Raw genomic sequence first — 60,948 nt, forward strand, 5'->3', positions numbered from 1 at the left:
GCGATAACTCTCACGAATCTCCTCCTCTAGAGGAACAACTTGATGTGAAAAAGTAGGTAGTACGTCAGATTATAATCTTTCCTTCACTTGACGTGAAAGTGTGAATGTTGATGTAGTTATCGCTTGAATTATCGACAAATTTGTTTTTGTTTCTTTAATAGCGACATCAACTTTTATTATACATATAATATAGTATCAAGAGATAATACCAGACAATAACATTCAACAAAAAACAAATATTTTCATATATAACTTTTCCTACAATATAATGTATTTTAAGAGATTAATAAAGCTATTTTATGAATATTACAGGATTCAAATATAATAAATTAAACCTATCAGTAGCGTAACCAGGGATGGCCTTCCTCTTACCCTTTGTTAATAAATAAATTAAGGAAAAATCAAATAAGTACAGGAGAAAGATTTGAATGTGACAAACACACTTATACACGTGTTATATACAATATCTGAGTTTAATCTTCATCCACAGCGAGAGTGAGTGACTACGTTCATAGTGATACAGAGAGGAATGTTCTAATTCGGACCGGTTTTAGTTAGGCTATTGGCACCTCTCTAGTTAGAAGTCTTTTAATTATAATTAATATTAGTATGGGAATTCTACATAACTTCTTTTAATGATTAGTAATATTTAAATTGTCATTACCTGTAAAATAGTCGAAAAATTTAATTGAAATTTAAATGCTGTATTTAGATTCGATAAGCTTAGTGAGTTTACAATTTAACGATTTATACAACTATTTAAAAACTTAATGCTTCACAAATATCTAATTTTAATCTAAAGTTTTCACAATTTTAAGCTAATCCAATAGTCTATTTGATAAAATTAATTATTAAGATTTATTTAATCAATTATTAAATAATTAATTACTATTTCATTGAAAACTCCTCTGAATTAGTAAAAGGACCTTATCTTAAATTATCAAAGAGTTTCGAATACTTTAAAATGCTTTCGACTAGTTTTTATATAGTTTAAACGATCATTAATTTGAGTTTTTTTTTGTATTTTTTTCTTTTGTTCATTTTAATTAATAATATAAGAAAAAAAATTAAAAAACTGCGCGTAAATCTCAGTAAATTAAATCAGAAAAATAATGTATTTATCCTTTCGCTTTTTCCTATTTTTGTATAAATTCCATAAAGTTGGAAGAACAAAAAATTGACTAAATTGAAATTAATTAATTGTGGAAACTCAATAGTAAATTGGAGTAATTAATTCTGTTTTGTTAATTATTTACGGTAATTAATTGTGTTCTGTTGTTAAGTTCGTTTCGGGTATTTTTTTTTTTCGTTAGAATTAGCCTAAATTTGATGAGCTATTTCGAATGTAATAAGATCTCGAGGGAAAAAATAATTGGATATATCGGAAATAATTGGTTCTTTTCCAAATTAATGAATATATCTTTTGATCAGGATCAGAAGTTTATGATAAATTATATTGCAATTAATGCCGTGTTTTCTCTCCGTAGATAATAAGCTGGAGATTTTTATATTTATTATATTAAACTCATGGATTCACGGGACGATTTAAAAAGCTATTCTCTCGGGTTTTCTTGATTTTAATCTAAAATATTGTCCACAATTCTTATTCTTTAAGGTGGAATAAGTAAATCTGTATGTCTGTTATAAGCTTAAATTCTCTTCGAGGGGTTATTCTGTTAAGTGTTTAAGATAAATGCATTTATCTAATACGATAAACTGGATATAAGCGGAGAATATTTGACGTACCCTCATTTAAAAAAGACAAAGTTGGTCTTTCGCACATTATATACAACGATATAATATTAGATAATGGCAATTTTATTGTCGTACACTTAAGAGCTGTTGACCCAGTTAAACATCGTATTTGTCTAATGGAAATTTTAAGATTTAAAATATTTAAGTATCTCGGCTTTGAAGATCAGATAATCCACTCTCTTCGAGTTAATAACCAGGGCGGGATAACTGTCATAACTCTCTATTCTTGGAATTAAATCATCTCAAACAAGAATTGCAAGCGTATTATTAAGCAGTTAAATCTTTACAACCAGTTTTACTCTTCGTCTTGTCACGCTGAAAAATCTTGCTTAACGTAAATACAACTCTTTTGATTGGTTTAGAAGAATGAAAGAAAAAAAAAAAGAATCATTATAAGCAATCTAATAACGCTTGAATGTGACGAAAGACGTGAAAACTATGATGTCGAAAGGAAGCCTCAGGGGTGAGTTTGATAATGGAAACACCTCTTTTTATGAGAGAACCAATAGAATTTCTATTGTCTTTCCTGCATTTTTTTTATACATCACTTTAACTTTGACCTGTTATGGGCATCAAAATCGACTCCCTGTGCATAATTTGAATTATGGAATCCTTCGTCGCTACATTTAATTGCCGTATTATGATATAATTTGATGTTTAATATGCCTTTATTAGATTTATATCTTGTATAAAATATAAAAAAAAAAAAAAAAAAAAAAAGTCAAATTTTGCTAATGAGAAACAGGTTTATTTGTTAAATAAACCGGTTAAAACGTTTCAAATGATTTTAAAATCTTATTTTAAAATAATAAATTACTTTATTAAATGTAATTTTAAATTCCGAAATTAAATCAAATTGTTCGAGTGACTCTTTGATATATTTAATCGTATCTTTTCAATAATCAGTTTTAAAATTATAAATAAATTAAATTTGAACTATTTAAATAGTCATTAACAGAATTTAATGATTGGGAATATTTTAAGCAGTCGTAACCTTCAATTAATAAGTAATAATAGGTTCTGTCTATGCCTTATATAGTAAACTAATAAATCTCTTCTCGCCTACATACCGATAAAATAAAAAAAGAAAGAAATGATAGCTCTACAGTTGTTCCACTTCGATTTATCGAAACTCTCAAACTCTATATCCTGAAGACTTGTCAGGACTTTAAATAGATCGAGCTTTCGGATAAAAATCACATATTTTAATATAATTTATTTATTTTTAATGGGAGAAAATTACATGCCGAGCTCGCCATGGTATGGCTTCTTCTCAAAAACACATAAATTTACTTAAAACACCAGTTATAACACAGTTAAACTTTAAACTGTTTATAAGAAATGTGTAATGGTTAAAGAATTTAATTTAAATTTATATAATTTAAACTTTTAAATATTGTATTGATTATAGTAATTTATTCAAAGTTAAATATATTTTTCTATCTACATAAAGTATTTAAATATATTTTAGGATAGTTTGCGAAATATCTAGTTATTGTAGTTCACACACAAATGAAATATTTCAACGATCGAAATGAAAAGAAATTTTACTACCTTAACTAATTATTGACAATATGCGTGTAATATTACACACAATAGCACACAACAACTAGTGTATGAAATACAGTAACAGTTAAGACTCTATTCACAATCAGGAATCACGTGTTAGGAGCTAGCCAATAAGCGTTCACGTGTTAAAAGTAAAGTGAACGGTAATTGGTTAGCTTCTAACCCTGAGTCATAATTTGCGCTTACGAATACGGCCATTATTAAATTAATTTTCTTTAACTGTATTCTTAATGTTTCATAAATTAAATTTTTTTTTTAAATTAAAATATAAAATATTAATTAATAAAATCGCTTCTTTTATTTAAACGAAGTGTTTATATTTTCTCAGAAATTGAAGCATCGAGTAAATACGTATCGATATTAATTAAAATCTTACATAAAAATGGTAGTAACGAACTTTAATTAGATTTTTGAAATCATTAAATATTAAATAATCAATCAACGACGTCACAACTTCTAATTTCTTGATTAAAACAGTTTGTTCGTATACAAAACTAAGTTTAAAATTTTAAAGAGGTATTTTTTGGTTTGTATTTATTTCTACGTCAACCTTTGTTTGTATGCTTAATCAATTAATGCACTCTGAGTAATTGCTACAGAGGAGAAAAATAAATCAACTTAATATAGAGATTATTATTATTATTTACTGTGCTTGGTAATTAAAGTTTAATGCTGTTTAATTTTGAAGATTCTATTTTTAAACAGTTTGAATTTTAAAATTCAAACTGTTTAAAAATAGAATCTAATGTTGTCCTACGCAATAAATAATTGAAATCTGTACAGTAAAGTATTGAATAGTCCCTTATTAAAAACTTTATCGGTTACTTTCCGTAATTTCATGAAATAATTACATACGTTAAGAAATATCTGAATTGTACGTACTGTGCCTAGCAGATTAAATTTATCTATTAAAAATATGTTTTCCCTTTTAATGGAAAATACATTTTTAAAATATTAAAAATATTTTTCAATTATGTTTGTTTGTATAAAATGAATTTAATATGCCGCATTTATCTTGCAGTCGAGAAAATTGAAATTTACTTTAACGAGATAATACAGTTTAAATTTTATATACAGGATGGATGGAAAGTAACTAGGCATTGAGAAATCGTTATAATTTCTACAATTCTAAGGTAAAGGTGATGAAAATTATTTAATACTTACCTTATTAAATGGAAACACGGAAGCATACTTTAAAATTCAATATAGGTATTGGTGCCATCATCGTGGATGGTGCCTAGGTACAGTACCTACATCGAATTTAATAATGTGGATAGACGGCCACTTCTCTGTGTCTGAAATCGAATACCCGTGGTCATTTTAGCTTCGAATGTCAATTCTTTATTGTTTCCGGGTGGATTGTGGTGTGACGTCTCTTCACAATACATCACCATCTCTGCACCGCAACCACAGTTTTCCATAGCCCACAGCGTGCAGTAATCTGCACTCCTCCTTCTCTTTTTGCCTTTACGCGTGCATCCTCTTTTGGTCACTGTCCGTATCACCGATGCAGAAATTATGAAATTCCATTGATTGATGTAATGTACTGTACATGGCTACGTAAATTTTATCATGATTGCGTTATTATCACAAAAATTACAGTGCCTAGTCACTTTTACTCATTCTGTAGCACAAGCTAGACTAATTATTTTAGTAAGGATTAGGAAGAAAGGAACCGCACGAATGTTTCTTAGATCAATTTCAGACAAATTTCAAAACTCGAATTATTCGTGGTTAATTTTTATTTTTAGCCGATTTCATAAATGACAAATAAACACATTAAATTCATTTTAAAAATTGCAAATATTTAAATTCGAGATACAGAATTGATATGTATACAGTTATTAAAACGTAGAATAATTTCCATTCTAAGATTTTTGAGAGTAAAATATTAATTGTAACGCAATACTTTTATTTTTAAAATTTTAAAAGCAAAAAATCAGATGAAATCTTGCAATACTATAGGAACTGTACAGTACCAATGTCAGTGGAACTCCGTTTGTGTTTAGAGAGAAGAGAATCTCAGAGAGAGTCGATTCAGATAACAATTTCATTTTTCTTGGAATTTACTGTCGAAAATTCCCCAATAGGAAACAAAAGATTCTACACAATTTATTCAAACTTTTATCTGCTAAGAGTAGAAAATACAAAATGATGATCTTGAACGATTGTGAAAATTGAAGCTTTTACAGCTTTTATTTGAAAATGCCTTAAAAACCAAATAAGAATGATAAATAAATGATTACGTTGTTAAATTTTGAAATTAGTTACGAAAGATATTATGACATTCTAATTAGAAAAACAGGTTTTTTTTATAGTTTTTCCATTTATCTTCGTGAATAACTCAACTTTTTTCTAATCAGCTAAAATCTTTTCAATAATAATTATTGAAATTGAAGGATACCATACAAGTAAAATCATTGAAAAAGTCTTACTGTCTTGTTCAAAACTAATAACTTACAAGATATCCTTCAATTCCCCAACATTTATGAAAAACGATTTAGCTTATTTCTTTATTTTTGATCATCATTGCATATTATATATTTATATACATCAATATGTTTAATGGTTCACAAAGAAATTTCTTTGATAAAGCATCAATTGCAAAAGAAAACAACAATGTTAGGATAGTTGTCAAGTTTGAAGTTTTGAGATCAATATAGCCGAAGTTAGAATTAGATCCTTCGAGATCTCTAATAATTCATTAGAAATCTCGAAGGATCTACCAGATTTATATATTTTATATAAGTTATAACAGTTAGCTGGTATACCTCGCATAAATATTGAAAATTGTTCTGCTTTAGTTTTGTCAGTCGACACATCTAACATTCAGTAAATAGAAATTGAATTTCCAGATGATTTTCGCCAAAATTTACGCCAATAGCTAAAATCTGATATACGTAGTTTATATATATATATATATATATATAGTTCTTCTTATCCTGTAGGTTCTAAGCAGGCCGTTTTCTCTTCATGAATTCGGCCAACCCACACTGAGAGTGGCCGAGTAGTGAGGGAGAGAACTATGCTTATTTGTGTCACCTAAATCATAACGCCTCACACTTACCTATAAAAATTTCTGAGTCGCCCCTTAGTAAAGAACCGAGGTTTTCAGAACTGCAATCTGGTGTCTTTATTGTATCGATCCTCCAGCTGTCTAACTAGGACAGTTGTTACGAGGTACTGTGTCAGACAGTTTTGAAGACGCGATTACTCTGGGATCAAAATCTTTGTTGTTGTGTTGAGAGTGCGATTTCATTTTATGTAATCTGTTCATTGATTAAATAATTGGTAAATGTTACCTATGGTTTCAGAATGGCGGCTCGTCTCTGATTCCAGCAAAGGAAACAGTGGGGACGCACGTTCTAACCTAACCTAACCTATTCTAATAAATTACCATAATTATTACAACAAAATTATTAGAATAGGATAGGTTAGGTTAGGTTAGAACGTGCGTCCCCATTGTTCCCTTTCTTCCATTTGCTGGAATCAGAGACGAGCCGCCATTTTGGAACCGTAAATAACATTTACCAAATATTTTACTTGCACAATAGTATATCGTCATAATTTATCAAGTAATACGGATCGATCGTCGTTTTCCATCTTTCATCCACCGTTAACCAACCCCATTACGGATCTTCTTGTGTTTTAGTTCTCGCTCTTTTCGCCCTGTAGGCACTAAGAGGGTCTTTTTATCAAACCAGTCGTGGATTCGACCAAACCCACAATGGGGCGGCCGGATGACGAGGAACGGGAACTGATATATCCGGGATAAAAAGTACCAGGGGTTTTGCGACCAGTAAAGATTTGTTTTCGGATCTCCAGAGCGGTAGCCTGACACGTTAATCGCTCGGCCATCCTGCCGATTCCGTTAATTACGGATCAGCAAGTCCGATCGTAATAAGCAAATCTGTGATCAACGATATCATTTGAATGTGCTTATGGCTCTCCTTGACTTTGAATATTGACTTTCTTCAAATACTTTTTCTGAACGTGCGGAGATTTTTCATCTCCACCTTCTTCTTCCTTCCTCCATCTTGTAATTCATACAAAGTTTTCTATTTTGATAAATATGCTTTTCGTTTATACATTTTTTAACCGTTGTAATTTTTTTCTAGCAAACAAGACAAGAAACACTCACTAGTTTCAAAACTTTTAGAAATGAAAGCCTCATTCTCTTCTTGTGCAGAATGTTTCTCATCTATGCTGACCGGCTCAACCCCGCACTCAGGAACTCAGGGACGGCAGCACCCGCATGATTATACTCGTGGCCTGCCATATAACATTAATATGCTGGTGCTTGGCGTTGACTAATCAATCAGGTGCTAAGCCAAATTATAAGATAGCAAGAAAGTAAAACAAAGTGGTTATTTATTCCGTAGAAGATCACCACACATTTAACGATGCTTTTTTTTATGTAACGAAGACCGGATTCGAATTCGATCTTGTAATTTTCGTGGAAATTTTAGATTATCGGATCATTTCTTATTCTTTGTTCATTCTCTGATAATTAATCTCAATTTTTGTCTTACACTCTGGTTAAGAGGTGTTATCAGAAAAATTGAGATCGGCCCATACCCTTAATGAAGATTTGGGCCTATCTCATGACTTGCTAAACACATTCAAATCGTATTCTGGAGAAAATGTGAACTGCATCAAGATAAAAGGAAAGTGATCAAGTTTATTTATGAAAAATAAACAAAATAGTCGTAATGAATTTAAAATTTTGTTTGCTCTTTGTATAATTTAAATCTTCAAATTTCCCAAACGTTTGATTGATCATAACGTTAACACACTGGTTTTAAATAAATATACTTTATAAAATAATGAATTTCTTAAACAAGAAATTAATTAAAGTAGAAAGTAATATTAAAATATTGTTTTTCTAATAAAAAGTAATTTAATTTACAAATTAATAAACAATAGAATAAATTAATAAATTATAAATGAAGATATTTACGTAATGGAAACATATAGACTAACACACAGATTATACCAGAAATTCCTGCTAGTGTATGACGTTAATTAATATTAAAAATATTTTTATAAAGAATCGATTTATTTATAAATTTCCGTCGTGAATTACTTCCATGTTACAAGTCTTCAGCAACATACTTTTTGATGAAAGATTGGCAGTTCAGCGGGTCATTCTAGGTGTGTTAGTAGACAGTGATGATAAACCGCGTTAAAACACCTCAATACACGGTGATTGGAGAGAATCCAATGATGTCATATATTTAATTACTATCTGATTAGTCCTCCGCGAAAATAACGATACGTCACAAAGTTAGGACCCATCAATCACTCGTAGCAAGTCCGTGAGTAGGAAACCAATAGAGATGCTCCGCCTTTGGCAATGAGTTAGACTATGTCTTTTTGTCTGGCCTTGGGTATTATAGCTTCGCAACAAACATCGCATCTCATCAGATTATGTCTGCTAATAAATATATTAGATTATTTATACAATCTCTGCTCTCAGACTAATTGATGTCTTGCTATGAACTTTCATATCATTTAGATTATCTGATATTACGATACGTAAAGGTTTTCGGCCGCTGTAACAGCGAATTTTGATTAAGAAGACAAAATTAAAATATTGTTTTTGGTTAATTAAATTTTTAGGATAAATTTCGTTTAAAATAAAATATTTTTATAATGTTTTTGAATGATAATTGATATAAAAGTTAATCGGTAGATTCTGCCGCATTAAACGTGCGATTCTTTTTTTTTGTAGAAGGATTGTTCTTGATGAAAGATGAAAAGACAATTTCACTTTGTGCAATATTGCGGATTGACCTATGAATTAACTTAATCCCTTTCTAATCTAAAAAGGATCAAAGATCATACGATAGTTCTTAAAACTAAAACCATTTTAGCCTCAAACCACTTTCGAGTTAATTGGCAAGAGTTAAAAAAAAAAAGAGGAAAGAAAGAAGGATCTTTTTAAATGCAACAAATCTTTTAGCGAAGGTTCCTTCTCGTTCCGAGTGTAGCTTGTTAATTAAGCGTTGACAGTCTCGATAGTTGAATTGCACGTTCTGCACTTTTTGCAACATACCGTAAATCAATCAATGGAAGTGAAGCACCAAAATTTTTCAAGTTGGCGAAAATGAAAACACTGCGTCATTTCATCGCCACCATAAAAGGATTTGTATTAAGTTTTTTTTTTTCTTTACGTTTTTCTCGAGCAGTAGCGAGTTAAACAACCTTGAGAATTACGATCCTAAGGTGGTTATATTAATAAAGTGCACAGTGAAGTGGTTCTAGGTGTTTTATTACACTTAATTCCTTGAAGAATTTAGTCTCAAAGTGTAGAAGGGCGGATGATTTCCTACGTCAAAACTTTAAAATATACATAATAAGTATATTTATTTGCTTTTGCAATCCATTAATCGATATATATATATATAGATTTAAATACTGTTTTAAGCTTGTAAAACATGTGAATTAATATTTCATTATAATAAAATATTAACTTTTAATCTAATTATTGTGCAATTATTTTATTTCTTTTTCTTTCACTAAGTTAATTTCCGCACCAAAAACACGTGCCTTGCATGCGTAGACATTAATGTGGACATGATTAATGCCTAAGCGACGCATGAGAGATATTTAAAGATTATTTTAAAACTATATAATGAATAGCTTATGTTTAAAAGACAGAATGACTACAACTTTTTAAATGGCGTATTTTTTTTAATAACTCCAGCCACATTTAAAAAAAAACCATTTTAAATGATTAAAATGTATTAAAGTATTTATATCTTATCAATTATTAATGTCATTTGTCTATAATAATTAATTTATTTTTAGTTAGATCAGTTTATAAACTTGAAACTTTTAAAATTATTTAATCACTCAAGTTAGAATATATTAAAAATAATTATAAATAGCTTATAAAAATACCGATCGATGGTAAATTAATTTTTTTATAATATATTAAAGTATGATTTTAACTTACTCTCTTTATTAGTGCTTTTCTTATGCCTAAGGAAACAAGCTTATGTTCTTACAGACTATAAATAAATTAGAATTATAGTTATTATTATATAGCAATAAGTTTTTTATTATTATTATTATTAATTAAATAATTTATATTATACCATGTTCAATTTTTTTATTTAATGTTATAAATTCAATTATAATTTTTCTTTCTAATTACCTAATTGTTCTAAGTATCATTGTTAGATATTTAAATACCATTAACTGTAATTATTTTTAAGGCCAAAATTCAACAAAAAACAGATTTTCCTTTTATTAAAGATTTAAATTATTTTATAACATTACTTGAACGTTTAATATTCTTTTCAAGATTTAATTTATATTTTAATATTCGAGTGATTGTTTTAAAATTAAAATTTATATTTAAAATATTAGGAAAAGTAAGTAAAGTTTTTGCTTGTCTGTAAGCAAAATAAGAAATTTTAGTCGTAATTTATGTCTTAATCTCGTCTAATTTCAGATACATTTACGAGTCGAATCAAGTTAAGAAATAGAAAAATAATTAATAGCATAAACAATATACAAAAGGTAGAGCCTAATTTATAATTTACCCTCTTCATTGAAAGACAAGACAATTATATATTTTTTTAAACTCAGCTCGATGTTTCTTTAAGGAAACAAACGAGATCAAACAAATCTAATAAACACAGTTATTTAATCGAATTATTTGATTATTATAATTGAATATGAAAAATTTATTGAAAAAATAAAGTCCGTCAGGCTGTACCAAGTTTCAAAATCTCATTATTCTTATTATGCGAACCAATTTAAAAAATCTTCGTGTTGACCCTAAAGTAACATGGCTTCTTCTTTCTTCAGCCTTGAGGATAATGATGAATTATTCTATTCTAAATTTACACCTTTTCCATCACCACACATGACAACTTTACCTGTCACATCTTCCATTTAAATGACAAATATTTTCATAACAATACAATTTCGTGAGACGATTTTTAAGTTCAAAAAAAGTTAACTTCAATCTCTATATTTTAAAACAATGTCAAATATCATTAAACGGAGATTGAAATGATGCTGCAGGCTGGACTCGATCCCCATTTCAATGTCTTTCTAATGATAAATTACTACTTGACATAAACACGTGTCAAAGGTCACGCAAGCGTTCTAATCACGAAAGATCGGTGCAGTGATCGTCTCTGCAATGTTGAGTAAATAATATATCTGTTCTTACTGACACCTCGTTCATTTCTTAAGTTTTTGTAAAAGGTTCCACACCCGTTATAAGGGCCAAATTTTAATGGATGCTATGCCAACAAAAGTGGCTATAATTAAAGCTGATGAATGATTCTTACCTTTCAAAATTTCATTTGAAATATCATTTCAATTTTATATTTGATAAATAGATCCTTTAAAGTAAAGTTTACTTTACACCATAAGTAATCTGTTTTGTTATTAAAACACTGTATATAGCCACAAGTAAGCAAAGTTTTACAAGTAAAACAATGAAATAAAAAGTTTTATTGTTTTTATTATATTAATTTATGGTAATACCTTTATGATATTTGTAGACTTATGTAAACATTATTCTTTCTTGTAATTTATAATGGATGAACTTTCCCCTTAAAGCAAGCGACAAAAATAAAAGCATTGTGTTCTACATCAATTTATTTGTAATGAACAGCTTCCGTATGTACGTGCTGAAAGAAGCCTAAACGTGTTGTGCCTTAGCACGTTAAAGAATCTACGCCTCTTGAATAGCTAGTAAAATATTATCCTATGGCTTACTTTGGTAAACTGAAAGACGTCTTGGTTTATATCAAAACTTTATAAAAGGTTATCCATTCCTTTAAAATCTTTTACTTTCTCTATACAAAGCAAGCGGATCTCTTTTGAAATCTTGATTGCGGATATAACCATTTTTTAATTTTACAATTTCGATCATATAACTATTGATAGATTTATTAAAAATTCACCATTTAATCAGAAAAGTTTCAATTCTTATTTCAGATTTCCTACAGGTTTAGTGCCCGGGGAAGAAGTTTCTAGCTGAATAGAATTGGGCATGAAAACTTTTCGCGAGACAGAATACCGGGGAGAGTTCGTTATTCATGCAAACAGATTCTCAGAAAAGTGTGCGAGCTTACCTCGGGCGTATCGAAACCTTTATCGAAAGAAAATGCAGATAGAACGGCTTGGGGGCACAACCAGTTGGTTTTGCTTTCCTTTGCACATCCTCTTTCAAGCCTTATCCAGAAAATCCCTTCTAAACATTCGCCCCAAGAGTTGCGTACCTTAAAGGTTCAATTTATTTTTGATTCTAAATTTAATAAATGCTTCGTTTTAAAGTTTTCATCAAAACTTTGGGTAATAAATATTGTAGCTAAAAATTAGTATATTTTTCTTTAAATCTTATGATATTTAATTAAACCATAGACCGTAGATAATACAATAAATTATAACCCGCTATAAATTAAACATTTTATTGCTCGTAAACTAAATGGTAGAGAAAGTAGTTTAGATAATTTTAAGCGCAGTTAAAATACGTGAATTTTAAACTCGAAATTCTATAAAAGAATAAGAATTTAATGAAGTTTTAATTATTATTCCTTTGAGTGTTGTTCGATATGTTTTGATTCGTTGTAGTTAGAAATTCTCGGATTAAATTACTTAATTTAAAATAGTAATAATAATAAAACCGTAATAAAAACTTGTAAGTGATGCAAGATAAGCTGTAGTTTATGCATTTAAACGTAACTAAGTAGCCAATATACATATGAAGTACGTCTAATCGAGAAAAAAAAAAGCATTAAGTAAGTAGTTCTACTTCAAGTTTGAAATTCTTTCTGAAGCTCGAGATAAACATTACTTTCTTTAGCCATATCGTGTTTCTGTTATTAAAAAACTTCATCGAAGACAGTTTTCTCGAGAGTCATTCTATCCTCTTTGGCATAGATAACAATATTGATTGATAAACGGTGTTGTTCCAAGGTCATTTACCACATTTCTTCTTCGACAATGACCCAAGACAAGAAAACTGTAAAAATTTCAGTAAGATATTTTTAAAAATAAAGAAGAACAAAGTGTAATTTCGGTAGGAATAATTACATTTTTTTAGTGATTATTTGATGACACCATTTATCCGGAACATCGTCTAATATAATTCTGTTCTCTTTCTCGTGGGAATGTTGACAGAGTGGGTCATATTCAACGTTTTGCAGATGTCTCTTTTAACATGTGCGTTGCCTTGAGTATGTATGTTTGTTTCAGAAGTTAAGACTCGGCCGAGGCCTCCGATGCCTGAGGCAACAGCTACCAGCACCTGCTTGCCTTGAGGTCGCTAAAACAGCACGATAGCTGGACAAATTGTAATAACCCATAGAGACTATTAGAGACGGTATGAAGGTTTCTGAGGGGTGAGTCCCGGACACCTCGAAGCGTAGCTGGAGGCTTAAAACCTCGACAGCAATAACTTGGCTCCATTGACCCGGGGGAATCAGAGGTACTGGTAATTTTCCTGTCTCTCCTGGCGCTAATCCCTGAGCACAATTCAATAGACACAAAGTTAGATGAACAAGGGTGAATTGTTGTTTTCAAATGGAAATGTTCCTAGGCTACAAGCTATATCTATTTGACCGTTGGGCTGCTTTTAGTCTTTGTCTTCCGGTCATTTTCTTATTTTTCCGTTGAGACTCTAGTGGGTGGTTGAGTACTAAACTTTGCTTTGTGTCAACTTTATTCTAGGACAGGGGTGGCCAACAAGTCGATCGCGATCGACCGGTCGATCGCCAAGCCAATTTTGGTCGATCGCTAGCGATGTCTTGACTTAATGTATTATATTTGTAACCGAACGCAACTGTATGCATGCAGTTATGACTCGACTCATAAGCAGTGAGTGCACTTCGTACTGAAACACAGTGTATAAACATAGTATGTATTTCACACTCCCCTCCCCACTTAGACTATGCCTATGACAACAAGTCGATCGCGACACATTTTTACAATAAAAAGTAGATCTTATGTGCACAAAAGTTGGCCACCCCTGTTCTAGGACATTGCCACTGGTATGAAACGTTCGACTCTTATTATCGTTATAATACCGAAGATAAATCAAAACAAAATCAAAGAACGTAATAAAAAGATCCGTAATCAAATGAAATTAAACAAAATTAATAGTAAAAATCACAGATTATCATTAAAGTAATTGTTATTAGGTCTGATAATAATTATTTAATAATACAGTTTAAGTTTGAATCGTTTATTACTCAATGGCACATAATATATGTTTAAATAGGATGAAATCTAATCAACATAAATCAATTTTAATCGTCTATTAAGCTTTCATTATTTAGATATTTTATATAAGATCTAATCACGATTTACTTGTGAATAAATTTTATTTTACTTCATTTGTAATTATTAATTTAATAATAGTAAATCTATAAGCACTACAGTATATTGTATATTCATATTATAAGCCCATTTATACTAATATAATAACAAGATGAACGTTATAATATAATTATTGTTTAATCAAAATTAATCGTAAATAAGCAAATAAGAGCTTTATTCTTTGATTTTTATTATCTAAATTTATATTTTAATTCAGTTTTTTTTTCAATTCAAACTTTAATTATTCAATATTTAAATTTAATTTTTACAAAATTTTAATAAAAAAAAGAAAGAAAATAATAATAATTCAACACAAATTATATTTATTTTACAAATTCAATTTTTCGAAAATGTGATTTTAACTTTAGAATTTGGTAACTAAGATGAAGTAATTCTAAAAGTGATTGAAAGGATCTATTAATTTACCTCAATTACAGTGTAATTTTTTTGTAAATTAAATGATAAATTTTTATAATAGATTAAATATTTGAGATATTTATATTATAAAATGTAAATAAAAGAGAAATAATTTAATATTTTTTATAAAATATTGAAAGAAAATTGAACAGTTGGTTGTATAGATAAAGAACCTATGATTGATGTTCAGCAATTTAATCGTATCGGTCACTGATGCAGATAATCTTATGAAATAGTCAGACAATTTTAGTTCGTGATTGATGATTCACTGCCATACTAATATTCATTTCGACTTTTTAAAATAATTTGCTTAATTTTATAAAATATATTAGATTTATTTACTTTCTAAAATTATATTTATTTAATTTTATAGATAATATTCCATGCTTATCTAATATCAGGATATTAAGATACAGAAGTAAAATTTAATATAAATATTTACGAACTATTCAATTTATATTTCATTTACGGAAATAAGAATGTTAAGTATAATATAAATTTGTTATTAATTTGTGGAATTTAAATATAATTCATTTTGATAAGAAGATACTTCCTAATGATGACTTAACAAGTATCTTATTATATATTGATTAGTAATTCTACAATTGTTTAATCAATATTCTTTTGGTGTAAGTTCATTTACAAGTTGTTTCTTTTTTCCAACACAATGACCTTCTGGTTTTCCACTTTTCTCGTAACAAAATTTAGCAATTGTATTAACCTTGCTTCCAAAAATAACATTGCAGCAAATATATACTAGTTATACTATATTTAGGCTACTTAGTTTATTATTTATTAAAGACTGGAGCATTTTTATATTAAGTTCGATGTTTATAAATCACAAAAATCTCGACTTAAAGTCACATATCTCTTGTTAGATATCAAGAAGACTCTTTCAAGATCGATAAGTTGAAATCCGTAACTCGTTCAATGCTAACTTCTGTTGAAAGTTTCTTACTTTATCCAATTAAAATAATGTTATAGTTATAAATATATTATTTATAATGAAAAATTCACAAAAAGATGATGTTTTACTATAACGCAACGTAAACATTAACTGGTTTTCCACTTAACAATCCTGTATTCCACGCAGCAATATAACATCAATCGTAAGTCACTCCTATTTGAAACAATAGTAAAGTAGATAGCAATGCATTTATTCACATTCCAGAAGTTTGTTAGCAGAAGGTCTTTGGAGAATCATAACCCCAATTGATTATTCTGATCTCATATCTATGTAATTGAAAGTAGTCTGTTGGCTGATGATGCACGTTAATTATTACTCGCCAAACACGATATTAGATTTCCATTTGTTTTCTTTGTGTTAGTCTAGACGTGGAAAGAATACTTAGTGTTGACCCTAGAGTTACCTAAATCGCTGCCAACGTCCCTTTAAGATGACAAAAATCTCTCTTAGGTATTTCTCTTGATTCATGTTTAAGTAACCCATGTTAAACTATGCATTTTGTCTGTAAAATGCGACGAGTGGTGAAGGCTATTATTAATTATGCTTACGTTATCAAAAAAGAACAGCTTGAATCTTTCCTTTTTTTTTGGATTTAAATATTAATTACTTAAATTATATATATTTTATGCAGACAGAAAATATAATTAACGATTTACCAGGTTAGATTATTATCAATAAGAATTAAACAGTTGTTATTAGAATAACTGATAATTAAATTTTATTTTTTTAAAATTTCTTTCTTATTTCAGGTATTTTTACTTCTTATTTCTTTCCGGATTGCTCTATTTTATATGTAATAATTAAGTATTAATTAGCTTTAAAAAATCAAGATAAATGAACATTAAGCTGTAAAAAAATGTATGAATGACTCTTCAGTCCTAGAAAAGGATATTAAAATTAATCAAGCGTTCTCATTTGTTTCAAAAAGTCCTGTTATGCCTGAAGCAGCCAATGATAACTGTTCACTCGTCCGGCTGTGACCAACATTTTATGATAAATGATTAAGTAAATTGAAAAAAAAAGAATAATAATTTGTATTTCATAACTGTTTGAATCAGAAGTGTAGGCTTTATTTAAAAATATAAAAATAAATTTTTTAAAGTTAATATTATTTCCAGCACAATTTTTCAATTTGAGAAAGTATGTAGAATGATTAATTTTATGGCAGACATCGGGTGCTGTCATAGAGAATATATCAATCTTACGCTTTAAAATTATCGATTACATAATAAAATTTAAGTACAAAGAACTTAATTACTTACACGAACGTATATAATATATATAAATATAAATTCTAACTAGTAATATTATAAGATTACTCTATAAATTTTATTTGTAGTCACGATAACCACTCCTTCCTGTATAAGACCGTTAAGACCGGTTACAATCGTTCCTCATAAAGATTTAAGTAAGCAATCATTTATAATTAACGAAATAAATAAAGTTTACTTCAATTTCATTACTGTTAGCATTTATGAATACCTGGTATTGTTTTCCATATTAAAATCACTCATCTCTTTGTTCGGATACATCTGTTTCTAAATACTATAAGCTACTGCATAATGTTAATTGAAACGACTTTCGGTTGCCTTTTTTTTTTAATAACCCACTCAATAACTCACCACTAAAAAGAAACCAGTTAGACAAGACATGAACTGGTTATTCATACAATTTTATACGATACAAAGAAATGGAGCGCTTTTTTTCGGCAGAAAATTTAATATAAGACGAGTGTTTCTTGGTTCGAAATTATGAAATCAAATTTGCAGTCTTAATTAAAAATTCTTATTTGAGATATAGGACTATTAACCTATTTATCTATGGGATATCTTAATGTTTGATATCCCAGGTAGCGAGTAACAATTTTAGGAACATCTTAAATGCAAATTAATACTCGGTTGGAAATAAAATATTTAGAACGTACTGTACTTCATGAAAAACTAATGATAGGTGTAACGAGAAATGTTATTTAACATATTCTTGATGGAAAAAACATTAAATAAATTGTTTTATTTGAACTTTAACGTTTTAATAAAGAAGTACCTTTTATCAAATTATCGATCGAAATATATATAAGATAATTCTGCGCGTTACCGTATAAATGGCTTAACATGCAGAAATTTATCGAGTTTTTTTCAGTATTGATCAGCAAATTGCTAAGAAGATAAATACGAATGAGTAAGTTTATCTCCTCCTGACAAATCACTCTTTATTCAGCCTCCACGTGACTGTAACGCCATCTACTAACCATCACGTGACAAAGTGTTCCACCCATGCGGTTTGCAGTTAAAGTGGAGGGACACACCCAGTCTCGTGCGAAACGTTCAACGAATGGGGTGCAGTCCCCATGTCCGGGGCGTCAACCCATCCCCCCTTCGAATCAGCGGCAAGAGAAGGGGACTGGACGATTGGGCGTTGTACGATCCTGGCCACTCATTAATCTTTCAGAAAGGTGACGCTGTATAGACCACCCTGTCCTGCCTACTTTCTGAACGTCCCGATATTAGAAGTCTTGATATATCCCGTAATATATATAAACTCATTAAATATTATTCGATGCGTGTTTATATACCATTAACTAAAAACCATTCTTATTAAGTTCACTACGTTATTAAATACACTCAAAACACAAGAAGCATCTTAAAAAGCAATATAATTTTATTCCTCGTAAATTGTCATATATATATACATTTATAGCATGAAGGTCCAGTTTTTCAAATATGGCACAGAATCACGGCAATAGTACCAGCCTTGAAGACAATTGGAACTATGATTTTATAACAACATACATATGCCTAAGTACATACGAGGAAAAAAAAGCATTGATGGGTTTATTTGTACTAGCGAGGCGAAATTACCTGCCACCAAATCCTTGGACTATAACCTCTACACCTCATTATAATGTCCACGTTTACAAGGTTACAAATGTCTTCTACCTTGAGATCTCGGTATGAATGGATACAGTGTGAGTGCTTATGATTTAACATACCTTTCGTATTATCTACACGAAAGATCATAAGTAAAAATCGACACAATCTGTATTTAATTACCTTCAGAAATGAAAAATTTTGATTGCAAACTATAGAATAATTCGGTAGTATCGAGTGATGGAAGATTTAATTACACATATCGCGATAAACGTGATTTAAAGTGTTTCTAGGCCCGTACGTAAAAGACCCAAACAGTGATTATTAATTGGATTAATGGTCCAAAAATGCATTCACACACAAGGATTTACAAATTAAAAATACAATTCAGTTCACTAACAGACTAGCTTCTGCGAAATATTGTTTTACAATCACTGATTAATGCAATTACTAATTAACAAATATTCTGATAACATTGCTTTAATTAATAATGATAATATCGGGACGGTAATTTTGATCAGTGATAGAATATAAGAATAAATAGTTAATCGGACTTTTGAGAAGTTTTGTTTTTGTATTTTTTTTTAGCACCAACTTGTTCCGTTTTATGAGTAAACTCTTCTGATAAGATTCACTTTGTCAGTCGACTAAAATTGAACACAATTTCTTTTTGTGTGTCCGGATCGTTGGTTCTAACTCTATTAATATCCTACGAAACCAGTTAATTCTCTTAAGATGATACTATTTATTCAAATAATCCTGTCAGAAGAAAGTTACGACCTACCACTCCGGATATTTCTAGCGGATCCAATTGTTACATATTTACGACAGTTATTGGTTTCTGCGGTCACTTTGATGTACTAAATTCCAGTGATAACGTGAGTAATAATTAACTAGTGGTTGATGACGTCATATCACGTGTCTGGGCACGCAATATCCCTACCCGGATATGTCACAATCTGTTTTGCCTGGAGGGTAGTAGATGGGATGAATGTTTAGAAATTAAATTAAGCAGAACTGATACTTCAACCTAGCCTTTGGTTCCTCTAATAGAGGATAACTCCCAGTTATAAAAGTGCAAGGATTTCATTTGTCATTTGGTAGACGTGTGCCATTCCTGCCTGAGGTTAAGGTCATCTGTGGAAACGATTTAAAGGTGTTTAGGTTAAGAAAGTGGACTTGGAATTAGTTATCAGTCTGGTTTAACAAGTACTGCTGTCCATACATTCTTATGCTTACACAAACCTTTGCTTTTAAATTAAATTATATTTATAAGAGTGGTTAGTCGACATTACCATTTGAACTTTGTCTTTTATAGCGACATTATATAGCTTGGGCGTTGAAAATATGAGAATTTCAGCTCTTCTATAAGTTATTAATGCTGTTTACTTGTAAATATGCTAATAAACTTAAGCTCTTCTGTATTTCTTTTAAGAGAAAAAAACTTATAAATACGAAGAATAAAATTATCTGTAACCATTTTATATAAAATATTGCGTGATTTTATTCATTTGTTATTATAAAAAAGGAAATGGGTATTGACTTATTGTAAATTCAGCATTTATAATCCACAGATTAAATGGATGAGGATACTTAAGCCTCAGGTAAAAGGTTGTGACCTATATAGCAACTATTGCATCGACGGTATGTAGGTTAATGTTACATCTCTGTTGGTAAAGTTAATCACGTAAAGAAATGGAAAGTGAAGACTTCCGCCATATTTGACCTCACACTGTAAACTTAAACCTTCTTTTAAAAAGGCACTTGTCACAAGTGATTGGTTTGTAAAAGTTTTCAATTTAATTTTAGATATCGTAATTATTAAAACAGAAATATATATTTATATATATATATATTTATATATTCATAATTTTCAAGCTGCAGTTTCTACCTTTTTAAAATGGTAGAATATTTGCACAACAAAAACATTTATCTACAGGGTATTTATTTTTATTCTATTACCGAACCCATTGGAACATTATAAATATTGAAGTAAATATCTAAATTGCACATTCTCCTTCCTTACTACTTTTTAGTGATGGAAAGAGTAAAAAATTCCAAAAGCAATAAAACTTAGATGGAACTTTTTCGCTATAACAATCTTATCGCTTAAGAACGTTTAACTGACATAAAAGGGAAAAAACGAAGATGTCATGACCCCATTCTAACCCCTTGTCTATGTTTCACTTACTATGAATGTATGGCAAGCAAGTACTACCACGACCGGTCTTTATCTAGCCCAGTCATCGGTAGCACTGCTTGCCACAGGCTCGTCTCCAGGCTCGCCAGATGATTCCTTCAGGCATCTTGGCTAGTGACTAGCGTAAGTCATCCAGAATGGCGCCTAACCTATTTCTCGTTACGGTGCCAACATTCACTTCTTTTTTTACCCACTTTTCCGAATAAGTTTCCAATATAAATTGGTGGTAAAACACAAGAAGCCTCACGTAATTATTGACTATTCTCAAAAATAGCCAATAATTTGACAAATTCGAGAGACGAACGTTTAAAAATGTCTTTGTTTAAATAATTATTGACATTCTTCTTGCAACAAAAGTTCTTCTAGGATGATATTATGGCACTGGAACATTGCGTATAATCCGCTTTTGTGTGTATTTCGGTAGGAATGACGTCTGAAATAGACGAACGAAGAAAATTTCGAGATAGTCGAAGTTTTCTGAAGAAAAGTTTGACAACAGTTAGTATAACTGTAGCACCGTACCTGGAATCTCACGAGTGATCTCAGAGAGGTAAAGATTTTCGAACGAAGAGGTATTCACTAAACTGTTGTCCTTCCACTCCGCCTCCGTTCGAAGCCATTATCCGAAATCCGTTATTTAACAGACGAGTGATAGTTTGTAGTGAATTTAACTTACAATATCCATTGAGGGGAAATCGTATGACGTGTTTCGAATCTTGATTCCACGCGACACTACTTCTTCCATCCATCAAAGCTTGACTTATTTCTGGAAACACTTCTTCCACCAAAGCTCTCTCGCCGCTTATCATAATTCTTTCTCCTAGATCGGGACTGATATTCAGAGCGAGACACTGATATTCGATGTCGCCATTTTTCTCTTCGTGATTAGAACACTTGGCGTTTTGATGATGTTTCTCGTGATGAACGTTATTGGTATGATTCTGTTTCTTAGCTCTTTCTCTCCTGATATGTTCCTCGACTAACTTCTGTAAAGCGGGAATGTCGTAGAATTTCACTTCTTCGTACAAAAGCTCCATTTCTGGAAAATATTCCGGAATGGCCAATGTATTGGTCCTCAGGAAATTTAGAATGTGTCTAAACATTTTCCCATCACGATCGATGAAGTAATGTTGTTTCAGACTGTCCAAGACGATGGGAATGCTTCCATTGAACATTCTTGCAAGACGAGATTCGGGATGTCTACGCAAAGAAAAGTAAACCATGAAATTTCTTAATGATTAATACTAAATTTACCAACAAAAATAAACAAATCCTCTATTATTAATACCTTAATTTATTAATTATTAAAATTTCTAGATAAGAAAATTAATTAGTATTTCATATACTTTAAATTTAAAAAAAATGAGAAAATAATTTTATATTTTATATTAAATTTTTTACATAGATTTTATAACAATAATAATTTTAAAGTTAAATTGATTTCGTCCTAATAATATTTCTAAATAATGCCACAATTATCGAAAGTGTATCAAAGGGAAAAAAAATACGCCAAAGGTTTTATCTTTAATTGCGAATTATTGCTATAGGCTTATAAAAAATATATTTTTTTAATGATTATATTGATACATTACTGAAAAAAAAACTAAAGTAAATTTATCCTATTTACAAACGAGACCAACCGTAGACTATACATCAAATGCTGTTAACAAAAATTTATTTTTTGGAGATTTTCTGGCTTTAATTAATTATTAGTAATAATATACTTACATTAAATAAAAAATAAAGATTTTATAATCAAAAATACGGTTTTTATATCGATAATGTGCATTTATTTATTAGACTATTTGTTTAGTTCTTACGTTTGTTGTTTACGAAAGGAGGACGAATAATGCAAGTTTACAATAATTTTCGACATTCGAGATGGCAAAAAAGATCAGAAAAATCAGTTGTAGGGCGATACAATAGCAGTAAATATGTGATATTTCTCTCCTCTTTTTGAATGTCCATAATGAGGGGCAATGTCCTCGGGATATCATACTTGGGGCAGGGCCTCGCTCGCACCACCCACCCCCGCTGGATCCACCTCTGATGAGGGTCACTAACCTGAACGTTTAAATCTCATCTTCAACTAGATTACTTGTCTCGTCATCTTTTCTTACCTCAAAATAGATGATTTCTTTTTAAAATGAGAACTTAGAATTACTACTATTTACGGTTAACAGTTAAAGTAATTTCGACGTGACGATGATGAAAAATACGATATTAATTTTAATTTGTTTAATACATTTAAGTATATTTAACGAAATAATTAATGTAATTTAGGCTGGAGTAATACGGTCTGTTGCAAAGAGTAAATGCGATTGAGCATGCCTTGGACGAAAACGAAATGATAGTATTTTAATTAACACAGAAATGGCTAACTCGGGGAGTTTAGTTAGCTGAAAGATATTTTAGCCGAAGCTATATCCTAAGTATAATGGTCTAAGCGATCTTCCTAGTGGAAGGTTAATCTTCCACATTAATCTTTCTTCTAAATCAAACAACGACTAAGACCAGTTTTAAAAGTACTGCCTGATAGAATTATAGAGGTAATGACTTCCTAGAAGAATCGGAGATGTTAGGTCACTATGTCCGTGGCGTGAGAAGATGACTTGGGTCGATTTACGACACACGGCGCCGACATTAGTTACTCCGAAACGTAATTCTTCATCTCTTAATGACGAATATTTTAATTTGAGATTAAAGAAAATGGCAGATTCGGTGATAGAATGAAGAGGAATTATGCCAAATAAAAATTGCTAGTAAAGGAACAATTACACTTTGAATGAGGCATCAATCTTATAGCCAACTCAATGATGGATGAGTTGCCTCTCGTCTTGTTTGACCGCTATATGATTGAATATTGTACTCATTAACTGATCTTTCAATGATATTTCTCCTTATCAGATCAGTCGGGGGCACAGCCTTTGTTATTTATCACACAAAGTATATTAGTTCAAGATTATTGCTCCGAAAGTACTTGTTTGATTTATATATTTCGATCTAAATCTCATTTATGAAGAATTTCTGGAATGGAAAGGATAAAAATCTTAATTAAAGACTTTCCTCCTTTTTATCGACATCCTGCTGTTTCGATTTTTCCAAGTGATTCAATCAATACCGGTAAACATCATCGACTTCGTAAGTCTACTATCACGACATCCGAAACCTCTTTTTATGTCATTAAGCAGTATTTTTCCCAAATATCATTAGTTTATTGCGTGAGAACTTGACCTGTGCGTACATTTTGCCCAAGGGTACTTACTTAGTAAGTGTCTCCAACGAAGAAGTGTAGATGGTTCCACCAACGTCTATGTGAACGGGTGCAGTGTAACGAGAAGCTGCAGCCACGCAAGGAATACCTGAGATCTTAGGATTATAATTGCTATCAGACGAGTTCATCATTAATTTGGGTTCTAACCACGACCTGAAATTAAAAGAAAAATATGTAAATGAATGTCGGAACACGATACATTAATATATGCTTCCGGTTAGTATATACATGAACAAATTTCTAAAATTAACACCGTCGAAAGTAGCTATTAATCAACTAAATAAATTACATTTACGCTAATAAGGCAGCAAACTGTCATTGCTTTTAATCGGATAAACCCAAACATCGATTTTACAAGCAATTGAAAGTGCAACCCATCACATATAAAGACAATATCATTCGTGTAAGTGCTGAAAAACAAGTTTTTCCGACAGTTCTAATGAAAAGACAGGTAGTTTAAAGGAAAAACTTCGTTACCAGCGGCGTGATAACTTTGTAATTTCTGTATTAAACACGACATCGGAGGGACAGCTAACTGACCCTCTAGCCATGATGTTCACACTCTATACTTTTCGATGCCCACGAGGTAGGGCTGTTCTTTTTCCCTCTTGCTGGCCCTCCCCGCAAATACCCGAAAGTCAGCGGTCATGATTCATTGGTTGTTTCACGTTTACCTTCGGGGGTTAGTGTTTCCAGTCCCTCCGAGGTACAATTCGTTGCAGCTTTTGCACAATATCTCAACTCTTCTCTTCAAATAAGTTAATTCTACTACGGAATAAGATAGTAATTTTTTTTCGCCATCATCAAATGTGTACTCGATTGAAAAATCGCTTTCCAAATGAAGAAATGGAGTTTAGTCGCATCGTTCCATTAATAAAAATGACATCAAAATATTATCAATTTTTTCTATATATAATTTAGCACGAATTTGAAATTTTCCGTATATATTTTCATTTTTTAAAACTGCTTAATTACCCGAAGGAATTTATTTTAATTAATCATCTTTATGCGAAAATAAGCCAGCCGTTTCGTTACGGTTGTTTAGTTTTGCATACAATGCTATTTCAATTATAAAGATGCAGAGGATAGGGAAAACGCCTGTCCTAATTCGAATTTAAATATTCAGACGATGCTCTTGAGAAAATTTAAGATGGAGACGTAAGTTACTACACTTGCACAAGTTGAGTTATTGAAAAATATAATGAAGCATGTTGTTTTTTTTCGGTGGAGGGAAATTAAACAGAGCATTCATTACATATTTATAAGTTGAAACGATCTTATGCACGGTGTTAATCGAAAGGGAGCATATCTCTCTTGGAAGTCGCAGGTGGACTTTGCGTGCAGCTTTCTCGGAATTCTTTCCACCCCTAATCAAATTAGTAGAGAATCAGATTGAGGGCGTGTCGCGCGTCTTCCACTAATTACGTCACGTCTCTGTCGTAGGTTGTTCATTAACTGTCTATCTATCAGTTGTAACATTTTAACGCCCTCCCACCCACACTGCTGGAATTCATTCATCTATCCCAATTCAGCTGCTGATATTAACTTCATCTATCTGAAGATCTGAGAAAGCATCCAGGTGTGCCAGGTGCTAGCAAGGATTTTTCTCTTCTTCTTTCTTCGGCATAATTCATAAATAAACTTAATTGGAAAATAGATGAATATTTAATGCTACAAATAATTAATTGTGAGCCTAATTATTTAATTTAAAAGTCAGGAGATAAATGATTTATATCAATCATAATTAGAAAAAATGTAATAAAATTGTTAATGTAACAGTTAAAGGTTTGGAAAAGTAATATTTATAAGGCTTTCGTGATAGGGTGGCATTCCAATTTTCTTACATTTCTCCGGCTATTAATAGTAAATCATCCATTATATGGGGTTAAAGCGTACAAAAGAGACAAATGAACCGCAGCAAATTCTATTACGGCTTTGATTAGACAACTGAATAAATTCTGCTGAAGAAGTGACCCCAAATGTCGTCGGTACTTTCCGCAGAGCAATAAATTGTTATTCTTCAGTCGTAAGTCATGCTGTTATAAAGTGCAGGCGGTGTCAGTTTTTGCACTTCCTGCACCTTTAAGTCAAAGAGACAGAATAGCTTCCGTCTCGCATCCGAAGACAAAAAAGCAAAATTTTATGATACTTAAAATATCGTCAAAATCTACTAGTTTAAAGAAAAGATTCCCATAAAGAACACCGGAGACGTCTCGTAAACTAAGATAAAAGATAAATATGTCCGTATCTACTTCCTAGATAAATCTGCTCACGCGTAAAGTACCCGTGCAATCCACCAAGGTAAAAAACCTTATTCGAATGATTACTCGACGTTTCTGAACATCGCACACTATTAAGAACCGGATTGCCAGACCCAGAACCGAGTGGTGTAACTGAACTTTGATCCGTAGACCGCGTGGGATTCTGCAATCCTTCTACCCCGCACGGGGGTGCTTAGGGGCGTATGGAACATCCCCCACTTGGCCACGATTAGAAGTGCAGTTAAAATCAACCCAACGAGACGTAATCGCTTTTCCTTTTGACATCATCTTTCCGTTGCATCAATGACACTTAATGATAAGGTTTCAAATAGCAACGAGGCTAGCCTGTTCTGGATACGTTAAAGAATTGTTTGCAACATACGCGGGCATTCATTTCTCGACGAAAACAAATAGCACTTATGCATGCCTATCTTATTATTCAGTGTAAGATGCCTTTATTTACACAGAATTTACATAATCTCAAAGCTGTGACTAAGATTTGACTTTTATACTCCTCTATTTTTAGATTGTGGGATAAGTACCGTGTGCCATGATCGTGTCGCGTGGTGTTAATTGCAGATTTCCCGCATCAAACCTGAAGTCAAAACATTGCAATTTTTAACACGTGCTTTCGTCCTTAATGATTAACTCGATGCTGATATAAACGTATACTTATATTTTATTTAAATTGTTGAGTAAACTAGTCCGGGTCTTTACTCTTTTATGTTTAAATTCAGAATAAGTTCGTATAGACACGTCGGGCGAAAATACTGAATAATTTTACGCCCTTGTCGTGTTGAAGCTGGAGGTGGAGTCTAATAGCCCGTAGCAATCTTTGGGCCTCCTCAAGGGATGAGGACAATCATTTGTGGGCCTCTTCGAGACATATCCTGGTGCTCCTGTCGCTCATTCTCCAAATAATCAGCTTTGATCATTATAACAACAGCCATTCATTTCGCACTTGGCTTCGGTCTATCGATAGCGACTATTTTTTTTTATTATCGTAAAACATTTTATAGTTTTAAGAGAAATTGTATTTGCTATTTAATTCGTCGTCACGTATTCTTTGCGACTATCACTGCTTTCGTGATGCTAACTCACGAATTCGCAACCGATACTATCAACTCTGTCATTGATCAAGTTGTAAAACAATGAGAAGCGGTTCTCTATGTTAAAAATACTCTTTAAGGCACGCAGCTTTCTTCAAAATCAAGTTTAAGATGTTTAACTCGGACCTTAAAAGAATTTTAACGAAATTAAACTAATGGCAATTACATCCAAGAGAAGCAAGCTCTTAAGTAGCACCGCTTGTAGGAGACCATCTCATCGACTAAGAAACTAAACCCATTCGTTCGAAAATTGGCTAACCTGCCTATAATAGCGTAATGTTGTTTCCTCTGACCGAATATCCCTCTAGCTAAACTACGATCAATCCCTTATTGGACAGATGTAAAGACGATATGGGTTACACATTCTATATAACCTGTAGTCCATAGAAATCTATTGATTTGCCAAAGAATAGGAACTGGACGAAGCATCCTTTAATATTCCCGATTATTATTAATAAAAATAATATAATTAAACGTATTTTATGTATGTCTTTTAAAAGACATAAAAATACTATGTAAATTTAGCTCTAATTTTAAATAATTTCACTTAAAATACACACTTTATATGTTAAATATTTAAAAAGTCTAACTGTATTATCGATTAAGTGTTAATTTATACTGATAGATTAATAAGAAATTTATATATAATAAGCAATGAGTTAATTACATTATTTATAATATCAGCTAAATAATAAATTCACTTATTAATGTCCGACTAGAAAATTAATTTTTCAAGAAAAATATGTTTATAAGTTTAAAACAATTTTAATTAATATATGAAAGAGCTTATTATATATTTCATTCGATAAAAACAATTATAATTGTCTTTATTAATTTATACATCGTATTTGTTTAAAGAAAATATGGAAATTAAATTTCCAACGTCATCATGCGGATCACATTTATTAAATTATGAAAATATCTGATTAATACAGTTATGAAATAATACTTTGACGAAAAATATTAATATTTTTATGTGTATTAACTATTCAAAATGTTAATTCAATTAAACCAAACAATTGTAGAACGGGAAAACTGAAGCAAAAATAGAAAAATCAATGTCTGGAAAGTTTATATTAAGCATTATAGATTCTAACATTTCTCCTTAATATTATATAATACTGATTACTGTAGTGTAATATACTGTAGAAGTACTACACTAGAGTACTTCCTTCAACACTATACACGTCACAAGAAACTCAAACGAATACAGATTTAAAATCATAAGCGTAGCCTGATAATACGTTTAAAATAATTATTATAAATTAGATATTAAATTAAAAAGACTATTATATATTTTACCAAACCCGATAAATCACTAGAAAAATCACTCCACTTGATATATTGGCTTTATTAATCCCAGGTTTATCATATTTAAACACGACGGACGTTCGGGATTTACTTACTGATATCTTGATAAAATCAATAATAATATTTTTGAATTATTTGTGAATTATAAATAAATTATTTTCCGCCACAATTACGATTATCTTCCATTACTAGACACGGTTTTTGTAAAATGCTGTTAAGACCTTTTAACCAACCAACGTGTAGTTCGTGTGAACGATAATACTGATAAGTCACTTTCTTTTATAAAAACCAGAATGGATCAGTTTCTTAGTGATGGATAGACATTCTTTGCGTGTTTATATAACTCGTGTTTCAATATAAATATAACACTGATAACGTGATACAGACCTACGTGTTCAAATTCATTTTTTTTTCGTCTCTCCCTCAAACTTCTTATTTTGAATAGATTTTTTTTTAAAAAAATAAAGATTTTCTTTTGTTTTAATTTAATTTGGCAATCAATTTTTATATTAATAATACGTTTTTAGTCTCTGTTTCGTCACTTTGTATTATGCAAGTTTATAAATCTAGAACATATTTTCTGTATTATTTTCATAAAAAATAAGATTAATTGTGGACATATTAGCTTATAAATTGTTTTTAAAATGCCAGATAAGTTCGAAAAAAAAAATGAATGATATAAACTACGTCTACCTTATATCAATATTTAGTTGATAAACCATTAATTTTTTTATATAAAATGCTTTTAAATAATTTTTAATCGAGTCTCAATATAAAAATTGTTTGTTAGATTATTACATTTAAAATTTAATGTTAATAATTGTTTTTTACAATTTAAAAGAAACAATTGGTTAGAAGGAAGTCGGAGGAAATGGGTTAGGAAATTTAAATTCAGTTTCTTGGTGTAATGGGAACATAAATAATAAGATTTAAAGTTTTGAACGATGAGGAAATATCATGCCTTTAGAGGAAATTATGATCATGATTAATGATTTTTTAATTCAAGCTTTAATAGAAGTACTCCAGTCGAAATATACAATAAATTAAGTCCTTGATTTGTAAAATTATGGTTTCTTTACACGCATAATTTGTTATGTGTAAGATACATAATGATAAAATAATCAAGTTTCAATGATTAAATGATATTTAGGTCAAAAATTTATTACCCTTTGTTTACTAATACAATTATTTTAAATATATATTTCTGCTTACATACAACTGGTTATTTAATTGTTTCTAATTATAGTTTAATCATTTTCTTCCTCTACTCGGAATTTATATTAAATTACTATTGACAGTAAACTTAGAAAAATATCTAATATGCCTAATTATCTTTACGGTCAGAATATAAATCATTATGTATATAGATAATTGAAGGTTATTTATTTATATTTTAAATTATCTGATAACAAAAATTGGTTGTTTACAGCAGATTTCTTTTTATTAAGTACTCATAACAGGCCTGTATTTAAATCATTCTGATAGATTTGAATATTTATTCTTGCTTAATTTAACTATTTACTGCATTTTTTGGGGGGGAGGGTATTATAACACGCTGATCAATGACAGGATCAATTATATACATAAAAACAAGCTAATAGGTTTAAATGTATTCCAGTCTAAGAGAACTCAATCTTATCATCATCCAGGATAAAATTCATCGCTAAATTATCATCATTATAAATGGCTTATCAGATTATTTAAAGGTCTTTATAATAGTTAAAACATTAATTTATAACGTTGAACAACGAATATGAATGTGTTAAATGTTTTCTTTAACACTTCCTTTCGCTGTCTTTTTTGTCAATATTTATATTTAAAAATAAAAAAAAAACGTTAAAATTTCATATTTATTCTCGTTTAAACTCGAATGCTAATTAAAAATAGAAAATATTTAGCAATTAAATTTAAATTTTTATTATCCCGATTTGTTTAATTAAGTTAAAAACTAAATATAGTAATTTGTTTCGTATGGAAACTCCATAAAAAACCGAAGATTACTGTAAAAATTACATAAAATGATACAAAATATGATTGATTTCGGTATTATATAACACTCATCCATCATTTATTTGAGGAAAAGTTGTTACACCCTTATAAAGTTTGGTCCTGTAGGGAGAAGTCTGTTCTATACTTTTTTTTTTCTTTCCTCGGGTTCCCCCTATAGCGTGTCCTGTGTATAAAAAAAAGTAGCTAGACCATGTAAAGTATCTATTTAATGCTTCAAATTTTCAGCCGATTTAAATAATATTATCGAACTAGCTGCTTTATTAATTGAATAATGTTGCCGCTGTCAGAATCGGTTATAAACACACAAAAATATGCAAATTAACTTAGTTTAAATATTATTTAAAGCCTATTAAACACGTTGGCCTACCTTTTCCACGTGAAAGATTCGGACATATTTACAATTACATGAAAAATTCAGCTCTCAAAATGTAGTAGTCGTTTGTTTAAATGTTAACATTGATTCGTGCTAACTTATAACTGAAATATTCAATGACTATACAATTTAAACTTCATTACTCATTTGTTTATGGAAATAAAGAATTAAACGGTTAAGAAGACAAACAATTATTTAAGATTTTATTAAAATTTAAACTATTTAAAATATAGTGAAAGATTAATTAAACGTTAATAACTTAGTAAAATAAGCTACTGTTTTCAAATATGAAGCTAATTAACACAATTATAAAATTGCTTTTATAAATAACTTTATTTAGTATTAATTTAGTCAGTTGTTTTACTTTCCCGGCCGTTATATATATATATATATAACGAAGAAAAGGTATGTAAAAAGGTTGGGGAGTTTTTTTTCTGTATGTACAGTACGTATATGTTTGTATGTGGGGGCACGATTTTTTTCACCTATTTTTAAGCCTAATAACTCTCGTACCCTTGGTCGAAAATGTTTGAAATTTTGCATGGAGGTTTATGTATTAGGGGAAAATATTTATAGAAATTTTCAGAAAAATCAGACAATCGCTTCGGGAGATATGGCCCATTCCCTTAATATCTCCCTAACCAATCTCAAGACTTAAAGGTAATGTTAGCAATTATTAGGAATGAAAACAAATGCCAGAAAAGACCAGAAACAACGTTGTCAGATTTTTATAAATTAGTGTTTATTATAAACGATAACCTTTCATACTGCATAAGAAGAGATAAGGATAATATTCTTTTCATTCAGTTATAGATTAAGTTAAATAATGTATATATATATATATATATTAATTTATAAAGGAAGAAGTAATTAAAGTTTTCATGGAAATATGCAAAATTTTAAGTTTTGCATTGTTCAGTTATCCGCATTTTATAAATATATATATATATATTTCTTTTTTTGCTTGTTTGTATTATTTTATTGATTTATATTATATAAAAATAAAGTGTTAGAAGTAGAGAATAGATTCAAAAATTGTATATTATTTGTAAACGTTTTTTTGTAGCAAGCCTACGAGCAATAAAAGAAGAGAAGGGTCAAGATTCGGAGAAAACGGCAAAGATTTCTCTTTTCCTTTCTTTTTTTTTCACGAGTTCATTCGGTTTCTGGTTACAAAATTGCATATTTTACAATTTTATTTTAAACACGCTCCCATGAAGTTTAAATAACAATTTTTGTATCAAAAATAAAAGTTCAATTTACCTAGTTTGTCTGGCAAATTGATATTTTTAAAAAAAATATATTGGCTCTATTTTCTGATATATATATATATTTTACTAAATAAGATTTTTACTTTCATATATTTTTAAAGCTTCTAAACACTTTACACAAGAAAGGAGACAGTTTAATTTACATTTTGAAACGAAAATATTATTTATTTAACTATAAATTAATTTTATTTCAATAGATAAAAAGTAAAATAAAAAAAACCCCTATTAAACTAGCATAAATTTGAATTAATTAAGGAGTCCCCGATAAAAAATTACGCATATATAATTTAGCAATGAGATTATTCTCCATTTATATCTATTATATTCTAGTTTTATTATAAAACTAGAGCATTATTTTCACTAATTTAAGACAGTATCTATACTTCAAGTCACTTTACATCCGGCGAGTCGAGGCAACGAGATAAAATTAAGCGCAATTTCGAGACAATGAGTTAGGAAATAAAGATTAAAATAATATATTTAAAATAGGGACTTATATAACTGCTAATCTATAGAACTAGTTTATAAAATAATTAATTTTCTTTTTGTTTTTGGCTAAAAATTTTGAGCGCTTAATCGTAATTACTAAATGCAAATAAAATCAAAGATTATATTGATATTTTGTTTTATTATTATGTATATTAATTTCTTATTAAACAAGAAATTAATGTTTGTAATTTGAATTTACTGAAGTTAATTACATATAAAGAAAAATATTTTATTTACATTTAAACAAACTTAATTTCAATATTAGCCTAGAGCATATATACATAGGTTATAGAAGATTGTGCAAATTCAGTTTCAACTAGAATACAATAGAAATAATTAACAAACATTTGATGAACAGAACAAAGCATCTTATAAATATATAATCATCCTCAATCGATCTTCGTATTGCCTCATATATAATTTTCAAGATTATTTCCTTTTATTCTTAGCAAGAAACTCAATAACATTAAAACTTAAAATCTAAGTTAAATAATGTTAAAAGTCGTAAAACACATTTCATTTAGAAAGATTTAGAACTTTATCCTCAATTATTTACTTTAGAATATATTGGAAATGGTAAATTAAAGTTTATCGAATGACAGAATTAATATAGATCATTCAAATATTAAAATGGGATTTGGAGTATCTCCTATATTAAATGCAATCTCTTGCCTTCAGAAATACAGGCTGTAATATATTATTCCTAATCCACTTCCAGAAAATATCACTTAATGGCAAATTTCTTATCTACTATATATAATTATGTTATTTATATATATATAATACAACTGCATATATATTATTTTAAAGGGTTTTAGTATAATTTTCAGGTGTACGATCGGCGTGATTTTATTAAAAATTTCCATGGCAAACCTCAAAACTTTTTTCTTAATTTCTTTAATATATATCGTAAGTTTAAATAACTTTGTCTTATACACGCTTACATACGCTTAAACACATTAGTATATGAATTACATTTAAAAATGATTAACTTAATATGCAAATAATTTTTGAGAATTTAATAATCAGCTGCTTTAAATCCATATTAATGATTTGGTAATTCTTAAGGTATTTTTGTATTAATTTTTCCTCTTTCTAACCATTATTAAGTGGTAATTCTAAAAAATCTAAGGTTAATTTGAACAGATATTTTTTTTAAAAAAACGTCTATAATTTAATCATAAAAATGATTTGGACTAATCAGAATTTACAATTATTTACGAGCTTGTAAGGCTTGTAAACTCATATATAATTGTAGTTGTATTTTATGTGATGACAATTCATTCACATGTAACGTTTAATATTTTAACTTAAACGAATGGCATTACTTCCTGGTCCGTCTCTTTTGTTAAATCTTCGAACGTGTTAGTACTAACTTGCTCACTTGTTTCGACCCTGCAGGGTTCAACAGCGATTGACCCAACCTCTTAGGTGACAAGTCATTAATCAGCTATAATGTCCAACCCTATTGACCCGTGCTCCAACATCCTTTGATTAACACATATGGAGGGAGGAGAATGGGCAGTTTAAGCATCTCGCATCGCTTCGTTGGTGTCAGTGACGTGAGCTAATAAAACGGGACATCAACCTTTTAACCCGAGATATGTCAACCCGAGGGTCAAAGGGACTAATAGGGTCAATGTTGACAGAAATCTAGAGAAGGAAAGTTAAGTTAATGGTAAAGGTCACTACAGTAGACACTTCTGCAACTAGTCGGGTTAAACATATCGAGCTTCTCTAACAGGGAAATTATAGGCGCAGAAAATTATGGTTTGCTCATTCGTTCTTTATTAAATGGCTAATTTAATGATGGAAAAAAAACACGATTTATATTATTCTGAAACACGGCATTTAAATTTGGTTCATTCACAGCATATGTATATTTAAGTTAATATAATAAAAATTAAGAATAGAGAAGAAAAAATACACAATAATATATTTTATATTAAATTAATAGTATTTAATAATAATATATTAACATAAAATTCTAATTAAATCATGCATTTTAATTTATAATATCGACATGCAAATTGGGTAAAATGTTTTTACTCTTCTTAAATTCGAAATATATTAAATTTACATATTTAATTTCACCAAATGGCATTCGTTTTTATAGAGATAATTTGATAATTATTTTAAAAAAAATAAAAAAGTAATTGGCATATTTGATATTTCATTTAAATTTCTCGATTAATTATAAACGTCGAGAAATTTATCACGTGTAATTATTCATTTAAAATTTATTTTTGAATATTCAAAAAGAAAATTATGTAAATAAATTTTTGCATAAATATTTAAAAAAAATTTTTTTTAAATAAAATTAAATAAAGAACGAATTTAGAAAAAAAAAATTATCATTGACAAACAAAACTTAAAGGGTGGAAACTTTTCCGAAAGCAACAAAATTTATCGCTCTCACCACGACATCCTATCTTGCTCCTGTAATATCTACAACGTGCTCAACTGACAGAAGCAATACCGTTTATCATGACACAGAAAAGAAAACCAACCTACCATATTCTACCAACTGGTCTGGAGGTGTCCTCTCCTGCATCGAGAGCCATAACCCTTTCCAGTTCATCACTTTACAAAAGAATCAAAGTTTTATATAACTTTAACACAACCTATACACGATCCCTTAAATATTTCATTCTTAAAAATAAATTTAAAACCGACAAAATTTATATATAACAACACTTATATATATATATAATGATAATGAATAAATGAAGCCATAAAAATTAATAATTTTACGGCTTAATTATAATAATCTTAAAAATTAATAATTTCTAATAACCTTCTTACCCTTTTGTCTACGCTATAATTATAGATAAAAATAGGTCTATGACTTAATTAATCTATACGACATACAGTTGACTTAATGTATTTTCCGACGACTTATTCTCATTTAATTTCCCTAACAGACATCTGTCAACGAGTAACAGGACCCATCGATAGAACCTCTCAATCTGCACGTTTGGCGGCACATTAACTTGTACTCAATCGAACTTTTATAGAGAGGCCATATACAGCCCGAGGAAATTTTGAGACTGCAACTTACAAAACATCCACTACGATTAATTATGCATTTTGGGTCTTTGTTAAGGGGGGAAAAGAACGATAAAAATCACTGCCATTGCTATTATCCCGTAAATAAAATTTGTACGAGTGTTTCTATCTGACTTCACTTATTGAAATTACCTACAAAATATAACAAAGAGTACCTATGCAAAAAAAAAACTTTAAAAGATAATAAAAAAAAGAGAAGCAAAAATTCTTAAGAAACAGAAAAAAATAACATATATATATATATAAGATCCCTACAGCGACTAATGTCTGAATGACGCACGTGTAGGGCGAACTGTGCCCGAGGTGATAGTCACCATGACAACCATGCCCTTAGCAATGCAGTCGGTACATGGAGTTTGGTACAGATCACCGACTGCAGAAGGATCAGAGTAGCTAATGAAAGAGTAGTATCTACACGTGTCTTATATGTAATCTAAAAAGAGAACGGAGGAAAAAAAAACTGAAGACAATCAATAATTTCGTTTCAATCCAGTTGCATGGATATGCGAACAAGTTAGAAGAGAATCTACTATCGCCTGGGGACGAATTTGGGTGGGGACATAAAGGTACCGAACTACAGGTCAGAAGGTTAGCCTGGGCGAGGGCGGATACGCACGGATCTGACAGAGGAACGCCCCAAAGGGCTTGTTCGGGGATTTCAACCGCTCAAGGGGGCGACACATGTTTTACATATGTTACTGTTTGTAGAGGCCTGTGTTTATGTAAGGGTAGTGTTCGAGACATCTCTGCTCGTGAATTTGTTTTCTAAAGCATAATCGTCTACTCGACCTGTGGAATTTCTTGGTGGTGATGCTTTTTCTGTAATTATCCACACCCAATGTCTATGCCGCGAGCAAAATTAAGATATACAGACCTACATATCTTGAAGGTTCTTGGAGGGAGCAACTAGCATCCTTGATTATAATCGGATGCGTTATTCGGTCACCAATTGTTTTATAACATATGTATACTTTTGTACAAGTTTTATTTAATCCTATATCTTTTATGCGCCTTTACACAGCTTTAATTAAATTAAATTGCGTGTTATTAATCACAGTTCGAAACGCTATTAATTATTTAAAAAAAGATTTAAAAAAAATAGCTTTTTATAACAAACAACTCAAGTATTACCCAAGATGTAGAGAAAATAGTTGTCTCGAAGGCGAAAAACAGTCTCTGGTGGGAGGTAGTCATTAAGAAATCGATAAATACCTCTGGCTAAATAAGAAAACGCATGGATCACGAGTAGAATGATGCAAATATCAAAAATATCTACATTAAGAAACTAGTAAAGGAATTCAAAAATCAAACATATTGTTGCACCATCAAGTAAACAAAATGTTATTTTTCGGTAATCAACTTTATGTCTAATTATTCCTAGAAAAGTTTTCATTTTGAAGATAAAACAAGAAAGAATAATAACCATTAAAACGATCTGATGTAGGACAACAATATAAGTAGAAATATTTAAATATTTTTACATATACAAGAATTTTAATCGAGTTATTTTACATTTAATTTTTGAATTTAATTTTTAATACGTTTCTTGAGCAGAAAATGATCAATCTAATCATCGTATTTTTGAATTCAAAAGTTAAAATCCTTGATTATTAGACATTTTTACATTAGATCTTCGCCTAAGATGTGTAATATTAAAAAAAAACTCGTAATCAAAATGAATTTTTGAAAGAAATAAATGATAATTTTATTGATTATTATAATAAATTAACATTTATTCAAATGCCAAAATGATTTCTTGTTTTATCGATGAACTTTAAAGATAAAAGATAGGAAAAAATTCTTTAAAAATCTTAATAAATCTTCATTACATTTAAATATATTCTTTAATTACTTCTTAATGTAATCAATTGTAAATAATTATTTTTTTTATAAGCTAATCTTTATGTTTAAATAAAGATAACATTTCAATTTCTGAATGCATATAAGTAGATTATGATTTAATATTATGTTTTCATGTTCAAGAGATGCTTGCGTGCTCAATAAGAAACTTATATAAATAACATGTTGTGCATTGTAGTCTTCAAGACATACGATATTGTGGATAGAGTACCCCATCACCCAGACGTTTATAAGGCTAAAGCAAGGAGCAGAAAGCTACATTAATCACTTGGCACACGCGATGTGCATGCATCAGATATTCAAGATACCCGCGGGAATGCAATTTTGGTTGAGAGGATGACCATTCGAAACAATAATTAGGTTACGGATGTAAGTCGGAGAAGAATTTTTATTTAAATATTAACAAATCTTTGCCGAAGAATTATTTCATTTAAAGTTTGGTAAATGATACCAGCAAATACGTAAATTTTTCAATAATTTACTGAGAGTTTTAACGTATAATTATAGTTATATTAAATAATTTAAAAAACGATTTTTAATTAGGAAATTTGATAGATAATGAGTTTTTTTAATCCCTAGAAGGAGTAGTTGAAGGATTTTTGACTGATAGAGTTTTCATGAGGCTTAGTCTCATCCCCGCGGTGATTCGACGATTGATATAATGATTAGAAATAATCCTAACTTTAAATTGGATTATCGACGTCATAAAATAACATTATAGATTAACATTTAGGGATGAGAATATGTAGAAATTAATAGATAAACGAGGAGAATTTCGTCGTGGTTTTTTGAATGGGAACGGGTTTAATTAGGCAGGAATTTGAAATTTACGCCGCCATATCGAATAAATAACAATACTTTCAACGGGATTTAACTACTTATATAGAGAATTTCAATTAGAATTGAGCTACTATTATTAATTATCCCATTTCATGCATGATATCGTTTAGGTCAGATGAAAGAAGAGGATGGTAAATATTTCTTGCCTCTCTACAATAAATTAATAAGTAGATAATTATAGTTATAAAGCCGTTTTAAAGCATTGCAAAGTAATTTCCATCCAAATCACGCTTTTTCTCGATAATAATAACCTTTCGGTACTTAGGTGAGGGTGTATTTCTCTAATAGGCGACTCGGAGGGGCCGCCCCGTCCTCCAAAATACGAAGGTTGGAAGTTTAAGTATCATAGGAAACTTAATTGCTTTCGAAACCTGATTACGATCGAAAGTATAAACGAATATATCGAATAATTAGAATGTAAGTGTGTCAATGCCTTCGATATTATATTCTTTAGTTTGATTTTTAGATGATAGGCGTTACTTATTATTATTAACTTCTTCATGGTCAATGCAACAAAAGACAGTCATGACGTACGTCTTAAGATCTTCGGATTCTATTCATCGTAGGCGAGATTATGAATAATAACGCTTCAATAATATAATTTACACGTCTACTTTGTGTTAACACTTCACTAGTTAAAGTACGGGAAAAAGAGAAAAGAAACAGACGAGCAGATGACTAAGGGTGGTACATTCCAAGACTGGTCATGTTTCTTATCGTCGTGTCACGTCCAGCCATTGTGTGTTCAAAATACTTCAATGAATTTCAAAATTTAATGTAAATAGGTTAGAAACGATTATCGTCTTTAATTTATATGCTAAAGCAATATCACGAACGTAATTTGCGATGCCCGTTTCTCCACCAAGTTCGGTAGTTAATATTAGGGGAAAAAGACGGATTAGCGAAAGTGAAGTGGTGTTTCTTCAACGGTTATACTTATAATCCGGGTCCGAAACCACTACTTAGAGATCCGTCACGAATCAGAGACTAGCGCATAGGGCGGAATAACGAATAATTAATTAATTAGACGGAAAAAGAAAAATTAATTAAGAAGAGGAAGGAAAAGAAAGTATTAGATATTGGTGAGCCGGGCGCGAAAGGAAAGGGCTAGAGAAGGACGAGCGGCACCCACGGAGGTCGGGGTGCCGACCAAAGCGGGAAAACCCGCAGGAAGTGACGCACGTAGGACGGAAGATGCCGACAAGAAGATACGATTTCGATTCCGATACACCAGCTGTTTGATAGTTCGGTAATATCCGGGACCATTGCCTCGCTATCAACGCCGACGTCACACCCATCCGGTGGCGGACAGTCGATAAATATCAAAGTAGAAAAGGGCCAAGCGACGAATTATTAATAATCGATAATCAACAGGTGAGTGAAAAGTCGACTTACCTGCTAATGGAGAAACGTCCAGCGTAGCCGGCTGCGGCCGTCTCCAGAGCGGTCGACGGGCAAGGACGAGGGGTAACTGAAGGCGACGGTACGGTACGACCGTCAGCACCGCGGGCAGCCATTCGTGTGCCGGCCAGACTCAGCGAGAGAAGTGGCTAGGCTGGCGGCTTGTCTCTGCCGGTCTCGGTTGTGTGCTGCCTCACAGCTTCGGATTGTTTCTGCGCTAGGTAAGGGTTAATCATAGCCCGAGGTGGTCCAGCCAGCCCGGGCCGACTGCATAGGGAGAGCTCTGCCTTCGGGGATCGAGTTTTTCTCGTCGACTAGCGAGGGCTGGATTTCTATGCAAGGACGGGCCACTACTTAACGAATACTAGCCGCTCTCCCCCGGGGTATACTCCTGGACCGGGATCAATCCTGTGGGGCTGCGAGGGAGGGAAGCGATTTTGCCTCGGGTACCGTTCGGTGCAGGACGGCGCGTGCGGCCTGGCTACCCTCCCTCTACCTTTTCCCCTTTCGTAAGGTAAAATATGGCGCATGCGCCCGCCGATTTCTTACCGCCTTTCTACCCCCATCCGCTCTCGTCTCCACTGCCATCCGACGGTTTTTCACTCGGGCTCTTTCTCTCTTTCTCTCTCTCTCTCTGCTAGCGTTTATTGATAGCCGGGGGCGTACGGAGGCACCCGTCTGACGGGATGGCCCCGGGCCCCGTCGACGACTCGGTTGGCGAGTCTAGCCCCGGGCCAACAGACTGCCGCTTCTTGGGATTTCATCTTGCATCTCATTTCGTCCGCTCGCTGATGAAATCAAAACAGTCGGCTGGGCTCCGGGCTACGAATGCGGGACGAGAGATTTTTAGGTAGAAAGTCAGCCCCGAGCGAAATTTTCGGATTATCGTAGCAAAGTCTTTGCTTCTCCCACTCACAGCGTGTAAACAGTTCTGCGAGATCCAGTTGGTGGAGAAACTTTTCTGTTTGTCCAACTCACAAACACTGACATTGTATCTCTCCGCCTATACTCTCTCCCTCTCTCTCTCTCTTCCTGTTCCTAGTCCTCGCCACTAAAAATAAAAAAAAGAGTTTAGCTGCCAGATTCCCGGCCACCAATAAATGATCGTGGCGCCGCTGATGTCATAAATAAGATATCGTTTATTTAATAATCGGGAGTGGTTATGCAAATATTCGTGATATACAGTTGGCAACTTGAAACTTTTCGCTCGGTTTCATCTACTGCAAGGATTTCCATTTCATTTTCCGAATCGCTATCCACTCCCCTCCTAAATACTTATTAATAGATGAGATATTGCAAAGAGCGTTATTAAACGTTTAATCTGTTCCTCGATGATTACACCGACGGAAACAAACATATGGCAGTACATTAGTACTTGGAAAGAACATCCTATTCCTCTGGCAACCGAGTACCATGGGATAGTGTTAAGGTGGAGTATCTAACCAGGTCAAGGGAGAATTGTACGTGCCCAGATATAAGAATGCTGCTCATAATTTCTCTTTTGCTTATTTTTCCTATTATTCTATTCGAATTCCTTTCTAATTTTTATCATTTTTCTCAAAGTTTCCAATACTTACGCTAGCAGTGATAAATATTGATAAATATACATAAACTCCGGAGCCTGTCTACACGTCGGAGTCTTACAATATAAGGTTTTAAACTTATTTTATTTACGTATTTATAACATTTGCGAGTTTTTATTTGTGTTTATCTCGAATTTCGAAAATTTTTTCAAATATTTACAATAAAATTCAGTGAAATTTTAAAACATTTTGGTCGATTAATGATAAACGTCTTCTTTTATAAACTATGTATTTGTCGAATCACGTGGCGGCAATCTACCAATTTAGGCCCAGTTCGGATTCAATTTTGATATCTTCGCAATGTTCCGAGTTTAGCAATTGTATTAATCGATAGTATAACGGAAATGTTTCAGCAGCCGAGGAATTACGAGGAAAATTTGATTTTAATGCAGCTGCGACGTCCAAATCATCTATATCCAATTAATAATTCGAGTAATAAACACAAAAATCATCAATTTATTTAAAAAATTTTATGATTAGAGACGACGTTATGAATATTTATGATACGTCATCATGAATATTTAAAATTATTTATCAGAAATTCGTGTCGTGTTAGAATTTTTACTTGTTTTATACCTTCGAAAGCGCTAAAAAAGAATAAGAAAAATTATATAATTTCGCTTCGTAAATCCTCGTCTTTAACCGATATTTTCTATATTTTAAAGCCAACTATTCGCAATTTATTTATTTAAATAATTTAATTTCTAATGATTATTTTATATTCGATAAAATTTTAAAACGTTATAAAATATTCTCCTATTTTTAAAATATTTTGTTTAGAATATTGATTGAACGAATGACGGAATTTATCCCGTTTCGGTAAATATTTATGTATTTTCCCCCCTTTTTTTTCTTTTTTCCTTTGTAATAATCGTGCTTTATAAATTCGATCATTCGCATAACCTTAGGCAAATCATAGCCTAAAATAAATAATTAATGCCTTATTTATGGATTGTTTATATTTTTATAAAATCAAATATCTTTGTCTGAACTATTGATAATTTTACCATAAAGAAATATGGTTTTCAATACATGTTTAATGATATGTCCGTTCGGAAGTATTTTCTATCAGTGTTGTTTTCAAATCTTTTATGCCCCGGGCTAAATCTTTTGCCAACAGTTTAGCTACTATACATTACTAAGGATTGTAAAATCCGGTGGCAAGGTATCGAAAAGTACGGAAGACGAATCTGATGGGAAAATTTCTAAAAGTTGTAAACAGCCGAATAGATTCTTTGTCACTCATGCAAATGAATATTATTTTAAATATAATTTTAAGCCTTGAGGTTAGGGACAGTGATATATTTAACGCTTTCCTTCTCCTGTTTGGAAGTTAGTGCGTGAGGAGGGAGAGAGTATATTTGTACAGCATCCGAGTCGTGTTCCTCCATTAGATTCGACTTTACTTTGTTGGATGGCGACAAGCAGCTGTTTAAATTACAACTAGTTCTGGCAGATAAATTTTACGTGTTCAAAAGACCGGTTCCCTAAACATTATGTAGGACATAAGAGAGAGAGTTTTCACGGCGTCACTTCTAGTTGTTTGCAATTTAGGACTTAATTACTGTTTGCGTATGACATAATTTCGTTTTCAAAGATGTATAATGAATAGGATCTAATACGTATTTGCAGGCACTTTGATAACCATTCAGTTTTCGATTATGATTCCCTCCCCCTTCTCTCTTTATGACGTCTTCATTCGCGTGTTTTTTGACATCGGGGAATTACAACTTGTGAGTCACAAATGTAGGAAGGAAACAAGGCGAACTACCTTAAATACTGTCATTTAAACAAATAAATAATCTAATAAAACGTGGCCAGTAGGACTAGACTGGAGTTTCCAGTTCTTTAAAAGGTGACTATAATATTTATTTTTGGAGAAAACCGAAACGTTTGACTGGTTTACTTCTACAGTTATGTGTATCATAGGTAGGTTACTAATAAGTATTTTCTGTCTGACGATGATTACCATTTATTAAATGATGTTAATGTGGATAATTGTAAAGAAAGAGTTCAACCAATCGTTAACGTTATTTGAATAGTACAATGCTTTCATCTTTACGTTTCGAACCTATCGAGTGTCTTTGTTCTTGTTTTAATTAGTGTGAACGATACTTTGAGCACAGGCCGTAAACAGAAACAATTTCATTACTGTCAAAGAATAGTTTCCAGATGCTACAAAAGGTACCATAAATTACCAAAATCGTGCTGTTTCCAGTTCCCTAAATTTTTTTACAGCATCCAGATTTCCATATGTTAACCTATTTCAGATGGTTTAGTAATTAAATACGAGGTGGCTCGTACTAAAAATACCACTATTAAATACATTTAAATTTATTGTTTACACGTAACGAACAAGAAGAAAAAAAAATTCAATATGATATATTTAAAGTTAATTTACTTACTTAATGGATAACTCCTATCAAACTTGTTAAAGATATAAAGTAGTGTTGCAGTCGACTGGTATTTGATATGTGAGACATATTGACAGTGTATATATATAAGGACACGTGCGTAACAGACATAATCTAGTGTAACGATCGCATCTGTCAATATATCGTCACGATTTTCGTGGTTATCTTCAATGGATAGAAATCTGTTTGTGTGGTATAAAATTTCCTACCAATACCCTTTACGACAGAAACTGGAGCCAGAAAGACTGACTGGGAGGGGATTGTGTTTATAAAATATATAAAAAGTTCAAACTGTAAGCTACTGTTAGCGATAAAGAAAAGGATGTTTTGTCGTGTTATTTCATTATTATTATAGGGTTCATACTACAGTTTATTTAAGAAAAATACGTGTTGCGTATTTCGTAAAAATAATGCTAGTTCCTCAACATGCTAATTTATTTTTTTTGTAGAACTGTCATACGATTTCGGTATCAAGAGGGCCAAGATGATCATTCCATATTTAACAATCAATAATTCCTTTATAAATAATGGATATTACGCTCCGGTTGCTATTTTTAAAAATTTCTTATTATCCAAATTAGGTTTTCTGCTTCTTTGATTAAAATATTTTAAAAGTAAGCTAAATATTTATTATTGTTTTCATTGAGCCAGTATGACAGTTAACGTTGACAGTGTAATATTTCTCTTGTAATGTCGTTAGTATGTGTACCATCAACGTGGGTGGAGTCTTCTACTTGTCTTAAATTTCTTTCTTTCTCCTCTTTTTGTCCTGGACTTTTGTTGAAAACCGTGATTTGACTCAATTCTGGGTTAATTGAAAAGAAATGAGAACAGGGATCTGAGACCATCTTTCTTTATAGTTCATGTTCTATTCCTATGTAACTAATTGTTTAATAGGAGGAGGAAATTATTTAAAAGGTTATTTTGTTTGCATTTGGGCGTTGCTACCATACTCTATTATATATCTTATACCAAATAAATTTATTATAAACTGCAATATCTGTTGAATCTATTAAAATAAATTAATGATGTTTCGAATTGCTTTATTTTTTTCATTAATTATCCTTCATGAATTTTGACAAATACTCGTTTGACTTTTACTTTTTCTTATTGTTAAAATCCTATATGTTAATATAGTCCATTGTCATAGTTTTTATTGAGGTGCGAGTCATCGTTCCTGGTTGGAATGGTAGGACACACCTGACACCTGGAAACTGTCAACATAGATAGATGCTTGACGCATAACTTTACTCGAATGTGTAGGTTTTTACTGCTTTATTTAATTTTTACCAATTTTGTTATCTCTTACTGAAGTCAATTCAATTGAATTATAAACTGTTTATCGTATTTCATTTACTGTTAATAAAAGGAGAGGTAATAAATCATATAAAATTTGTTACAAATTTATATAGAACATAAACTAGGATTACTTAAGATATGTTATTAAAGTATGTCAGCCGTCAATCACTTTACATTATTCTAATTAATAAATCTTATATTGTCTTAAAGGAAACTAATGAGACGTAAACTAATCACGTTTTTAAACATTATTATTTTGAATTTATCCAGCGAGTCCGTTACTTTTTTTTAAAATTAATTAATCAGGAAGTTATAAATAGTTAAATAAACTTATAAACTTACGGATATTAGAGCCGAAAGAATCTAATTATGATGGATAATTGGCATATTTTTGTTTCTAACTCGTGCACTTGGAGCAGTTAAACAGATATTTTCGTCTCGAAAACCGAAACAAATTAAACTAAATTAATTAGTTTGCACGTAATAAATTCACAGATACTTTTATGTAGGTGTTACTCTTAGTATTTGGCACTTTATCAACAGAAATTTTGTCGCGTAATTTCGTAAATTGTCATAAAAAGTTACCGAGGACGGTCGGGTGTGGTTAAGCTATCACGATGTCACGATTTCGTCACGAACACAACCGAAGAAACAATGCAATTTATGACGTTATTCCGGAGCAGAGAAGTGCTTCGGATCGGTTGAGCATTTTATAAAGTGTGAAGGACGGCGACAACACCCTTAAAAATGGTCAACCGATCTATCATTGCAACTAGTTATTTATTACAAGAAACTTGAGGGCGGTGGCATGTTGTTACAATAGTTTACTTGTCTGAACTGTCATATAAGTTGTTGTTGGGGATAGATTGTGGTCAGATCGCCTTACAAGGATGTTGCGTAAATTGTATGCAATTAAAGAAGTTTGTATCTTACCTTCTCTCCTCAACTGTTTAATATGTTAAATTCTTATACGATTTGAAAGCGAAACGATTGAAGTTTTCTATCCTTTAAAAATTTTTATATAATTATAAATTAATTACAAAAAGATTTCATTTTTTAACAAAGTTTTTATATTGTTATTAATTTTAATTAGGTTTCTGTAAGACGGAATTTCAGATTTTTGCTTTAGCCTAGATTCCTCTAGAAATATGGGGAAATAGGATAATTCCTAAGCTGTTTGACTACTGTATAACCTGCATGATAAAATTCGCTAAATAATTTCTTCTTTTACTGAAATCGAAAAGTAGGAAACATCCATTGAAACAATCAATTTTTTTTTTTAAATTCTGAAATTTAACTGCAAATATATGCATTATATGGAGAAGAAATAGGGAATATATGCATTATATGGAGAAGAAATGGGAATATATGTATTACATGGAGAAGAAATAGGGAATATATGCATTATGTGCAGAATAAATAGGGAATATATGCATTATATGGAGAAGAGATAGGGAATATATGCATTATATGGAGAAGAAATAGGGAATATATGCATTATGTGCAGAAGAAATAGGGAATATATGCATTATATGGAGAAGAAATGGGGAATATATGTATTACATGGAGAAGAAATAGGGAATATATGCATTATGTGCAGAATAAATAGGGAATATATGCATTATATGGAGAAGAGATAGGGAATATATGCATTATATGGAGAAGAAATAGGGAATATATGCATTATGTGCAGAAGAAATAGGGAATATATGCATTATATGGAGAAGAAATGGGGAATATATGTATTACATGGAGAAGAAATAGGGAATATATGCATTATGTGCAGAATAAATAGGGAATATATGCATTATATGGAGAAGAGATAGGGAATATATGCATTATATGGAGAAGAAATAGGGAATATATGCATTATATGGAGAAGAAATAGGGAATATATGCATTATATGGAGAAGAAATAGGGAATATATGCATTATATGGAGAAGAAATGAGGAATATATGTATTACATGGAGAAGAAATAGGGAATATATGCATTATATGGAGAAGAAATGGGGAATATATGTATTACATGGAGAAGAAATAGGGAATATATGCATTATGTGCAGAAGAAATAGCGAATATATGCATTATATGGAGAAGAAATGGGGAATATATGTATTACATGGAGAAGAAATAGGGAATATATGCATTATGTGCAGAATAAATAGGGAATATATGCATTATATGGAGAAGAAATGGGAATATATGCATTATATGAAGAAGAAATGGGGAATATATGTATTACATGGAGAAGAAATAGGGAATATATGCATTATGTGCAGAATAAATAGGGAATATATGCATTATATGGAGAAGAAATGGGGAATATATGTATTATATGAAGAAGAAATAGGGAATATATGCATTATATGGAGAAGAAATAGGGAATATATGCATTATATGGAGAAGAAATAGGGAATATATGCATTATATGGAGAAGAAATGGGAATATATGTATTACATGGAGAAGAAATAGGGAATATATGCATTATATGGAGAAGAAATGGGGAATATATGTATTACATGGAGAAGAAATAGGGAATATATGCATTATGTGCAGAAGAAATAGGGAATATATGCATTATATGGAGAAGAAATGGGGAATATATGCATTATATGGAGAAGAAATAGGGAATATATGCATTATATGGAGAAGAGATAGGGAATATATGCATTATATGGAGAAGAGATAGGGAATATATGCATTATATGGAGAAGAAATAGGGAATATATGCATTATATGGAGAAGAGATAGGGAATATATGCATTATATGGAGAAGAGATAGGGAATATATGCATTATATGGAGAAGAAATAGGGAATATATGCGTTAATAGTGTATACATGCATGCATATAGGCTATACAACAGCAAATAATGAAAAAATATATACGTTTGATTACAGACACAAATTGAACTAATGGAGAATATCAACTAAATATGAGTAATTTAATTTTAGCAATTAAGAGGAAAAAATTAAGTTACTTAAATAATAAAATTATAAACCCAAAATTTAGTTTTATACTTCTACTATTATCTAATTTTGATACGATTCTAGATGCGATCCATAGTAAATCGAATACACGAAAAAATTAACTTTTTACGTTGTGTTTCTCAGCATACAAATCTACATAATACTACTAAAGCATTAGACAAGCGAATCCTTATTGATAAGATTGATACATGAAATGAATTTTAATTTCGTAAAATAAAAAAATAAAAATAAAAATAAATTCTGCATCCTGAAAGATTTAAGAGCTTTCAAGCTCTTTATTATTACACTTAACATTTTTATCTCATTTAAACGATTAAAATAAACTAATGATAATTAACTTTCTCTGTCTTTTATTACCATTAAACTTATAATTTTACGCTTACATTATGAAACACGCAATGGAAACTTTAAGAAAGTTTTTTTATACAAGATTATCCTGGAAATTAAATAAATTATCTGATTGAAACATTCAAATTTAATTCAGAAACTAATTATTACATTCTTAAAATTGTTAAACATGAAAGTGCCACTAGATTAAGCAGTTTCAAGATGAAAATTATCCACGTTGCCCATCTCACTCTTATAAAACGACTTTCTATTTGTTAAAAATTCGTAAAAAAAATTATTAAATAAAGAAAAATAGGCTACAAATTTGTATTTTACAATTAATTAACAATAATTTGAACTAATAAATAAACTCATAATTCTATTGTTATAACACACAGAGAACGGTGACAAACTTGAAGTTTTAATTATTTAATTTTTAATTAAAGCAATGAAAATACAAAAACGCTTCGATGAATGGTAGAAATGCTTATTTATTAGTCTAATTATATGTAAATTATATTTCATTATTTTAAAATTTAAATAAAGATTTTCTTATTTATTGAAGCCTACGTTATACACGCTACGCATATTTCATATAGTGGTAATTTTTCTAACGTTTAGCCAAGATGATGTGATGCTAACGATTATATAATTATTTAGAGAACGGGATGTTATTTACCATCAACACGTGTTATTTTTTTAATTAATTACTTCGTCGGGAGCCATTCGAAAAGCATATTTTCCTAAAGACCATTCGTTCGTGTACCTGCAACGTAGTACATAATAAATTTTCCTTTCTTTCTCTCCCACGCAAGCATCTTCTAAAACTGCACTTGGCGTTTCTGGTAGCGTACATACTCACTTTTCATAAGGGATTTTTTCATGAATAATGACTCTACTGACAGAAGCCATATTTTGAGTCTTCATCAATGCTACTGCCGCTTTCGTAACTTAGGCTGAATAATGTCTTCCTTTCTAAAGTAATGCACTAAAAGAAATAAGTTTCAATTTTTATACTTTTATTCATTCCATTTTTTTTTAAAAAAAAAGAAAAAGTTAACGCAGTTACTGCTTTCGAATTTCCAAATTTTTGACATTTCTGCTGAACTTTTTGACGTGTTGCTGAAATATTATCTACGAACAACTTGACATTTTTATTAATATGATGTTTTCTAATTATATTTACAATTCTAGATTTAATTCTGAAATATTTTTCTATTCAGTTTAAGTTGTATTTTCTAATAAATAATGCAGGGAGAGATGACATCTTTTTCTTATCGTGAATATTAAATGTGACATCGATGCTCAAAGGATCATACTAAACAAATGATTATTGTCGTTTTTTATTTAATAAAAATATAAAATAATATACAACGAATGATGCATTTTACTTAAAATTAATTAAAAACATCAACTTTTACGTAAAAAAAATTCGTTTTTTTTTCTATTCTCTCCAAGAGAACTGGCAATAAATGTATATCACAGCCTCGTATTCTTGTAAAAAAGTCGCTATTAAAAAGTATTAAAGATAAAAATTAATAATTTATATACTCTTTTATTCAATTATTACACAACTAAATTAATTATATATTGCCTATCGAAGTAGTAAAGCATTTAAATACCTTTTATTTACCATTTAGTGTTTGAAGAGGGAGGAAAATGTGCTAACCAAAAATGTAATTATTAAAATATCGTTTTAAATATCCTAAATAAATATATTTTAAAATATTTCGATAATTCTTATAACTAATTCATACAGATACAACATGATAAACATCTCTTCTGTAACTTTGACTGTGTATGATGGATTACTTTCAGAAGGATTGATAGCCGGGTCAACCAAGTTTATTCATAATAAACAGAGCTGAAATTCGTTTATTTTCGAAAATTTTACAACCTCTAACTTATTTATTTTCTATTATTTAACCACAAATATAATTATCTAAATTACAATTCTATAATAAATATATTATTTCCTTTATCTTATCTTTTTCTTATGCAAATTACTTGATTATAAAATTGCTCTACACAAATTTTATTAAGTTATTTCCATTTTTATCCTGTCCCTTAAAATTCTTGAATTGTTATTAGATTATTTATATATATATTTTTTTTTCTATCAAAATTTATTCATTATATTTTATACCTAAACACTTTCAAAAATTGATTTTACTGTAAGCAATATGTATTTCAAGCATAGCATAAGATTGAGGGAATATATTATATATAGGCCTATATATATATGTAGACCTAATAATTCTACAAAAAATAGATTATTTTTTTGAAAATAGGTTTAATAAGAACTAGTTTTTCTAAATTTTGGACAGCTGAAGGCTATTATTTGATCAAACTGCTTACCATATATTATAAAACCGCCAGAAAGATTATAGTATTTATATGTAAAATAAGAAGAACAAAACCAAAAATTATTATATTTAAAAAGGAATATTCTATCGTATCGATTCTATATAAAAATAATCATAAATATTGAATTTCTACTCTTTTTTTTTAGGGGATAATTTGATTTTTAGGCTAAGAATAACTTCCACACTGTAAAGTCTTATATACTGTACTGTACATTACATTATAAAAATTAAATTTTAAAAGAAAATATATACGTATTTCACTTATTTATTTTAATTTATATCAATATTGATACTACACAAAATAAATAAAAGAAAAAAAAATTATTAACTAGAGTTTACAACTATAATTATAGGAATTATGCAATATATAATAAAAATGATTTTTATGTGTATCTCGTATGATTAATTATGTTCATAAAGATTAATAGTTTCGATAATATGTATAGCTAATGTAATAATATGAAATTAACAGGTCTACTTCGTGGGCTAAGCAGATAACTTAATTAATATTGGGCTTACGAAAGAGCCAGAAGGCTCATCAATTAGAGTCTATAAAAATCTGGAGAATTAAAGGGTTTTATCATTATAAAGACATATCAAGATCTATTCAATCAGTTCATTTTGCTTGTATTAAGAAGTAATAAACAACATTATAATAACAGTACTCATTTATACTTATATACTTTAGTGAATTTTTATATAAATTATTTAGCAGTAATTTAATTTTTTAAACTCTTAAAAGTAAGGCAAATATCTTTAAAAATACCTTAAAAATTAAAATATGGCCTTGAAGAAAGATGGATGTTTGTTAGAGATAAATCAACAAGATAACAATTTGATAGCTGAAATAAAGTGAAATTTCGTGAGATAATCCAATATTAAATCACAGATTTGTAGAAATTTTATTTAAAATTCTTTTCATAAAAATATTTTAAAAAAATTAAAGCAGTTTAAAAGAATTTCACATCATTAAAATGGACTAAAATTAACATTCTTACAATAAAATATTATTATATAATTATATATTAAATATTAAATAATATAAAGCTAGGATTATAATAGTTAATATTCTTATACTCGGTATAATTTAATACAGAATAACTATAACTTTAACAAATATAAATTATTTAACGATCAAAAAAACGATTTCTTTAATCCTTAAAGAGTTATGTTTACGATTAAAATCGTTAATCGTAATTTTAGCGTAAATATATGAGAAAAATCTATGTTAATTTTCTAATATAATAATTTAAAATAATTTCTAATTGTTAATTAAATCATTTACGTATTTAAAAGCGATAAAATTTCAAGATAAAGCATGCCCCTTTATGAGGGCTTCTCTGCACAAAGATTATACTGCAGTAAAGCCGACATTACGCGGTGGAATAAATTTTATGCGCTCGAAGCGATGTTCATGTTAAAGTGTATTCATAAAACTTTTATCTAACGAAAAAAAAAATTTTTTTTTACTAATCTCATCATATTATCAAATAAATATAATTATTTAGTATTAAATTTATTCCATAGATATATATATATATATATATTTTTTTTAATATTTCGTTGTGTAATTTAATAATTGTTTACACTGTAAAGTAAACGTAAAGTTTATAAGATTATGTATTCAATATTATATTTATTATTTTAATTGAAACAATCAATTTTATATATTTTCCTAATGTTTTATGCGGTGTTTATTATTATTTTTTCTAATTAATTTAATGATAAAAATTAAATGTTTAACGTTAATTTAAGAAAGAATGGGATGAGATGAAAAGGTTAACATTTTTTGATTTACTTTATATTTTATGATAAGAGTAACCTGCTTGTGGAATTTAGATTTAAGCGGGAGATTTTGATGTTGTTTTGATAATGAATAAGAGGCCCAAGCAAGACTTTGCTTTAGATGAATAATTTTCATACAAGGAAACTCTCGACGTTATATCAACAACACCCAACACTCAAATTTAATGTATTATTTTTCAAGTTTTATAGCTCTTTTTTTTCTTCTTAATATATAATCGATTAATGGTTTATAATGGCGTAATAAATCATTAAATGCTCGATAAAAATTTTTCCAATATTTTTATTTATTTATTTTTTATTTGGGTTCCAATTTAAAGGATTATCTCTTTATATTAAGGTTTTAAAGAGGTAAGATTCGAGTTACGATATAGATAAAGTATAAATAATAATTCTTTAATATTTTCGGCATTAATTTCTGCATAAAAACATGACCTGAATGGGAGGGACTATTACCGCGAATTGAGGAAACGTGTTACGATGAAATAAAGATGATATATCTTGTTTAGACATCTAAATTATATTACACGCAAAAAATTACTATTACGCGAATAAGCTTTATAGAAAATTGCATATTTTAAAAGCCGTCAGACCAATTTTCAACCAGTACATTTATAGAATGCACAATTGCTTAACTCCTTTAGCCTGAGGCAAAATGGTCGCACCCACAGCCTTGTTCGGGATTCCTGGATAGGTGATAGTCTGCAAAACTAATGTTTGTCGAAGGTGAAGAGGACTGAGAGCCAAATAGCATATTTAAGAATGTAGAGTGGTTCCGTTTTAAGATTTCAGTCAGTCCTTATCGAGAGTACGTCATGACAGTTTTTTTTTTTTTTTTTTACTCCTCTTCAAAGGTCATTAAGTGGCGTCGCATTTATAAGTCACCTCCGATTGTACGATAACCCATATATGGTGTTGAAGGTTAACAAAAAGTAACAAATGAGTGAATTGTTATCTTCATTACACCGAATCGATGATAATAGAGATAAGAAAAGAAAGGTCACTACTCGCGGGTCGCGGAGTGTTCGGGTAATTAGCTTGACCCCTACACGTGCCCATTGTAAAGTTGGGACTATCCCCGTGAATGATTGGCCAATTGATACCACGTGGCAGGGGTTGACGACAGACGTTTCAGACGCACGCTCACACTTGTTGTTTTTCTTATTTTTCACTTAATATAGGAGCGATATAAACTTTATAAATAACGCGAAATTGCTGTTATTAGATTTAGTTTTTTTCCAAAATTTCTCTCACCAAACGAAAACACCGCATATAACCTAAATCGGAGTTAATTGATGAACTGTTTAATCTCACTAGGCAGAGCGTTATCCAGCAGCATTTTCGTGCCAGACCCTAGGATCTATGAAAATGGAGAGCAAAGTATATTAATCTTTCCATACGCTCTCAACTTATCCTTGTCGACCCGCAGAATTAACTTTAGGTTGTTGACACCTTGTTCGGGCAACTCATTCGATTAATTAACTGGGTACAACCCTTATCTAAAACCGAAGAAGGGGCTCGAATTGGGAAAATAAAATAGTTTAGACGGAATACCATAATCACATTACACCGTTATAACCATTTATTTTAATATATATATATATATATATTTAATTATTTGCATAACGTTCTACAAAACACAAACGTCATTCTGGCACAGAATAAGATTTACTATTATTTAGTGTCCCGTTCTACCGAATTTTTCGTGTTGTTTATGAATGATCATCTTTAGTTGTAGGTTTAGATTATTATTTAAAAGAAAAAACAGGTTAGTCAATGTAAAGAAAGTAGGCTAAACGTGAGTCATTATAGTTTCACCTGGGTACCATGGTCGCCCTTAAGTCACTTCGATGATTGGACATTACAGCGATTTTTAAATACCAGAAGTTTCATTTATAGCATTCGCGATTTCGATTGCCCCTGGTCGTGCAAACTTTTACAAGATTAGTTTGGCCTCGGGAAGAATCCTGCAACCTTTTTCCTATCTTATTTTTTCATTCCTAATTACCACAATTTCTAACGGTTGCTTTTATGATAATGGAAAGTTTTCACTTCTACAAATATAGCGCGCAGCATCTTCCTTATTTGTAAAAGTATATTTTATCTCAAATAAAGTAAATTGGTAACGTTCGATACTTTTAAACAGGCGAGAAGCGAGGGGGAAGGGAAAAATCAAATATTAAAATCTCCAAGACACAGAAATCGCCACCGTAATATTGAAATTTTTTAATAGATGAACGTCTTTTTATAATTCACAAAAAAAAATAATAATAATATCGATTAAATTTCGGATTTCTGAAAAATAAGAGAATATATATTAATCAAATTCTCCATTTTTAAATAGATTTAAGATCAATACTTTGAAAATAATTCGATTTTATTAATTTACTCTTGTCTTATAGGCCATAGAATTGTCAATATTGGATTGAAAACATCGTAATTACATCGGATCTACTGAACTTTCGGGAGATTGCCATAGGCTGTCCCTTATCTGATAAATGAATGAGTAAACAACTCGAATACTAAGTACGTAACGTATCTCTTTAGGTTTTTTAATCAGATAAATATAAAAACAAAACGAATATAAACCTGTATAAATATATGCCATATTAACATTTTTATACGATAACTATTGTGTACATAACTTATTTATATACAGATGTATCATTTATATGTTAAAATATTATGCAAATATATATATATATATATATATATTTCCTTCCGTAAGATTTTCATTAATAATTTACCATTCTCAACAATAAGTTCCACACACACACATTTGCTCCGTTTTTAAATTCCAGAAATAAGTGCATAATTTATTTATAGTTAATGTCTTTATTACTGTATTACATTTCAATCGGTAAGCTTAAAATAATAGTCGAAAATAAATGATTGGTATATAGAAAATTGCGAAGACGTTTGGAAATTCAATAAGCATTGTTCCTGTCAGAATTCGTTGTAAGCTTGGAGATTTTCACAATGTTAAATCGTTGTATTATTTCGTACGAGTTCGTGTGATTGCATCGCCATTTTATTTCGAAATTATGTGCAAAGGTTAAGAGAACATAATCGTGATTTTGCATAGGGCATATACTAGTTGGAAGTCATTAGCTAGAAGCGTCTTCCTATTCAATACAATACACGTTAATTACTGCATAAAATATAGACCTAAGTGGCTTTAATTGTTTTTTCCCCCGCCCCACACACTATTCTTTGTTTCATACAACAAAAGTAAAATAAAAACGACTCGAAAACTAAAAGACACCCTTTAGAATCGACTACGAATTGTAAATTATACAAGAATTTCGTATTGTTCCAAGAGAAATTTTTAGCCGAAAAGTAATATTACACAAACTAAACATTTGATTATGGAGTCGAATGCTTAAAATTTGACCTTCGGAGATTGGGTTGGCATCAATATAACATAAATAAAGCTGTTGTATAGTGCGACAGCTCGGAGACTGGCTGTCACCAATGCTTGCTTGGTGATTAATTTCGAGCGTGGTTCAAGCTGTGTAAGTACCACTTGTAGCTCCGTCATCGTGTTTGTCCCTGGGAGGCCTGGATTAACCACATTCGCCTTTCCTGAATTTTATCCCATCACTCTTGTAAAAAAAAACTTTTTAATTTTCGACTAAAAGCTAGTCTTATCTAGTTACCACTTTTTCTTTTCTTTTCCACAAACAAAGGGATGACATTTGACCTCGTAATCCTCCAGCATAGAATTTACGAAAAGGAATCCTGGAATGTAGACTATCTACTTTTATTTAAAATTATCTCGAAAATTAGTTTTACAATTTTTATATTATACAGTCCAGAATCCGTTTTTGAAGTTTCGCAAGAAAATAATATCCCTGTCGGATGGGAAATTTCACGTTTTTGCTACGGTCTGTGATATTGCGTGACAAGATCAGGATGTTTAGATGTTCAATTATGGGAATTTCCACACAAAATGTCCTCATAAAAACTTTATCTCACTTAAGACAAATTAGAAACATTTAAAAAGAAATAAAACAAAGTTAAATTTAGTACTTTGATAGGTGAAGACTTACACCTAAAAACAGGAAAAGATACAGTTTATATTCGTCCTAAAAATGATGAAAGATACGTATAATATATTAAATGAATGGTGCCTATTTATTTTCCTTTCGAGTGTAGTAAGCGAATAATATTTTCCACGTCGTAAAGTATGACATTATTTTAAAATAATTATTCGTAGTCTTCGTATGTTTTTTTGTGTGTACCAATTTTCCCAATATTAGTTGTTTAAGTTATCCTATAGTGTTTAACACGATGTAAGAATGTTGTTAGCTGTCAACTTGATGTGAGAATTTCGCGTTTTTGTCACGTTCTCTTAAATTGCGTGACTTGTGACCCCCGAGATAAAAATGGAGCGAAAAGAAATGAGATAAGAACATGTAGCGTGCAAGTTAGTCGAGATTGAAGATTCAGCGGACAAGGAGAGGTCCGGACAGGTAAGAGTAGGATGGGTAGGGTTAAATGTGGCCCACAGGTAACTAGTTCACGTCAGAAATGATGTTACATCCCCTAAGGGTTCGTGGGTTATCGGATGCAAACCCATTTTCTGGACTCCAATGTGGACAGTATGTTAAAGAAGAGTGAAGAAAGATAAAAGTCGCTGACATTTTGAAACCATTAAAGCTGTAAAATGGGCACGATTTACTCGACTAGTAAGTCTTATGCCTTGTTAGGGAATACACTCGGAAATTTTCATATTTTTTCTAAGAAAGATATAATCATCTGGTTAGGGCCGAAATAAAGTACCCATTTGATATTATCGCACTTCGCGTGTCTTGTGTAAAATGGCGAAATTATATCTGGTAAATATACATCCTGCTTTATGCAATTGAAATAATATACAAGTAAATTATAATTTACGCTTTGAATATTTAAACTATCAATATATCAAACAAGAATATCACGACGTTTTTAATAATATATCATCATTTGAACAAGTCTATTCAAAAATTTAAAGAGCAGAACACAACTTATAAATTAAAACATTCCTAACTGTCCTGCCTAAGGACGAACAACTGAATGTTACATGCTCTTCATTTTTGCTTATTTATATTTCTCGAAGCGGATTAAAACAAAAGTTATAACTTTGTCTTTTTAAAAATAAAGCATCCTTTGAACCCTGATTTATCCTTTAAAGCCTATTGCCAAACTGATCTAACTAATGATAATACGAAGACAGCTACCGGTTTTTCACTGTCATAGAATACAGTAGACTATATTCTATTATTTAATATTTATTAACCATCAAGAGTTTACATTCTATTAAGTCAAACTACGAAAGAGAAACAGTAAAAAAGGACTAAGAATCCTCAGAGATATAGTATTGACGCCATCTTGTCCACTTCAACTTGGAACCCCACTGGGAGCCTGATTACGGCAATATATTAAACAGACCTCATGTTACAAACTTGTCATTTGCTGGAGGTTTTCGTTACCACCCATAGTAACGAAGAAAAGTCGAGAGAATCGAATAACTTATTCATTCATCAGTTTAGTCAGTTGCAAGATGCAATCTTATCGCGTAAACTACCGAAATATTTGAAAGAATTACTTTATAAATGTAAGCTGCTACGTTTAACATCTATCGGAAGGGATAGAAAACTAGCTTCAAATATATGTCATTGACGATAATGTGCTGCCTCCTCTCAACAGAACCGAGAATATGGCGAGTTAGGTTAAGTGGTCTACTATCATCACGTCAGACCCTAAATTGTTCTTAGCGGTTCCATTGAATGCTGACAGTTATAATAAGCATGTGCCAAATCAATCAATGAACAACGTGCTGTTTATACTTAATACTTTGTCCAGAGGGTGGTCCAAGGTAGGTTAAAACATCCGGCTAGCTCCACCTGCCTTCGTCAAGTCCAAGTAGTTGACGTCACTTACAAGAAAATGATTGGCTAACAACTTTACACCATTCAATCGACTCGACTAATGAAACTTAATCGGGCTACTCTAACTCGAAATTTATAGATTTGCCAATATCTTTCACGTAAACACTTCGATATAAAAAAACTCTATAAACTGCCTTTCATCTCAACTTTCACGGGATGTTTTGCAAAATCCTACTTAATATTTCTATCATTTTTTATTAGCTTGTCCTCTTTATATTTAATGATATCAATCCGGTCACGATCCTGAAGTTTTCTTACCAATATTATCTATGTAATTAAAATATTTATTGTGTAATGAAAGCTAAATGGATTCATAAAATGGCGAAAGGCACTCAAATCAATGGAAAGTTTCAGGAAAAAGATCACGAAAATAGCAAATCCTTTAGGAAAACATTCGTGTACGATTTCTATTTTAAATTTACAATATTGTTTACAATTGAAATTTGTATTTTGAAAAGAATCTTAAATGGTCTATTTTTTCGAAAATCATCTTTTTCTTCCCCTCCTCCTCCTCCTCCTTCTCCTCGATATTTAATCTATCTATTATTAATTTAGTGAAATAATTACGCGCTACACTTATTTGTTTCACGTACTGACAGAATATTAAATGCCGGTTTTAACAGCACTTAAGTCATCCTAATTTTGCCTTTTTAATTTTAAATGGAACCAATATTGCGTAATGCAGTATCTATTTACGGCATAACTAAGATGCCTACAGGCACAGTCATTTCTGCAAGACTTGCTTCAGACAATGAGAACGAAGCTATTAAAGTCAACGACCAATACCTTTACCTCTAATGAAAGTATTCTAATAAATGATAGGTTTGTTAGTTATTTGCTGAAAAGAAGAAGTAAAAAAATAAAAAATAAAACTATTCTGTGCCATCGGAATGGAATACAACACAACTGACGCCATTTTAAAATGTCCTTTCCATAAACGTCAGTTCGATCATGATGAAAATAGCTACAGGCATTATTATATTCGTGCCTAAAGGATGTATTTATTAACTTTCTGAATTTCCGTAGGTTACAGAAAATACATTTAGTTGTTAGAATAACCGTATTATATTATAGAACAATTAAATTTATACGTCTTATGCATATACAATTGCAGCTCAGGACGTAGATATCATTCGAGTTTATTAAGATAAGAACGGTTAAAAACAGAGAATTCTATCGGTTTTTTTTAAATTCTACATTCTATAATTATATAATTTACTTATATTTTTGTTTCCAGCCGTAAAATTTTCTTTATTTTTAAGTGTAAAGCGACTCATGCGTATGCTATTCGGAACGGAAAGAATGCTAAAAAGAGTTATAAAAAATAAAATGTGGCGGCTTAAAACCGATTTTAAAGTGCTAAAAATACTAAAATGTTAATTAAAATTCATATATAAAGCCTTGTAATAAATTCTCCCTGATAAAAAGAAGAATTAATAAAAATCTGTTTATGTAATAAATGTTCTTTTTATAAAAAGCAATATAATGAGATTATAATAAAACAATTTAATTTTTTAAGAGATAATTGTCCAGGCGTGGACAAGCATCACACTATATCTAAATCAAGTCCGCACCCTAAATGTCATATAGGATTTGGTATTCTGACAGGTATAATATCCTGATATCCTATTGTTCTATCCTTAAAGCGATTATCAGTGGTTCCAGATTTTGGAATCATCAACCACTCCTACGTTATCGCAGGCTGACTAGCTGTCAGCCAAGTAATGTAGTCTACGTTTAATGGTAACTTAGCATATTCAAATTTCTTAAAGTCATTTTTATAAAAATATGGAAAGTTAAAGCCATGACTAAAAACTATGTTCGTCTTCTCCTCATAGC

General features: G+C 30.5%; 1 protein-coding gene and 1 long non-coding RNA gene across 6 annotated transcripts; one reads left to right on the forward strand and one right to left on the reverse strand.

Moving 5' to 3' along the window:
• Window positions 1–18,697: 18,697 nt before the first annotated feature.
• On the reverse strand, window positions 18,698–44,468 carry twz (BTB/POZ domain-containing protein twz). Of its 5 annotated transcripts, none has more exons than XM_067274803.1 (4): window positions 44,381–44,468; window positions 35,737–35,805; window positions 24,390–24,551; window positions 18,698–22,324 (listed from the first exon to the last, which is right to left on the reverse strand). In XM_067274803.1, the coding sequence occupies exons 2-4, from the start codon at window positions 35,784–35,786 to the stop codon at window positions 21,667–21,669; spliced, it is 870 nt and encodes a 289-aa protein (XP_067130904.1). In that variant the 5' UTR covers window positions 35,787–35,805; window positions 44,381–44,468; the 3' UTR covers window positions 18,698–21,666. The 5 variants fall into 5 exon arrangements, with proteins under 5 accessions (XP_067130904.1, XP_067130902.1, XP_067130903.1 ...); XM_067274801.1 differs by lacking the exon at window positions 44,381–44,468 and adding an exon at window positions 40,387–41,475; XM_067274802.1 differs by lacking the exons at window positions 35,737–35,805; window positions 44,381–44,468 and adding an exon at window positions 40,387–40,913.
• LOC136978958 (uncharacterized) lies at window positions 40,090–60,428 on the forward strand. Its single transcript, XR_010881312.1, has 3 exons — window positions 40,090–40,365; window positions 55,579–55,702; window positions 60,347–60,428. It is a non-coding gene; the product is annotated as an uncharacterized lncRNA (long non-coding RNA).
• Window positions 60,429–60,948: the final 520 nt, after the last annotated feature.

The sequence above is a fragment of the Centruroides vittatus genome, unplaced genomic scaffold (assembly GCF_030686945.1).
Source record: "Centruroides vittatus isolate TY-2023 unplaced genomic scaffold, ASM3068694v2 contig_564, whole genome shotgun sequence".
In the NCBI taxonomy this organism is placed as follows: domain Eukaryota; kingdom Metazoa; phylum Arthropoda; class Arachnida; order Scorpiones; family Buthidae; genus Centruroides; species Centruroides vittatus.

Coding starts and splice junctions, on each gene's coding strand:
- twz (XM_067274801.1), bottom strand. CDS start 40,508: ATGGCTGCCCGCGGTGCTGACGGTCGTACCGTACCGTCGCCTTCAGTT. Junction 35,806..40,386: donor GGACGTTTCTCCATTAGCAG/GTAAGTCGACTT, acceptor TCTTTTGTAAAG/TGATGAACTGGAAAGGGTTA. Junction 22,325..24,389: donor TCGTTGGAGACACTTACTAA/GTAAGTACCCTT, acceptor TTCTTTGCGTAG/ACATCCCGAATCTCGTCTTG.